General features: G+C 52.2%; 2 protein-coding genes across 2 annotated transcripts; one reads left to right on the forward strand and one right to left on the reverse strand.

Moving 5' to 3' along the window:
* Positions 1–2841: 2841 nt before the first annotated feature.
* On the forward strand, positions 2842–22838 carry Aldh9a1 (aldehyde dehydrogenase 9 family member A1). The gene is made up of 11 exons (XM_076831384.2): positions 2842–3061; positions 4273–4418; positions 6796–6925; positions 7714–7848; positions 9408–9604; positions 10370–10510; positions 13162–13350; positions 13549–13636; positions 18506–18647; positions 20663–20775; positions 22171–22838. Exons 1-11 carry the CDS (start codon positions 2881–2883, stop codon positions 22263–22265), a joined length of 1557 nt encoding a protein of 518 aa, XP_076687499.2. The 5' UTR covers positions 2842–2880; the 3' UTR covers positions 22266–22838.
* A 5760-nt stretch (positions 22839–28598) lies between these two features.
* Positions 28599–42535, reverse strand: Mgst3 (microsomal glutathione S-transferase 3). Its single transcript, XM_076831385.2, has 6 exons — positions 42446–42535; positions 33456–33579; positions 32478–32551; positions 31710–31767; positions 29822–29894; positions 28599–28842 (listed from the first exon to the last, which is right to left on the reverse strand). The coding sequence occupies exons 2-6, from the start codon at positions 33570–33572 to the stop codon at positions 28706–28708; spliced, it is 459 nt and encodes a 152-aa protein (XP_076687500.1). The 5' UTR covers positions 33573–33579; positions 42446–42535; the 3' UTR covers positions 28599–28705.
* Positions 42536–69398: the final 26863 nt, after the last annotated feature.

Below are 69398 nucleotides of genomic sequence, written 5' to 3' on the forward strand. Positions count from 1 at the left end.
GAAATATATAATATATAATATATATATATTTTTGGTACTGTTTATTGAACCCAGTTACCACTGAGCAACATCATCAGCCCTCACCCTTTAAATTTTTTTGTTTTTAAATTTGAGACAGGGTCTTGCTAAGTAGCTTTGGGCCTCTCTAAGTTGCCCAACCTGGCCTTGAACTTGTGATCCTCTAGCCTCCGCCTCCCAAATTGCTGGGAGTACAGGTGTGTGCCACCATACTCAGCTTTTCTTGCAACTTTTATGATCTATGAATTAGATCAACAGACATCATGATTACATTTTGAAAGTAAACATCAGAAATCATGATGTGACAAGTCAAAATTTATTTGTTGGGCAGAATATTTTAAATAGGTATTGTTCCATAAAATTTGAGATACAGCCAGGCACCACCAACACATGCCAGTAATCCCAGTGATCCAGGAGGTGTAGGCAGGAGGATAGAAAAGTTTCAGGCCAGTTTCAGCAACTGAGCAAGACCTTGTCTCAAAGAGTAAAAACACTGGGGGTGTAGCTCAGTGGTAAAGCACCTCTGGGTTCAGTCCCCACTAGCAAAAATAAAAACAAGCAAACAGAACTTAGAGTGTTTGTACACATAAATCGCCCGTCCTTGCTGCAGTAACCCTGGAGACCTGTGGTGCATATCACCAAATACTGGTGTCACCATCTGCTTCTGATGGACAGTAGTTGTGATAGGAGAAGCAGAGGTGACTCCATTTTGTTTTATGACTTCATCCTGTAAAACAACCATGCCACGTAGAAGGGTCATGACTGGGGCAAGATGTTCTTTTCCATTTGCTATAGAAACCTTTAAGAACACGGAACTACCTAATGGGGCGTTGTTTCTGTAACTAGGGTAACGGGGCTCTGTTTCTGTAACTGGGGTGACTGGGCTGTGATTGGTTAAGCTTCCCGCCGCTTGACTGCACTCTCCCGCTTCTGTAACCTGGCTTGGTTGCATTGGCAGGACCCCCGAACATCCCTTTTGCGGTTTTCAGGCTTATAAGGAGTGCCCTTGCAATTGTTTGGGGTTGACAGGGGAACAGCTTTATGTTCTGGTCAGCTGCCACCGGTGTGCTTCAATAAAGGCTTGATTCCATTATACGTGAGTGGTCTGAAGTCAGTTTATGAAACCCCAGGAAGGAGCTTTAACTATAACATAATAACAAAGGTGGTCCTCTGAGTTTGGCCCAGGTGTTCTGAGTTTGTGCACTACCATTTCCATTTGAAGACAAAAACCTACACCTATCAGTAGCATTGAAAGGATTAACAAATTGATATGGTGTTGGAAAAATTCACCAGAATAGTTTATTTTCTGCTCTAACCTGAAAACCACACTCCTAATATTGTGCAGATGTGCTGGTAGCTAAAGGCAGGTAGGGGGGAAAAGAAAAGAAAAGAGAAGAGAAGGAGGAGGAGGAAGAAGGAAGAAGAAGGAGGAAGAAGGAAGAAGGAAGAAGGAAGAAGAAGGAGAAGAAGAAGAGACTACAAGGACTGCATCCTCTGGAGGAGAAACAAGCTGCAAGAGAAGGTCCACATACATCATGGACTGATTTCTCTTCATGAAGGTCTCTATGCAGATGCACAGAAGTTGAGTAAGAATGCACAAGACTGCCTTTGTGCAAAATCCCTTTGCTGTCTGAGACCTTGGGTGAGCCGGGGCAGCAGGTGGAAGATTTCCCTCACCCCACACCTTTACATGTGGCCTTCGCCCTTTGTGCCCTGTACACCAGGCTTGTTTGTGTCACTGTTTGTCACCATCAGCATTTACATTGCTTTTAGAATTTAAAAGCATTTCACATCACAGTACCGTGTATCTCCTTGGCAGCCCCTTCGCTGGCCTTCACAGTAATGCTTGAACAAGTATTATACGTTTAAAAAACCCTCAAGTCCCACATTTTCAAATCTGGGAATACTTCAGTGAAATTGATGCAGGTGCATTAAGACAGGTCGGACGTCATAATCTAGAGCTTGTATACATTATAATTATTTAATTTTATTATTATAGATTATATACTAAATTTAAGTTTTTATTGGTGTTCCCCATCTGGTCGACGGGACAAAACAGGTTAAGGGTGAAGTAACGACTAAAGTAGGACCCCTGGCAGGCCAATCTTCTGCTTTCTCTGGGCGATAAGATCAAGAGTGAGATCCTGGGATCAGTGCATGAGATGACACGCTCCAAAAATGCTTTGACGGTGTCCTGCCAGGCTGTGTGTAGCCCGGGTCTAGCATGCTTGGAGGCTCTGGGACCTCCGGGCCGCGCGCGTGCGCAAACACACACACACACACACACACACACACACACACACACACACACACACAAAGTGCTATGCAAATACTGACCAGGGAAAGGGTGTCCCCTCAGCCGTTGGGGTTGGGGGTGGAGGACCCGAATGTGCAGCTCCACCCTCCTGGTGAAGACGGGCAAGACCTCGACCCCCAAGTGTCCTAGCTCCGCCCCCCGAGGCCGCGCTCTCCCCCAACTCTGATCTCACCGTGCCAGGCGGCCCAGGTCCACCGTCCACTTTTTGTGCCCAGGCCAGCGCCTCCCCAGCGCCCCGGGCCCTGGGACCTGCCGCCCTCCCAGGGACCAGTCTTCCGCGGCCCCGCCCTCTAGGGGGCCTCCTCTCCCCCCGGCCCCGCCCTCTCTGCCCCCGCCCGCCGCTCTTCCTGGGACCCGTCGGCCCCTGACCCCGCCGCAGTGAGGCCCCGCCTAGACCCCGCCCTCTGCCCCGCCCCGCCCGCTACGACTCGCCAATCAGGCCTCCCTCTCACACTCCCCGCCCTCGGCCACGCCCAGAACGCTGCGACACGCCCCCGCAGGCCCCGCCCCGTCCCGCGGCCGGGCGCCCACCTCCGCGCAGATAGATGGTCCTCCGAGCCCTGCTAGCCACGCTGCCCACGCTGCTCCGCGCCGCTCGGCCTGCTGGCGTCGCCGCCATGAGCACTGGCACCTTCACAGTGTCGCAGCCTCTCAACTATCGCGGCGGGGCCCGCGTGGAGCCGGTGGACGCCTCCGGCACCGAGACGGCCTTCGAGCCCGCCACCGGTAACGCGCGGCGGTCACCCTGGGGCGGCGCCCCGCAGAGCCGGCCGGGCCTGCGGCCGCCCTCCTCCGCACCGGCGGGGCGCGGGGGGAGCCTCGGGCAGGCAGGCCGGGTGCTCAGGGAGTGCTGGGGCAGGGGGCAGGGGTGGCGGAGCCGTGAGGTAGCTCGGCCCCCCGGGGACTGGGAGGGACCGGGAGGGCCGCGGAGCGCCGCTGGCCTCGGCTGGGCGGGAGCATGGCTCCGCCCCTCCGGCCCGGAGAGGGGACGGACACGGCTCTGGGACCTTATCTACCTGCAGTCTGCCTCGCTGCCTTTGCAGCCTTACAGCTAGCTGCTCAAGTGTGTGTCAGAGATTGCAGGCTTTAATATCTCCGGAAAAAGCGGAGTCCCAGGAATTCTTGTGAAAAGGAAATGTTGAGTTGCTATTCTTAAAGAATTTTTGTTGATTTAGTTGCAATCCTTGGGCTACGGGTCTAAAGAAATTGATTTTTTTTTTTTTTTTTCGTATTTTGCTCCAGGTAGGGATAGGGAATAAAGTTGGAGTAAGAAAGACTGTTTTCTTTTTGGGGAAAAACATTTCTTGCTTTTAGTAATGTCTTTTTCTGATACTGCTGCTTATTAACCATATTTATCCAGTGTCAGTGGTATGACTGAGTTAGAGAATAGAAAGGGATTTGAAAGAGTTTACATCCAGAAGACTGATTCCTTTCAATTCTGATTTCGCAAGACCCTGAGATTCTTATTTTTAAAAAATTATTTTATTTTGTGCTGAGGATGGAACCTAGTGCCTCACATGTGCTAGGCAAGAGCTCTACCAGTGAGCTACAATCCCCCCCCCACCCCCCGCCCATTGTGAGAAGTAGTAAGGAGTGTTGCACCAATTTTTTAGAAAGTTAATGTTAGTGAACTCAACTCTGAATACAGGACAGGGATTATCAGCCCAAACATGGTTAGTTTACAACAAGGGACATGATCTTTCTCAGTCTGAAATGTGGTTAAGTGCTTTTTTCTGGAGAGAGGTCTGCAACTTTTATTAGATTCCAAGGGGGTCAATGACTACCAAAAAAAAAAAAACTACTTGTATAGCAGTGGTCACTAAATCAGACCATACTTAAAAACAGGAAGGGGATCCCGAAAAACACATTAATACACAGTTTTATTTAAATATGTTGCAACAATTTGAGATGAAGCTGACTTTCCCCTTTTTTTATAGGCCGAATAATAGCTACTTTCACATGTTCTGGTGAAAAGGAAGTAGATTTGGCTGTTCAAAATGCAAAGGCTGCTTTCAAACTATGGAGTAAGAAATCTGGCTTGGAGCGGTGCCGAATCCTCTTGGAGGCTGCCAAGATAATAAGGGTGTGTATTAATATATTCCCCTCTGCCAAGATAATAAAGGTGTGTATTAATATATTCCTCTCCAGAAGGCTCCTCACATATTGCTCCAAGGGTTCTTTGTAGTTAAATTTGGTGCAACATTAGGTTTCACTTTTCTTTTTGGTGCTGGGTATTGAAGCCTGGGCCTGACACAAGCTCTCCCACATCTACAGCCCCAGGTTATATAATGTTTGTTGAAGTGGAAAAACATTGCCACATGTTCCCTTTGGAATGAAAAACAAGCTTTCATTTCTTACTGGATCTTGGCTTTTGGCCATCTCCCTTGGCAGATTTTCTTTTCTGTATTTGTTTTGAATTATAATGTACTTTATGTGGCTTGTCTCTTTTTTTTTTTTTTTTTAATGCATTTTGTATGTTAGTTCCTTTTTATATTTTTTCTTCTAATACTTAATTGTATCTTCCTTTTTTAGTTTGGTTTTTTACTTTAATTACCTGGAAAGATGTAATAGATTCTTACATGCTCCCTTAAAAAAAAAAAAAAAAAGAGAGAAAAGAAAAAAAAGACCACATAAATTCTTAGAATCTTATAAATGGAAACTAATGGGTATTTATCAAGTAAAGTTGTAAAATTCAGAAGAGTGCACATTGAAATATGGGTCATGCATAGCAGAGTAGTAAGACTGTGGGGATTCTTCTTTTTTTGGGGGGTGGATACTGGAGTATGGATTGAGGAGCAAGCAGATTCTCACTAAGTTGCTTAGGGCCTCACTGAGTTATGGAGGCTAGCCTTAACTTGTGATCCTCCTGCCTTAGCTCACTAAGTAATTGGGATTACAGGTGTGTGTACCACACCCAGCTTGGTCTAAATGTGTTAAGTAACAGGGTTTGAGAGTTGCCCTACTTGCAAGAGTGTGTGTGCATTTCTGACAACACATGAGGTTTTGGGGTCGGAGAAGAAGATGGTGTGTCAGAGCACAGTGTAACAGGCAGAGCCAACTTGAACGCGCCTTTCCAAGGCTCCTCCCCTCAGGTGATGCCTGTCCATTTGTACATGGGTTGTACCCCAGGGGAACCCTAAACCTGGGCTGCTGGCACATCTTGCCCTTCCTGTCCTCTGGAGAGAGATTATCATTAAGCCCATTTTTTGGGTACAGAGAGAAGGGTCACTGAGATTTTTACCCTGAAATGTAAGCACATGTCACCAGGAGCATGCAGCGGAGAGCTTTGTGTGTCCATATTCTCCAGAGTTCTCTACCTGTCAGAGACGTGGCCTCTGCCTCCCAAGCCTTTGCTGTTTACACCACCTGCCCAGTTCTTGGTGCAGAAGCCTGGACCAGAAATGTGAAAACAGTCATGGAGAACTTTTTCTTGACAAAAAAAATTCCTCCTGTTAAGAATTTAATTTGGGGCTGGGGTTGTGGCTCTGCGGTACAGTGGTCACCTAGCACGTGCGAGGCCCTAGGCTCGATCCTTAGCACCACATAAAAATAAATAATAAAGGTATTGTGTCAACTACAACTGAAAAATATTTAAAAAAAAGAATTTAATTTTATCATTCTAAGCTGATAATTATTTTAGTTTGTCCTTTTTTTCTTTTTAACAATTCATGAACATATGTGGTTATGTCTTCTTAAAAATGTCTGTAGGGGCTGGGGTGTGGCTCAGTGGTAGAGCGCTCGCCTAGCATGCACAAGGCATGGGGTTCAATCCTCAACACCACATAAGTGTAAAATAAAGATATTGTGTCCACCTAAAGCTAAAAAATAAACATTTAAAAAAAGCCTATAATTCTAGCAGCTTTTGGGAGGCTGAGGCAGGAGGATCACAAGTTCAAAGCCAGTCTCAGCAATTTAGCAAGGCCCAAAGCAACTGGGTGAGACCCTGTCTCTAATAAAATATAAAAAAAGGACAGGGGATGTGGATCGGTGGTTAAGTGCCCCTGGGTTCAATTCCTGGTACCAAAAAAAGAAAAAAAGAAGAATTGGAATTAAAATGATTTGTATTAGTCCTAAATAGTATCTAGTAATATCTTTTGCTCTGAAATCTACTCTGGGAAGAATGCCTTTTCTTTTTGTATCTTTCCCTAGGACTGTTCTCTCTCACCATATGCTCAGGCTCACATATGCACACATGAAGACACAGAAACGTAGCATCACTCTTCACAAAACTGTTTTTCGACTGAGCTTGTAAAGAGGTTGTGGGCTTAAGTGTCTGTCGCTTGGTGAACTGGAGAGGAGGGCAGGAAGCATCTCTCTGCCAAACACCACAGGGCCATTCCTTTTATTTTCATTTAAAGTGAAAGCTGTTGCTATTTTAAAACCCGAGTAGTGTGTGTCGTGTAGCCCTGAGTGCCTCCAGATGTACGTGTCTTAGGCTTCCTCTGGTGTTGTGCCCTCAGGAGCGAACGGAGGACATTGCCACTGTGGAGACCATCAACAATGGCAAGTCCATCTTTGAGGCCCGCTTGGATGTGGCGTCTTGCTGGCAGTGCCTGGAGTACTTTGCGGGCTTGGCCGGGTCCCTGGCTGGTAAGCCAACAAAGGGCCGAAGAGCAGAGGTTTTGAGTTAAGCTAGGTCAGGGCTGAAGTCCGGGGCTCACAGTGTTCTCTGGGGCGGGGAAGGGGTAAGTTCACTGGTTTTCCTTGTCAGAGCTGGAGTGTGATCTCCACCTTCTTGGGTTGTCTTCAGGGTTAGATGACATGCTGCAAGTAAAGCGCCTGGCATGGTGCTTGAGCTTTGCACCAGGTTGCTGAAAAAAACAATTTTTGTAAGCGTTAGCTTGTCATATTTACCAGTGTCACCTGTTTAGCAAAAAACTCTTTGAAAGTTATGAAGTTGGCAACAATTCATATTGGGTGGTTGGTAAGGCCCACCTGAGCATGGGGAGCCATAGTCTGAGGTTTTTGGGTCCTCAGACCCTCCCCTATTCCAAGCTTCTCCGCATTACCATTTTATTTCATCAAAGTTATCTTGGTAGAGGAATTTTTAGAGGATTAAGTAGGATGAGTGCATGTTGTGAGCTTGATGCCAGCCTAGGCAACTTGGTGAGACCCTGTCTTAAAATTTTATAAAAAACCCCGTCCTGTAGCTCAGTGGTAGAGCACTACCCTAGCGTGTGCCAGGCCCTGGGTCCAACTCCCTCTACCCCCAACAACAACAAAAAACAAAGAGAGAAAGAGTGGGCATGGTGAGCAGTGTCTTGGGGCAGAAGGAGGCTGGCCTGCCTGGAGTGTGGGCAGACCAGGCACTGGGGGTGCTGCTGGTGAAGCTTGACAGCACGGCCTGCATTCCTCTCTGACCTCTGCCTTCCCCTTAGGTGAACACGTCCAGCTCCCAGGAGGATCCTTTGGTTACACCAGAAGAGAGCCACTTGGGGTATGTGTGGGGATAGGAGCCTGGAACTACCCCTTTCAGATCGCCTGTTGGAAGTCTGCTCCTGCTTTGGCCTGCGGTAAGAAGCACTTGTTCCTGCACCAGGAGCGTCCATTCTCCCCGTCCTCTCCCCCTCACCTCTCCACATTTGCACAATTTAGAGCACAGCGGCCTCAGAGGACGTGTCCCCACCTGCCCTGCCTGGCCCCCAGGGAGCTGATGTTCAGGTCCCACACTGGATCACATCTGCCAGGTCCCACTGTTTATTTGCCCAGCTAATTTTTGTATATGGAAGAAAGAAACCTAATTTTTGCTCTTCAATCGAATTAGATTTGTCTTTTCTGGATAAGAATTTCTAGCATGTCACATTACACAACTAGACTGGTCAGGGTCACTCCAAGTGAATCTGGGGACTAAATAAAAACACAGTCACAGAAAGTACCTTTTCTTTGGGTTCAGTGACCACTCATGAGCCACAGCTCCCACAAGTGGGGCAAGGCAAGCAATGAAGAGAGTGAGGAGCAGGTGCTGAACCCTTTTATTGGGGAGAAGCCATTCCGATGAGGCAAAGGGTCAGGTTTCAGGGGGCTGAGTCTAGCTTCCTGATGTCTGCAGTCAGCAGGTTGACTGACGTCTAGGAAGGCCATACCCATCTCATGCTGTAGGGGATCATAGGCAGAGCTAGCAAAAAGACACAAAAAGACACATGCGTCCCCTCCCAAACAGAGGGCCAGCATTGGTTCAGTCCACCCTGTGAGCTCAGTGCTCATAGTGCACACACACAGAGCCCATGGCTGGCTTGCCACCTCTCCACACTCTCATTGCTTAGAGCTAAGGGGCACTTGGTTCTTATGTGGCAGCTCCTGACAATAGCAGGAGTGTGACTCGATTTGAGAGCAGAAGGCAAAGCCCCTTCTTGAAGGGTCTTGAGAGAAATGATGGAAGAGGTCCAGTGGCCAAGTAGGTGGCCAAGTGACTAGAAGAAGCAGTTTCCTTGTGCTATATAAAAGGGAAAAGTTTGTTTGACTTAAAACCCAGTGATAAAAGCCTGTTGGGTGCCACGCAGGAGAGCTTCTTGTGCCCTGTTGCCATGGGTGTCTTTGTTTTAGTGGATTCTCTTTAGTGGTACTTAACCACCGCTGAGCACATCCCCAGCCCTTTTTATTTATTTTTTAGACACATGGTCTTGCTAAGTTGCTTAGAGCCTTAAACTTTCAATCCTCCTGCTTTAGCCTCCCAAGCTGCGGGATTACAGGAGTCCATACTCCTATTTTGAGAGACAGTGTGATAGAGGAGAAAGAGTGTCAGAATCAAGCCACCAGCTCTGGGGACTCCAGCCTGAACCCTGCAGGTCTTCAGTGTCAGCTTTTATAAAATGGGACTAACCGTACCTACCTCTTGGTGCTGCCGAGGGTGTTAATGGGATCATTATGTGCACGGCCAGCTGTGCAGGTGTAAGGTGTTTGAGACTGGGCAGGTGTGTTTTCAGGTGTGTTTAATGATAGAAGCCAAAATGAAGGACAAGGTATGCCTATTAAAACAGCAATTGTGGGACCTGAGGGGGGACAGGAAACACTGGGATTATTCTGGTTTTGTAGAGACCGCGGTCTCGAGTCTTTGTGTTTTGGGTTCACACAGGTAACGCTATGGTCTTTAAACCGTCTCCCTTCACGCCCGTTTCCGCCGTGCTCCTGGCTGAGATCTACGCAGAGGCTGGCGTGCCTCCTGGGCTCTTCAGTGTGGTGCAGGGAGGGGCCGCCACGGGCCAGTTTCTGTGTCAGCATCCCGGTGTGGCCAAGGTCTCCTTCACTGGAAGCGTGCCCACTGGTGTGAAGGTGAGGTGGCTTCTGGACGTGGCCGGAGAGCCTGCCCAGGCTGTATGGGACTCTCTTTGGCTTCTGCCTAACCAGTTGGAAGGGGCAGGGGGTTCCTTGGGGCCAAGCTCTGGAGTTCCCCGTAGGAGCGTGGAGGGGAGCTTGCGTGCGTGGGGTCCTGGTTAGGCAGGCGGGTGCAGCCCCTGCTCCTGCCAGGGGAGGTGACGTGTCTCGGGGCAGGCCTGGTGGCCTTGTGCCTCCCACAGAGGAAGGGTGTTTTCCTGGTATTTCACATCTGTCCTTGGGACCTGAGTTTGCGTTCTGGGCTTGCGGCCTCAACACTGTGGCAGTAACGCGGCCATTCTGACTGTAGTGGTCCCGGGGAAAACCCCTCAGAGTTTCAGGGGCCTCTGTGGGTTCTCTCCAGTTTTCTGGAAGAGAATATCTTAATCAGCTAGGTGTTTTATAGTACTGGGGTTGAACCCAGGGGCACTCTCCCACTGAGCTACCTCCCACCCCTTTTTATGATTTTGAGACAGGACCTTGCTAAGTTGCTGAGGTTGGCCTCAAATTTGTAATCCTCCTGCCTCAGCTAGGCTTATAGGCACATGCCATCACACCTGGCTCTGGAAAAGAAGACTTTAAATAGGCCAAGGGCACCATATGTTGAGGAGAAAGAGGCCACGGGTTGTGTAGTCAGGACGGCTTTGTTGATTCAGGCTGAGCTCTGTGGAGTGCAGTCTGTTTGGAGTCCTACTTTTGAATGCTTTGTCTTTCTTTTCCAAGATCATGGAACTGTCAGCTAAAGGGATCAAACCTGTGACCTTGGAACTTGGGGGCAAATCTCCACTCATCATCTTCTCCGATTGCGACTTGGAGAATGCCGTGAGGGGGGCGATGATGGCCAACTTCCTCACTCAAGGCCAGGTGCGTACCGCCACTGGAGGGGGCTGAGGAGGAGCCGCTTTGCTCTGCAGCATCTTCTGCTTCCTCCTGAGGACCTTTGAGACAAGAGAGTTGCCTACACAATTCAGAGTCTCCCCATGAGCCACTTCGTGGCTCCTCGTGGGTGTGTACCTCCGCGTACTTACTGAGTTTCTCCAACTACTTGAGAGGAAGTCGTGGGCCCTGGCCCCTAAGCTCCACGCCCCTCAGTGTTCCTAAGAACAAGTCCCTTATTTTATATAAGCACAGCACACTCAGTAAAGTCAGAAGATTCACCCTGACAGGGTGGTACTGATGTGTATCATCCGTAAAATCTTGCCGTTCCTTTGATCGATGTGCTCTTAGCAAAAGAAAAACATTTCTCATTCAAGATTCAGAGATGGCGCTGCATTCAGTTGTCTTGCTTTTCTTTTTCCTCCTTCCAAATTACCACTGTTTTTTAAAATTGTACACAGACCTGGGCGTGACGGTCGCTTACCTCTGTGTGACGGCAGTGATCGCGGCCGTCTGTCTCTTATCTCCTTTTGCTGGAGTAGCTCCTCAGGTGTCGTCTTGGAGGACCTGGACGTTTGCTCTGTAGAGGTCCCTCTTTTGGGGTGGTCTGACGTTCGTGTTAATCAGCTTCGCGTCAGTTTGTGTCCTTATGGTGGGGATAGCACGGTGTGTGACGTGGTCTGGCCATGAGCCTGCGCTCAGGGCGGCCCTCGCTGAAGCCTCGCCTGTGCCTCGGGGGAGCTAGCCTCCTGGGGACATCTGGAGCCACCTGTCCTCGTCAGGCTCTCGCAGCCCTGTCACCAACACCGATCCTCGCTGACGCCTGGTGAGGGGTTTCCCTCCGCAGGCCTCCCCTTGCCAGCCCCTCTGCAGGCGCAGCTCGCCCTCCGCTGGGCGTCACGGTCGAGGACTTGGCCTCACCCCGTGTCCTGCTCCACGGTGTCTTTTCTTGGTGCTCGGGGTTGCAGATGGGCTGGTGCACGCCGCGCTCTGTGGCCTGCCGAGCTCTTGGCTCGTGGATGTTCTCGCAGGGAGGTCGCGTGGCTGTGCTGCAGGTTTTGGAGGAGCCTCCACACTGTTTCCACAGTGGCTCACGAAGTCTCGTCCACTGAGAGAGGGCGGGGCTCCCCTCCTCCACGTCCCTGAACACGCTCCTGTCTTCTGTCTTCCCGACGGTAGCTGTCCTGGCAGGCGCCAGGCGAGGGCACTGAGATTTTGATTTGCTCTTTCCCAGCAGCTAGGGCTGCGGAGCACCTTTCACATACCTGCCTGTCAGTTGTATATCTTTGGAAACATGTCTGTTCAGGTCCTTTGCTCCCTCTCTAATCAGGGCTGTTTGGTTATTTGGGTGGTTGTGTGAGTTCCTTACACACTGTTATTTTTTCAGTAAAACATAACAGAGGCGCTGGGGTTGTGGCTCAGTGGTAGAGCACTCACCTTGTACGTGGGAGACCCTGGGTTTGATCCTCAGCACCACATAAAAATAAACAAAATAAAGATATTGTACCCACGTATAACTAAAAAAACAAAACAAAAAAAACAGAGTTTGCCACTGGAACCATTCTCGAGTACCTGGTGGCATTGAGCACATGTATGTTGTGCGCAGTTAGTGTCGTCACCCATCCATCTCCAGAGCTGTCTCATCCCTCCACACGGAAATTCTGAAATCATTAGATAAAAACTCTGTTCCCTGGTTGCTACTCTGTGACCTGGCTGTTCCAGGTCCCTTACAAACGGGACTGTACAGTATTTCTTCTTTCACTTGTGGCTTGTTTCACTTAAGTGTCTCCAGGGTTCATCTGTGTTGCACTGTGTATCAGAACTTCTTCCCCTTTAACAGGCTAAATAGTATTCCGTGGTGTGTAAGCGCCAGGTTGTCCCTCCAGCCTTCGACTGAGGGACATGGGTCGTTTCCATCTCCTGGCTGTTGTGAGAAAGAGCACTGATGTGCGCATGTCCAATCTGTAGAAGTCCCTGCCTTCAGTCTCAGATGTGAATCCGGAAGAGGATTCACGTGTCGTGTGGTCGTTCCTGAAGGACCCCCTCAGTTTTCCACAGCGGCTGTACCAGCCCACGTTCCCGCCAGCAGGGCTCCCATTTTCAGTTTCTCTACATCCTTACCAATATTTGGTATTTTTATTCATTCATTTGTTCGTTCGTTCTTAACTGGCCAACCCTCCCCACCCCAGCCTTTTTTTGATACTGGGGGTTGAAGCCAGGGGTGCTTAACTACTGAGCCATATCCCTTCTTCCCTGTTTTTAGAGACAGGGCCTTGCTAAGTTGATGAGGCTGGCTTTGAACTCGTGATCCTCCTGCCTCAGCCTCCCAAGTCACCTGGTCCCCTCCTCCTTGAGATGCACAGGCAGGTTGCACATGAGAAGAATGCAGGAGGTCCAGGCCTCATGGGCACGATGTCAGTGGACTTAGGAAATTCAGATGAACGGAATAAAAATAAACTCGTGTTTGCAGAGTGGTGTGAGCACCGTCACACATACCGTCCTTATTCAGCACAGGGACAATTTTAGAGATGAAAATATCCTTTAAAAAATTTTGTTGTGCCTCAAAATAAGTTTAAAGCTGTGGGGTTTTTGCTTGCCCTTCCCCCTTATGCACGTTTTGTCTTGCACCTGTCCCTTAGGTTTGCTGCAATGGCACAAGAGTGTTTGTGCAAAGGGCAATTCTTGATAAATTCACGGAAGAAGTGGTGGAGCAGACCCAGAAGATAAAGATTGGAGATCCCCTTCTGGAAGACACGAGGATGGGCCCGCTCATCAACCGGCCACACCTGGAGCGGGTCCTGGGGTTTGTTAAGTCGGCAAAGCAGCAGGTGACAGTGAGGAGGCTGGTGGGTGAGGGGCTGGGTGCCCTTCTCTGGGTTGTGTCCAGAGCTGTGGGTGTCCTGATCAGTGTGGCGCGGCGGGGGATGGGGTGGGGTGCGGGCTGTGTCTGCTCCTTGGTGGGGGGTGGCTTCGGCCTCCAGGGGTGCCTGTGGATGACCCAGGTGCTTTCTTCTGTCCTTGGGCAGGGTGCCAGAGTGTTGTGTGGCGGAGATCCATATGTACCCAAGGATCCCAAACTGAAAGATGGATATTACATGAGACCTTGTGTGTTAAGTACGTCTTCTCGTTTGCTTTTACATGGTCTGACTTAAACAGTGAATGGAGAGAAACTCATATTTGTAAGCTGTGTGTCTGGTGTGGAGCAGGAGCTGGCAAGCCATGTATCTCCACCCGGGCAGGAGCGGATCCCTGCGCTGCTGCCAAGCTCTCTGGGTCTCAGGGGCGCCTCCACCTGGTTTGCCTGGACGGCACCTGCTGTTCTGCAAATACAGAGTCCAAAAAGGTGAAAGGGAGAAACAAAACGGAAGTGCATGTTTGATGAAAAATTAGGCAATGAATTCACTTCCTCGGTGAAGACTGTTTAGTATTTGAATTTAGAGCATCAGTGAATGAAACCAATATGTCAGTTGGTGTGTTAATCTTTTAAAAAATATGTAACTTTAATAATATTAGCATCTCCTTTTAATCTTAAAAACCTCTTGGCCTGACTGTCCAGTCCATATGGTCATCCTGTTGAAACCCCCTTCTTTCCTCCTGCCTCAGAGGGAGCTGCTATTCTAAACGCTGCTCTTGCCAGTCTCTATCATTTACAATATGTTAGGATCTCCTAAGAAAATGTAAGTTTATTCTTGGTCTATTCCCTAAAGACCTAAAAAGAGCATGCTACAGGGACACTGCTACATGCATGTTCATAGCAGCACAATTCACAATAGCAAAACTGTGGAACCAACCTAGATGCCCTTCAATAGACGAATGGGTAAAAAAAATGTGGCATTTTCACACAATGGAGTATTACTCGGCATTAAAAAATGACAAAATCATAGAATTTGCAGGGAAATGGATGGCATTAGAGCAGATTATGCTAAGTGAAGCTAGCCAATCCCTAAAAAACAAATGCCAAATGTTTTCTTTGATATAAGGAGAGTAACTAAGAACAGAGTTGGGAGGAAGAGCATGAGAAGAAGATTAACATTAAACAGGGACGAGAGGTGGGAGGGAAAGGGAGAGAGAAGGGAAATTGCATGGAAATGGAAGGAGACCCTCAGGGGTATACAAAATTACATACAAGAGGAAGTGAGGGGAAAGGGGGAAAAAAAACAAGGGGGAGAAATGAATTTCAGTAGAGGGGGTAGAGAGAGAAGAGGGGAGGGGAGGGGAGGGGAGGGGAGGGGAGGGGGGATAGTAGAGGATAGGAAAGGCAGCAGAACACAACAGACACTAGTATGGCAATATGTAAAACAGTGGATGTGTGGATGTGATGCTGCAAACTGTATACGGGGTAAAAATGGGAGTTCATAACCCACTTGAATCAAAGTGTGAAATATGATATATCAAGAACTATGTAATGTTTTGAACAACCAACAATAAAAATTAAAAAAAAAAGAAATAATAATAAAAAAAAGAAAATGTAAGTTTAGGCTTTAGAAAACTCTATAGAGGTTGAGTCATGTTGTATAATTCCTTACACTTTATCTGATAAACTAAGCTGATTCCTCACCATCCCGAGGTTGACTGTGGTGTCAGTTTTTAATACTTGATGTTTGATGTGGCTTAACCTTTAACTGTTACTATAGGCAGAATCACTGATGTTTAAAAGCTGTGAACCTTGCATGCATATCATGGATCAGCTTGCATTAGTAAGTGAATAGCGAATAGGAAAACCTTGGACACTATTAAATAACAAGTGTAGGTTCTATAGTAGTGTGCAGGGATTATCCCAAATCTGTTAAAAGCAAAATGTCTACCGAGGCAAAAGAAGGAGTGGACTGTGCATGCCACTGTATTAGTGTGGATTTCTCTGCTCGCTGGGATTAAAGGTGATTTGGGTGTATAGTGTGCATTTCTGAATATTTTATGGAGAACGTATATTTTCCAGGTAGAACAAAAGTAAACAGGCTGTGCCCCTGAGCAGGGAGCTGGAAGCTCTTGATCTTGTCCAGTGACTCTGAAAGCCTGGTTGTGTTCGCTGCATCAATGTCACTTGGAAAACTTGTTGAAAAAGCAGATTTCAGTTTCTTGCTGTGGACCCCTACATGTCACGTTCAGGGGCTGAGGCCTAGAATCTGCATTGTTTTTTTATCAGAATATCAATGTGTACTATGTTAAATTTACCTGAGTAAATTAAAAAAGGCAGAGATTGTGGGAAAATTTGCAGTTAAGTCATTTGGAATAAATGATTTCTGGGGTGTTGGATCCAGATATTGCATAATCCAAACTGATTTTTTAAAATTATTCGTTTATTCTGATTTGTTATATATGATGGCAGAATGCAATTCATTTCATATTACACATATTAAGCACAATTTTTTCAAGTCACTGGTTGTACACAAAGTATTTTCACACCATTCATGTCTTCATACATGTACTTAGGATCTGCCGTTAATAGACCCACACTCATGTTTATGTACGTCAGACCTTGGGAATGGCTCCTTCCAGAGCCCCACTCTTTCATTTCCCCCCCGGGGGTGGAGGGACTGACACGTGGTGAGTGACAGGTCTCCGGCAGAAGCCTCTCCAGTGCTTACGTGTCAGCAGCTCCTTTTCATACCCTCTTTCTTGATTCCCAGTACAGAACTCGCTGCCCACCCGCCCTGCTGTGTCGTCAGCCTGTATAAGATGGTAAAACATCTCTGGGGACTATTGAGTGATGAATTAACTGTCTTGAGCACTTGGCTGTCCTGGCTAATGGTTTCCCTAACAATGGTAAACAGACCACTAGTTTCTGAAGAGTTAGAACCTAACAAACTATCCTTAAATACAGACTCAGTGTTTGCTGTGTGTCTTTGAGGATAGTTCAGGTGTCCCCAGATTACAGAGTGACTTTCAGGTGTCCAGTGTACTGTGTAAGGGTCCAGCCTGTCTCTCTCTCTCTCTTTTTTTTTTTTTTTTGAGAGAATTTTAAAATTTATTTTTTAGTTTTCGGCGGACACAACATCTTTGTTTGTATGTGGTGCTGAGGATCGAACCCAGGCCACACGCATGCCAGGCGAGTGCGCTGCTGCTTGAGCCACATCCCCAGCCCCAGCAGCCTGTCTCTTGAGAGGCTGCGGGATGGCTGTCTTTGCAGATCTGTGGACAGTGGCCTGGGGACTGGAAGCTGGTGTTTCCAGGCTGCTCCCGAGCTCTGTTTGCCCTGAGCCCTTTTTGCAGGTATAACAGCCTTTCAGCAATTCTCGCTCTGGTGGTTATGCCAGGTGGGCAGGTCGCAGGTGAGTGCGGGAGAGCGCCCCGCCCCCTGAGTCTCGGGGTTCAGGTTTAGTAGGAACTTCTTTAGATGTGCGTATTTTAGATGTCCAGTGTGAGTCAGGTCTCTTTAGGGAATTAGCCATGTAAAGCTTCTTTTTTTTTTTATGGTCCTGGCAATTGAACCCACGGGTGTTCAACCACTGACCACATCCCCCAGCCCTCTTTGTTTTGAAACAGAACCTCTGAAGTTGCTGAGGCTGGCCTCAAACTTGCAGTTTTCCTATCTCAGATTCCCAAGTCACTGGGATTCCAGGTGAATGCCACTGTGCTGGGCCACATAAAGGATCTTAAATGCATTTTCTGTAAAGTGAACACCTCCTCAATTATTTGTTTCTAGTTTATATTTTTATATTGGGTTTTGATGACATTGTTTTTAATTCTAATTATATCACAGTCATTAAGAAGATGTGAAAAATATATAACCTTTTATGTATATAGTTAGTTATTTATTTTTGGCATTAGAGACTGACCTAGGGACACTTTACCACTGAGCCACATCCCCAGCGCTTTTTAGTTTTTATTTATTTATTTTTTAGTTTCTCGATGGACACAACATCATTATTTTATTTTTATGTGGTGCTGAGGATGGAACCCAGCACCCCGTGCATGCCAGGCGAGTGTGCTACTGCTTGAGCCACATCCCCAGCCCTTTAGTTTTTATTTTAAGACAGAACCTCACTAAATTATTTAGGGCCTCACTAAGTTGCTGAGACTGGACTTGAATTTGTGATCCTCCTAACTCTCCTCCTTTTGGCTAGGTGTGTGCCAGCTACAGCCAACTATGTGTAACATTTTAAGAGAAATTTGGATGATACTGTATACAGTTTCATATCATTTTTAGTGAGTGTTTTATCATGACATTACTCAACTTAAGTTTTCTTCAGAGACTTTGCTTTTAGGGCTGGGACTGTAGCTCAGGGGTAGTGCCTAGTGTGTGCAAGGCCCAAGTGTGTGCTCACTCTCCAGTATCACAAAAACAAAAAATACTTTGCTTTTAGAAGCTTCATAAAAGTGTTCTGGGATGGGTGGTGCACACCCATCATCCCGGGGATTTGAAAGGCTGAGGCAGGAGGATTGAAAGTTTGAGGCCTGCCTGAGCAACTTTGCAATTTGGTTGAGACCCTGTTTCAAAATTTAAAAAAAAAAAAAAAAGGACTGGAGTTGTGGCTCAGTGGTTCAGTGCCCCTGGGTTAAGTCCCCAGTGCCCCCCCCCAAAAAAAAATCCAAAACCAAAAAACTTCTATGAAGTTTTGTTTTTTTTAAATCATTAGGATCATTTCCCCAATTTAGGTGCTTAGTTTGTTGCTTCCTGGTTTTTTTTTTTTTTTTGGTACTGGGGATTGAACCCAGAGTTGGTCTGCGACTTTTTATTTTTCACTTAGATACAGGTTCTTGCTAAGTTTCTGAGGCTGGCCTTGAACTTTCCTGCCTCAGCCTCCCGGGTCGCTAGCATTGTTGGCTTTGCCTGGGCCCCGTCCTCATTAGCTATTTCCTTATGGTGAGTGACAGAATGTGGACTTAGGATTACACCTGGCTGCGAGTCTGTGGTGAGTCTTGTGACGTTGCCAGGTGGAAAGGGTGCTGCAGTTGTGTCCACTGGCAGTGCATGCTGAGTGTTCTCCTGTTGACTGTGGACTGTGGCTCCCATGACGCGGGCTTTGTTGTGAATGTCTGCAGCTGATTGCCGAGATGACATGACCTGTGTGAAGGAAGAGATCTTTGGACCTGTCATGTCCATCCTGCCCTTCGACACTGAAGCCGAGGTTCTGGAACGAGCCAATGACACCACCTTTGGACTGGCAGCTGGCGTCTTCACGAGGTGTGTGCAGGACGCCCAGGCAGGGTGGAGGGTGGAGGGTGGAGGGTGGAGGGTGGAGGGTGGGGGGTGGAGGGTGGGGCTGCAGCCTGCTTAATCTGTCGCTGCCCGCTGCCCTCATCGGGCAGCACTTTCTGTTGGCTTCAGTTTAAGTCAGAAGATGCCAAAGCAGTGTTGAGTGGTTTGCTGTGAAGGCCCGCGACCCTGCTGTCAGGTGTGAATTGAGTTCTACACTTTGTTGATGAAAATTCTGTCCTCTTTGGTCTGCCATTGAATAAGGCCTTTAGGGTTCTGATCTGTGTAAAGCATTCAGTTAGGTGTCAGTAGCCCTCAGGATCACGGTCCCTAGTGTCTTGGCAGTTCCTAACTGGAGCGCACTGGAGCTCCCGTGGGGTCTCTGGGCTGCTCTTCAGTGTCACCACCGTGAGTGATCTTGTGACTGATATCTGTACGAAGTCCAGCCCCAGTGACAGAGGTATGGAGATTGGGAGTCAGGGGTCTGTGAAGACTCCTGCGGGTTTCTGTGACACATGGGAATCTGATTTGTCCTTGGCGGTAGGAACGCCATTTTCTGAGGCTGCTTTACACAGGGGCTACTTGTCTGTTGACACCCGCACTCAGCATTTGGTGGCTTCGTGGGCAGAGCCTGGAAGGAAAGCCAGGCTCCCTTTCGGCCCACAAACTAGTGTCCCTTGAGCTGTGGGGAGGCCCGGCCCCATCTGCTGCTGCTCCACGGCCTCGCACAGCCCGTCCACTCCCCGGGCTCCCAGTGCCCTCCGCCGTGCACGACCACCCAGTGGTCTTCATCCCAGGAGGAGCTGCCTGCTGGTTTGCAGCCGCCCCCCAGGTCCTCCCCAGACCCTGGTAACGCTGATCCACTTTCTGTCCTGTGGATTTGCCTGTTCTGAAAACATTCCATGTAAATGGGCTCATAGGACGTGTGTCTTTTGGGACTGGCTTCTTCCGCTCCTCAGTGTTCGAAGCTTCACGCGTGATGAAGCGTGTTGACATGGGCTGGCTGCTCCTCTCCCCTCCTGGACGATATTCCATTGTACTGATCCACCGCCTTTGGCGTTGGGCTGTTTCTGCTGCTGCTCCTTGGCCTCGCACGGCCCGTCCACTCCCATGACAGCCTTGGGCTGTTAGGAAGTGCTGCTGCTCCCGTCTTGGCTGGCGCGGACACGTGCATTCTCTTGGCTGTGCGCCTGGTAGCGAACGTGCCCATCACTGGTAACTTCACGTTCAGCTCTCTGAGGAACAGCCAACCTGTTTTCCAGAGGGAAGGCACCATTTTACGTTCCCCTGAGGATCCACGAAGGTCCCAGCTCTGTACACCGTCGTCAGCCCTTGTTGTCTGTCCTGAGTTTCCCGACCCCGGTGTGGAGAGCTGTCTGGTGGTTTTGATTTGCATATCTGTGGGTTTTCTTTTCGCTTTCTTTTTTTTTTTTTTAATATTTATTTTTTGTTGCAGTTGGACACAATACCTTTGTTTTATTTATTTTTAGGTGGTGCTGAGGATCGAACCCAGAGTCTCGCACGTGCTAGGCGAGCTCTCCACCGCTGAGCCACAACCCCAGCCCCTCTTTTCACTCTCTTGTTAGTCTTATTTGCAGCACAAATCTTTATTTTGACAAAGTCAGTTTTGAATGTAGCTTGGTGTCAATTCATGCGGCTTTGGGAGACCCAAGGTCATGCAGGTTTATTCCCGGGTTTGCTCAGATGTCAGTCTGTGACCTGTGCCTAGAGAGCTGCTCGCGGCTCTCTAGTTCTGCGCCATTTGTTGAAGACGGTTTTCTCGTGGAATTCCTCTGGCAGCCTGTTGCTGTTCACTTTGTGGATGTCTTTGGGATAAAACTATAAATTCTTAATTTCTGCCTGTTTTTGTTGATCAAAGTTTTTAAAACATTTTGAAAAAAGAAAAATTTGGCAAGACGTTAGGGCCCTTAGAACCAGCAGTCTGACTTTTCCTGTAAAGTCGTAGCACAGGACACTGTAGTAACCAGCACTTCTCTTGGTAGGGACATCCAGCGGGCTCACAGAGTGGTGGCTGAGCTTCAGGCGGGGTCCTGCTTCATAAACAACTACAACGTCAGCCCCGTGGAGCTGCCCTTCGGGGGCTACAAGAAGTCAGGTGGGTGCCGTCGGGGGCTGGTGGACTGCTGTGCACATCCAGAAAGGCTTGCCGTCGGGGCAGTTTCTTTTTCTTTGTGGTCTGCGATTGCTAAACCCTCCTTCAGGGCTATCTGACCAGCTCTGCCCACCGTGGGTTCAGGCCAAGTGCCTCTGAAATAAACCCCGGGAAGTTTACAAACCTCTCCCTTGGCCATTCAGCAGTCAGGTTTGGTGACTCTCGTCCTGTTCCGTGGCTGAGGACTGGCTCCTACGCCTGAGAGGTGCCGAGGTCTCAGGGTCATGGGGTTTGAGGCTGCAGGAGTGTAGCCGATTCTTAGAGCTTCTTTCTTTTGGAAATTGTTGCCTGTAAACATCTACTGATTCCCACACTCCTCTTCATTTAAACTGAAAATGGGCTTGGGTTTTGCCCAGGTGCCACTCTAAGAGTCTGAGCCCTGGTTTCTGGCAGTGTTCACGGCCACTACGGTGTTGGTGAACGTGCGACCCGTGAACTCTGCTCAGCGGGGTGTTGATCTGACTCTTGGTGTTTTGGTGGTATCATCCTGGCCTTCCCTGATGGTGCTCCCCTGGTCCCTGTTGTCCTGGAGGAACAGCAGAAGGTCTGAACACCAGCTGCGAGGGCAAGCAGGAGCCCAGTGCTGTTCCAGGAATGCAGAACCTCAGTGCAGGACATCCGCACGGGGTCTGCCACTTAGGCCCCTGGGGTCCTAGGCCAGGGTCTGCTTTCTTTGTCCCAGGCATGCCTGTGGGAGTGAGGAGGTAGCAGGGTCTGCCGAACAGTGCTGGTCCTACCAGCCAAGTGCTCCGAGGACACGGGACGCAGGATAGCTGGGACTTGCCGGAACCTTTGTGTGTGGCATTCTGTGAATGGCGCTCATGGAAGCATGTGGTTTTGGGGGGACCTCGTCCTTGCCTGTCCATCTAGGGCATGGGGTACTGTCCTCTGAACACAGTGACCTTATCCACGAGGGACTGGGCGGTGTCTTCGACTCCGAGTCCTCAGAGGACTCAGCAGCAGGCCCTTCCCCGTGGGAGCAGCAGGGTGCAGACAGCGGGTCGTCTTAGAGATTTGGCTTGCGAGAGGCTGACAAACCTGCTATATGGAGTTAGGACCTTTTGAGACAACAGGTTGATTGTTGTGGAGACTGCTTTAACATTTTTAGTAGGCACCCAGCATTAAGATTCTTATTGGTGAGAAACAGACCTGTGCATTTTCCTGTCCTTACCCCCAAAGATCCGTGGACCTGCCTCCTGTCCTAGAGCCAAGGCTGGTCCGTGGTTGAGGATGTCAGCCCCAGGCTTCGGATCCTGGTGGCAGGGCCTGGCTCTGGGCAGTGGGGCCTTTCAGACAGTCGCACTGCTGGCTCATCCTGGCCCTTTCTCTTCCTTTCAGGGTTTGGCAGAGAGAACGGCCGGGTGACAATTGAGTATTATTCACAGCTCAAGACCGTGTACGTGGAGATGGGCGATGTGGAAACTGCGTTTTGAACAGCCACAGTGAGGCCGTCCACGGGCGGGGCTCTCTGGACAAGGCAGTGCTGGGGTTGGAACCAGGTCCTCCCCAGCCAGGGTGGGCATTCTGCCACTAGTGTGCCCAGCCTCCTGAATCCATTCCAAGTCCAGACTTGGGGCCATTGAGGGTAAGGGAAGGGTTGTGCCTTATTCTTCACCTTTCAGTTACCTTCCTAATCAAAAATGTGTTGCAAGTGCCACTTAGTCACGAATCCAGGTGGTTTTGATTTTCCTCAATGAAAATTTCTGTGAAATCTTTAAAGCCAGCAGCACACTTCCAGAGAGCAGGCAGAGGGGCCGGGATGCCCCGCGCTCCACCCGCGAGCACGTTGGTTCTCTGGCCTGGAGAACGTGTTCTGGTGGCTCCCAGTGGAGTCAGCAGAGGCGACACCTGCGTGTTCACGGTTTTAGTCTCGTCCTGTCATTCCAGCGAGGAAGCTGCTGATGAGGGGACCCGACTCTGGCCGGTAGCTTGGGGGGCGGGGGGTTCCATTCCCTCTTTGTGGGCGGGAGCACAACAGAGAAATTAAAGTGCATCTGCTGTTGGTCCTTGAGCTTTGCTTTGGACGCCACCCCTCCCGGGGGACGCTGGGACACTGGGCTCAGGCAGAGGGCTCGGGGTCTGCTCTTGGGAAGCGCAGGGGCAGATGGAGCTGCTGTGAGGCACTCCGATGCTGTGAGTCCATCCGTCCCTGCTCCCATGAGCAGAGATGTCCTGGAGAGAGACCGCTGATCTTCCAGCCATGTCTTCCTTGCCCCTTCTCTGTTTCCAGACGGGTAATGAGTGACAGCCTGCATAGTGTCACAGATAGGGACAGAGATAAGGAAAGGTCCTCTTCACCGGGCTGGACCTGACCGTGTCCTGTTTGCACCGAGGTCACACGGGACACCCTGCCAGGCCACAGAGGTCCCCCACCGTGTCTTGGAATGCTTGTTCAACGTCGGCAGTAGGGACCCCCCAGGAAGGCACACGTTCCTCATGGTCCTACGGAGAAACAGTGGGGCGGGGGCCAAGGTTTGAGCACCCTGGGGCTTGCTGCTGCCCCTTCTGTTTAACACACTCAGCCAGCACAGGCCCACGCCTGACCTTGAGGAGGAGAGACCGTCGGAGAAGTCTTGGTCCCAGGTGGGCCCTAAGTGAGCGTGGCTGCAGGCCAGCTGTGGGCTCCAGTCCTTGCGCTTCCTGTGCCCCTCCCTGGTTCCCGTGTCTGCCGTGACCAGCTACCACACACGCAGTGGCTTCAAGCAACACCAGTATGTCACCTTTCAGCTCCGGTGGTCAGTTCAGAATGGTCCCACTTGCTGGAAACCAAGGAGCCAGTGGAGCTGCCCTCCCTCCGGAGCCTCTGGGAGACTCCAGGGTTGGGATGGAGAACATCCCCCAGAGAGCACGTGTTAAAGACGTGGTCCCCAGGGAAGCCACAGGACTTCAGTTGGTGGGGCTGGTAGAGGTCCTTGGTCACAGGGTGTGTTCCTGGGGACCCGGGGATCTGGCCGCTTCCTCATCTGCCTCCCAGCCACGCTCTCCTCCGGGACAGCTGCCTCGGTACAGGCCCAGGACAGTGCAGCCAGCCCCTCGGAGCCGAGCCTCCGGCCCAGTGAAGGCTCATGGGCTTCACGAAACCCAGGGGTTGAACCCATGAAAACTGCGTCTGTGGCGTGGGGTGCGGTGCAGTGTGTGCCCAGCAGCGCAGGGCCCTGGGTTTGGTCCCAGCACCTCACAGACCTGCCCCTCTGCCAGCCACGTCCAGGCTGTTTCCTTGTCCTAGCCATGAACAACGCAGTGTGAGGACCCCCACGGCGCTGCACGTGGGGGTGATGTCGTCACCGCAGGAAGCTGCAGTGGACACTGAGTGCCCCTGCAGTGAGCATCTTTGGCACCCAGAGAGGCTGGGAAGCCACCAGAGGCCAGGTCATCCTCTGCAGCCAGCTCTGTCCTGGGGCCTTTTCCCCGCTGTTTCCATTTACTTAGAGAATTCAGAGGAGAAAGCACCCCTCCCCCTGCTTCCCGGCTGACCTGCCTCCCAGCCGTCTGTGCTCTTAACGTTTGTAGACATCTTTCTTAGGACCTTAAAGCAAACTGCCCCCTGACCGCGGAGCCTGATAAGGCCAGGTATTCCTGGTTCTGACTCATGCTGTGTATGCATTTTTAAAAATATTTTTTAGCTGTAGGTGCACACAGTATCTTTATTTTTTTAATGTGGTGCTGAGGCTCAAACCCAGTGTCCCATGAGTGTTAGGTGAGCGCTCTACCACTGAGCCATAGCCCCAGCCCACTTTGTATGCATTTTAACATTTCTTTGAAGATCCTGTGTTAAATGTATTGATAGATTTTTTTTCCCCAATGGTATTAATGCAAGAAAGAGGAAAATAATGCAGTCTTCTGTTGGCTCACACCTTCACAATACGTCAGAATCTCAGACACTTGGCCACCCCTGTGCAGGGGTGGCCTCTGAGTTGTGCAGGTCTCTGTCTACCGCCGGCCACCAGGCCGCCTTCCCTCTGCCCCGCTTCACTTCTTGCACCAGAGATGCTGTCGCTGCCGAAGGCAGGCGTCTATCTGCTGGAGTGAGAGTCGGTTCCTTCAACTGCACACCGATGGGCACAGACTTCCTACGTGGGAGTGTCCTTCCCTCTTACTCATGTCAGGGACACCTCCCCAGCTTCTCTTCTTCCTCTTAGGTGGGTTTTTCTCTGAACACCTATTTTTGTCTTTCCTTTCAAGATCCAGGGTCGGTGAGTTGGCAAAGAGCGTAAAGGAGACAGACTTAGCAATTAAATGGTGCTGCAAAGAACCATCACAGACTCAGAGCAGTGGGGCACAGTGGTGCACACCAGAATCCCAGCTGCTTGGGAGGCTGAGGCAGGAGGATTGAAAGTTTGAGGCCAGCCTGAGCAACTTAATGAGAGCCTGCCTTAAAATAAAAAGGGCTGAGGATGCAGCTCTGGTAGAACACCGTGGATTCAATCTGCAGTACCTCTATCCCCCCAAAAGATGAGTAGTGAGTGATCTTTTCAAAGTAAATCAGATTACGGCATGCTCTTGCTTTAGACTCTGCTGTAGCTTTTAGGGTAAAATCGACTCCTTGTCATGGCGTCGACATAGTCCTCTGATGTCTCGTGTCTCTGTTCACCTCCCAGCTCGTTCTCGCCTCTGGACCTCACGTGCTGTCCCCTTCCTCTTAGAGAATGCTTTTCCCACATCTTCACCTTCAGGGTCCTCAAAGCCAAAAGCTAAAACCTGCCTCCTGAGAGTGGCCATTCACCCTGTAGATCACCCACCACCTCTTTCATTACTTCAGAGCATCTGATGCTATTTGAGATTACATGCCAGTCATCTTTCCTTACGAGAGTCACTGAAGGCAAGAGCTGCCCTGTCCTGGGATCAGAGGAAACCTGCACGTTTGCCTGGGTGCTGCTCAGGGTGTCCTGAGCACAGGGCTCCTCCCCGTACATGTGCCCTCTGCCGTCCCGGCTCAGGCCTGTGGGTCTGAACCTGATCTAAGCAGCACGGAGTTCTCCAGAGGGTGCTTTTAGAACAGTGGTTCTCAGCTTTGCATGTTAGAATTGCCCAGAGAGCTCTAAACACACCAAGACGCTAGTTTAATTAATCTGGGAGTCTGAATTCCTAAAATGTCCCCAGGTGAATTGAGAGGCTGAGGACCGCTGGTGTAAGAGCTGTTTTCTCCAAGTACAGTAGCCACCAGCCACATGTAGCTACTTAAATTCAAACTAAATAAAAGATTCACCTTGTTGGTCAGATGTGGTGGTGCACACCTGTGATCCTAGTGACTTGAGAGGCTGAGGCAGGAGGATTGCAAGTTGGAGGCCAGTCTGGGCAACTTAGATCCTCAAAATAAAAAGAGCTGGGGAGCGCCTCTGAGTTTAATCTCTAGTATAAAAAAAAAAAAAAAATTGTCAGTTGTTCTGGCCACATTTCAAGCCCTCAGTAGCCACTTGTGGCTACTGTTTATTAGTGCACAGGTCGAATTGTTTCCATCATGTTGGAAAGTCCTAGTGCACAGTGCTGCTCAAGAGGGCTGAGCTCAGAGATGGCTCCGTCCCGATGAAGGAGGAGGGCACCTTAGAGGTGAGAGGGAAGTGGGCACTTTGGCCATCCTTTATCCAAAGTACATGTGTGAAGACACGCATTGAGTGTCCACATACTTCATATACAAGAAGATATCAAAAACTGTGTTCTATATGTGTAAAGAGAATTGTAATGCAAAAACCACAAAAAAACCAAAGTACACGTATAACAACGTGGATTGGCATGAACATACTTTATACAAAGATACGAAACACTGTGCTCTGTATGTGTAATAGGAATTGCAATGCATTCCGCTGTCGTGTATAAGTTTAAAAAATTGAAAAAGAAAAAAAAAAAAAAAGCACTCCCAGGGTGGCACGGCTGCTGGCTTTTGCTGCCTTCGCCAGCAGGTGGCTCCCGTGTTTCCACGCCTGACTGGGCTAAGCCCAGCCCCTGGTCACATGACCCTCCCTCTCCCACTACAAAGGGCGCAGGCCTTACTGTTCTGTCCTAGCCAGGCGCGGTGCACACAGCCACAAGCCCAGCTGCAGCAGAAGGATGGCAAGTTCAAGGCCAGCCTGAGCAACTTAGCGAGGCCCTGTCTCAAAAAGGACTGGGGATGTAGCTCAGTGGTAAAATGTTCCTGGTTCAGTTCTCAGTTTAAAAATTAAAAAATAAATTGTAGACATTAAGTATTACTAGCATACCAGCCTAGAGCCGGGCACGCTGAACCTCAGAGAGGTCGAGCAACTTGTCCGCAGGCACACAGCCACCCATAGGTGGATTCTACAGGCACAGTATGGATTAACCAGGCTTTTCTAGACTGCTGCGGTTGTTTTTTCCATCCACAAAGCTCAGAACGTGTTTCCCTGTGGAAGTAAGTGGACTTTGGGATGTGCAGTGCCAACAGCTTGGCTGCTAATGGTGGAGTGATCAGGGGTCGCAGGGTCTTTCTCGTCATCGTCTTGGTAACGGGAGGGACAGCCCTCTGCCGCTGGTTTCTGCCAGGCCTGGGGCTCCCTAGAAGAGCTTTCACTGGGGGCGCTTTAACCACGGCAGGCTCTACGTTCCTTGTGGAACCCCATCTGCGTCCTTTCTGCAACAGCCAAAGTGACCAAGGTGGACCAAGGAGGGTGCTTTGGAAACACACACCTTCTCTGGCCTCCCTGCCGAGGCCTGGCGTCAGCAGGCGCTCTCCAGCCTCCCGAGGTGCGCTTCGTACAAGGCAGGAGCAGCTCGGGCTTGTCTGCCTCACCTTTTCCAGTGGGGACCCCCACCCCCACCTACCATTCACCACATACAGGAACGTTTAATGTAAAAAAGCGTAGATTAAAGTGTGGCAAACTCATTTTTTTCTTCGCTGGTGAAAATTTCTTAGGAACTGTCACTAGAGCACACACTGACCTGGTCCAACGCCTAATTGAGTGGTAAGGGCCCCACGTGGTCACCAGGCCAAGGCTGACCACAGCACTCCATCCGTCACCAACTCGGCCCCAGAGCATAAGCAGTAGGGCGGTGGGCTGGACATCTCCTGGACCCCAGCGTCAGGCCTGTGTCCACACTCTCCCTGAACCCTCACAGGTTCTGAACACTCGGAATGTGGCCTGTGTGAATGAAGAACTGCCCGCCTCCCCCATACTCCAGCAGGTTGCTGGGGCCCTGAGCCAGACAGTGGGTCTGGGGGCTGTGTCCTGTCAGCGGCCCCGTGAGTTCTCGGGTCAGTAGTTGCACTCTGCCCACTCGCCTCGTCCTCTAGGTCAGCTGCAGCCGTGCAGTCTGGTCTCCGTACTCCAACACGTAAGGTGACATTCCCCTATTAAGTCCCACCTTAGATCTAGTCTATTGCTTCAGTCGGTCTTGAGCAAATAGAAGCACCCTTTTTAAAAGTATTTTTTAGTTGTAGTTGGGCTTAATATCTTTGTTTATTTTTATGTGGTGCTGAGGATGGAACCCAGGGCCTCGCAGATGCTAGGTGAGTGCTCTACACAACCCCGGCTCTAGAAGCACTCTTCAACAGAGTTTCTAAAGACCTTACTTTAATTATTAGTGCAGAGTGATGAGATGATGTGTCCCAGTGGAGCCAGGAGAGAGTTTGTTGTTTTCTCACTGCTGTGCCTGACTATGAACACAGTACCGCGGTCGGACTCTTCCTCAGCTTTACAAGCTGCTTAGGAGTCTGCTGGCAGGGGAGGGGATCCTCAGTGCCTGGGCTCTCCTCACCTAGGAAGCACAGGCTGATCCTGTTGAGAGGCTCAAGAAGAAATGGCAAGTCAGGAGGCTGAGGTCTGAGGCCGAAGCCAGGAAGTTTTTATTATATTAAAAAAAAAGTAACTGGAAGTGAAGGTAAGTCCTCAAGACGAATGAGTCTTCAGGTTCCTGTAGCTCTTCAGTGGCAGCATTTGGACCCCCCACCCAAGCCAGTTCTAACCCAGCCCAGATGCTGGAACGCAGAGCACACGGTGGTGCCCATCAAGGCAAGGAGCGCGTAGGAGCCCACTGCACCGCGATAACGCTTGTTGGGGTCTGAAAAAGAAGAGAAGAGAGTTTCCAGGATGTCCACAGGTCACTCAGTGAGGGCATCTGGGACGATCCCCTGGACAGCCTGGCCTGAGGTCGGCCAGCCCCCGGCTGTGGGTCCCTGAGATGCTGCAAGAGGAGCCAGGGGACTCAGGAGACGGGGAGGGAAGCAGCTGTGCTCCAGGGCTCTGGGAGAATCTCCCTCTTTTAAAGAGTAAGTGCAGCCACATCCTCCTGGGTCCCGGAGGGCCACCTGCCTCCTGCAGTGTGAGAGCGGAGGCAGGTTCTGCAGTCACCAGCTGGGGTTGGTCCTGTGGACTGTGCTTAGCAGCTGGGTGACTCACAGTCCCACTCCTTCTAAGCCTCAGTTTTTCTCTGCAGAATGAGATACTGTCAAACACAGAGTTGCTATAAAGTTAAATAACATGCAAAATAACAACTGGCATATGGAAAATAATTAAGTCTAGCACTAGAAATGGTGATGCACGCCCGCAGTCCCAGCACTGGGAAGTCTGAGGCAGAAGGATCACGATGAGAGCTGGCCTGAGTGACTTAGGCCCTGTTTCAGAATAAAACTGCAAAGGGGCTGGGGACTAGCTTAGTAGCAGAGCACTTGCCTAGCACGTGCTAGGGTCTGAGTTCCATCCCCAGCACCACACACACACACAGATGTTTGTAGCCGGCACAGAGTGGTGTGTACTCTAGTGTCAGATACTCAGGGGGCTAAGGCAGGAGGGTCACTTGAGACCAGCCTAGACAACACAGACCCCAGCTCAAAAAAAAAAAAAAAGTCTTAATGATTCAAAGGTTGGTAAAAATTAGAAGAGGCCTTCGCCTTAATGACCCAGCTACTTCCCCTTTTCTCAGGTCCTGATAAGGCTGGGGTGTGGCACTGTAGAGAGCTTGTCTCTACCCTGGGTTCCATACCCAGGCCCCCCACCCTCACCCCCACAGTAGTTTCCCCGCAGACGCTGCAGGCACTCACCTCCCGTATAGTAGCCATAGGCATAGAGAACTCGTCCGATGATCCAGACCAGGCCCAAGCCAGAAGCTACCCGCTGAGAGAGAGCAGAGTCAGGTTTGGGCTGAAGAGACACCTGGGCCAGTGATGACTCCATGGGTTGCCAAGGTACCCCCCACCCCGCGACCTCAGTTAGTGGAATTCAAACTCTTGTGGTTCTTCTGTGGCCTGCTGGTGGCCTGGAGTTGAGAACCAGCCTTCTGCAAAGGAATCACTGTCCCAGCCTGAAACCTGGGGCCACAGCTCAGGGGGAGGACAGGCAGCCAGGGGAGCCAGAGAGGGAACTGACCAGAGGGCAGACCCGAGGTCCCCAGCGTCCCCTGCACTCCACCTGCAGTGTGCTGTGTCATCTCCAATGGCGCCACCACAGGAAGCGGGCCGTGGGGAAACAGCAGCAGCCCACGTGGGGCTGGGCTCCCGGGAGACGGGAGAGGGTTCGGGTTATGACCTGAACATGGGCCCTGCAGGGGAAGGCCTCCCTGCCCCAGCGCCCTTGAGAGAGAAACATGCACCAGGAGGACCTTCCATCTGGTGCCAACAGAAGAAGGGCCAGGGTGTGGGCAGACGCTCAGGCACCTTTCCGACTGTGTGATGTCAGGGTCATTGTTTGTTGGAGTGGATTTTGGACAGAGTCAGATGCCAGCAGGAGGGTGGCCACTGCGATAAAGGCCCCAGCCTCCCAGGTCAGTGCCCGCAAGCTCCACAGCCTCTGCCAGGCCAGGCCTCACCGGAACCTCCATGACTGCCAACAGGGTCGTCACAAGGTCGACGCTGGGCGGGGAGCAGCTCTAGGAGCGTCCTTAAGAACTGAGCACTAGGAGTGGGATTTAGGGACGCGGAACAGGGATGGGGCCGAGGGGACACCGGGTGAGGTCAGGCTGGAGAGACAGGGCTGTCCAGACGGCCAGTCCAGCCGCTTCCTAGGAGTGGGGACCAGAAAGACCACCCTCCCTAGGAGATACAAGAGCAGCTGACGTTTCTTTTAAAAATAACAACAGGCCCTCCTGCTCACGCCTCTGCAGCTTGGGGACAACCAGGCCGTCCACAGACAGAGGGCTGGGAGGGCTTGGGACCAGGATGTGGGGGCCACGGCTCAGAGAAGCTAACCCTGGAAGGTAAAGCCCAAATGGCAACTAACTGGGTTCATGTCAACTTCCGGAGGCAGGGGTGTGGCCCAGGGCTGCCGCGGAGGCCTCCAGGGCGGTGTCCGCTCTCACCGCGGCTCTGCCGCCAATCCCTGCTCCTCTCCCTGCTCCAGGGCCTCGTGCAGCTCCCCAAAGAGCAAAGCTCAGCCTGGGGAGCAGCCTTGGTCTCACCCTGGGGAAGACACAGAGTCCGGTCCCTCAGTGCGCTCTGCTTCACCACGGCCACCTCTGCAGGACCCTCCTTCCTGACCACCCATCGGGATGGCCTGCCATGCTCCTCTCACCTCCCTGCTCTGGATCTGTGCACTGACCACCGCCTTTTAGCACCTTCTGGCATGCCAGGTAATCCACTTAGGCTGCTGTCTACACCCAGTGAGACTGGTTCTGTGTCCTTCACCGCCATACCCTGGGTGGTGGGCAACTCGCTGTGGGCATGGATGAACGTGGACATGGAAATGCTCACGCTCACAGACCTCCTAGAATCAGGCCTAAGTTCAAAGTCTTATTCTTCTATTTGGTGGCTGAGCTCATAAAAGTTAAACAGTGTCCAAGAGTCTTTCCCTATCTATAAAAATGGGGGAAAGGCCGTGGACTTTAAAGAACTTTTAAGAAATAGCTGAATTCCTTTTAAGTGCATGGTGCCTGGGCACTGAGACTCATCCAGGGAAGGAAGCAAAGGAGGCTAAACCCAAGTCCGTGAAACTTACCGGGTGGTAAACACCTCCAACTGCTAGAAAAAACAGGAAGGGAGGGTACATTTCCAACCTGGAAGACACAGAGAGAACTTTTAAAAATTGCCCTGTGTGGGGCTGGGGATGTGGCTCAGTGGCAGCGCGCTCGCCTGGCATGCGCGGGGCTCTGGGTTCGATCCTCAGCACCACATAAAAATAAAATAAAGATGTTGTGTCCACCTAAAACTAAAAAATAAATATTAAAAAATTCTCTCTCTCTCTTAAAAAAAATGCCCTGTGTAAATATGCCACACACAACCAAGAGACATTTCCATTCTTGCCTGCAGGTCAGAAATCAGAGTAGACATGAACCCTGAAAGAGGGAGAGGCCCAGCCACAGACCCCACCCTCTTCTGTGCTGGACAGGAGCAAAGGTGACTCAGAACACATGGGTGGAAGGACTTCACTTGCAGCACACTCTGAGAAGGTCTGCAGGTCAGAGTGGGCTCCTCTCCCCGCTGTCTGGGGCAGGGAGGGCCGAGCTCCGTGTGGACGGGTGCAGATGGGTGTAAGTGTCAGAGCTGCTGCTGGGAAGACTCCAGAAACCTCGCTGTTGGCAGAGCTCTCGACTCTGCTTCCTGGCCAGTCCGTTCACACACACGGTTTCTTAACAGTACTGGGCATGCAGTGCCCATGACCATGGTCATGGCTATCGCTCAGCAAATACAGAGCTCCAAGGGTGGAGGTGTCCGGCCCAGACGCCCACCCTGCCCGGGCTCCGGCACCCCGCAGGGCCACACTCACGTGTTCTGGTGGGCTCTCTGGATGCAGTTGAAGAGGTGCCCGTTTTCAGGGTCTGTGCTGTACATGACAGGGTACTGCAGAGAAAAGCACACATGGCCACGGGGAGATGAAGTTCTGAGAGTTAAGATCAACTTAAAAATAATGCATCCTAATCATCACCTACGGATGGACGACCGCTGGATTTCTACTTAACTATTCTCAGCAACAGAGTCCCAATCTCGTAAGTACATCCCATGTGTCTATTAACCCTCCAGGAGCGCACCTCAGAGCTATGCTTGCACAGGGACGGGGGACAGGAGTGGCATGTAGCAGACTCGTGCTTCACACAGGTGTCTGCATCAGTGTAGGTCTCAGGTGCATTACAGACGCCCTGGGGATGCTTCTCGTGAGATCATCAAACACCACATCTTTAAGATTCCCCCCAGTGGGGACACAGGTGTGATTGAGTGTGAGAGTTTTAAGCAATGTCCACTGGAGGAAATGGAAGAAACTAGATATGGAAAGGTTAAAAGAAGCTCCAGTTAGGGAGTCCAACCATAAACAGAGACAGACATCTAATTGCTCATCAGGGACAACTTCAGACATTTTCCCCTGTAGATGAGCCAGAACCAAAGGAGGTGTTTAACACGCCCCCGGCTGTGCCTGACAGTGAGCCTGGGCACAGTGGCCTCCTTTCCCCTTGGGAAACAGGCAGTCCCTTGAGACATGGTCCCGCAGTGCTGCCTGGAGCCCTGTTTAGGAGACACACTCTGCCCAGCACGGCTGCCGCGAAACACACCCTGCAACACCTGCGCCCTGGTCCTGCTGCAGAGAAGACAAACAGTTCTAGTGGACACTGCCTCCCAGCAGCTCCGGCCTCTCTCCTGACACTGAGGAGCTGGGTGTCCTGAAACGGCCCCCAGCCACCCCTGGCCGCCCCCCCTCCCCTGTGCCTGAAGGCGAGTCCCGAGGACCCCCCAGCGCCGGCTGGCCACTCACCTCCACCTTGTACTTCTTGCGGGCCTTGCCAACGTTGACGGCCAGGTGAAGCACCATGACAAAGCTGGCAGCGCCAGTCAGGAGCACGAAACCGTACTCCTTGGACAGGACGGCCATCGTGGCTCTGTGGAGGAGATATGCACAGGAGGCCCCGTCAGCACGGGCCTCACAGCCACGCACACACACAGGCCCAAGGAGACGCACCAGAGGCCATCAGCACCACCCACCGCATGCCCGGACACAGCTGCAGCCGAAGTCGCACGCTGAACGCCCCGTTCCAGGACTCTGAAAGCAGGGCCGCGCTCCCCAGCCTATGAAGCTGCCTAGAATATGGGCTTGGCAGCTCCTGGGAACCAGGCTGCCATCAGATCACCACTTCAGAACTAGCCCCAGAAAGTGTTCTGAGTCCTTGGACTTTTTTTTTTTTTTTTGGGGGGGGGGTACTGAGCCCAGGGTGAGCCACATCCCATCCCCAGCCCTTTTTATTTCTTGCTGAGTTGCTGAGACTGGCCTTGAACTTGCATCCTCCCGTGTGTGCCACTGCACCCAGCAGCAAGAGAGTCATAAGGAATTAAAAACGAATGTTCACAACTGCAAATGCAGTCTGCTAGGTGCTCACTCCTGGCAGAAGTCACTCTGCTCCCCCGCAGGAAGGTACATGTGTGGAGCATGAGCCTGGTGGTATACGCACAGCAGAGTCAAGAGGCACCTTGAAAGGCAGGGGATCGGCAGGAAGGGGGAGCCCAGCTACGGCCAGCATGGACGGTTTGCAGAGGACTGTGCCATCAGGGGTGGGGACAGGGGAAGGGCTCTCCCTGCAGGGCTCCTCTACTGGAGCTGCGGGAGACCCTGCCCAGAAGCCAGGCCTGGAAGGAGGCCTCCACCTCCAGACAGCAGCCACATGCTCCGCCCTGATTTCTCAGGCTCCAGGGCATGGAGTGGAGGTCCCCAGCCCTCAGAGTGCCTGAGTGTGTCAGCACGCAAAGGAAGGGGAGGGCAGCCCAGTGCAGGGTGCCCACCCAGGCAGCCCCAGCCACACCCTGGGATGCGTGGGCCCTGAGCTAGCAGACAGCTTCAGGGAGGCTTGAGGGACGGACAACAGACACAGCTTCTGCCCTGAGCATCCTGTGGAACACATGCATGTTGTTGATGGCATTGTGTTGATGACATTCCTGCTCTGTGTCATCTGCAGCCCCCCCCACCCTTTTTTGAGTTTTAAAATGAGTTTATTAAAGAATGTTCTTAAGAAGGCATAAATTTTTGATGTGTCATTAAAGAAAAGGTATGTTTCTTCACGCTGCATAATAAAGGTAATGTAAGAGAATGTGGTTATAAGCTTCTTTTTGCTGGAATTCTCTGATAGTACAGTACAGTGTAGTCATTTATGCAATGCTAGAATAAATTTTTAAAGTTTCTTCTTTGCTTCTCTTCACATAGTGATGAATAATAACAGAAGATGGCCTGAAAAGTCAACTTTTCTTCTATTCAGTCTGTAGTATTGGACCCAGTAATTTTACCATCACAGGCTACAATTTTCACTTTATCCACTTTAATAAGTTCTGTCATGTCTCTGAATTCAACATCATTCAATGCGAAAGCCCACACAGCATCGCAGAATCTGTTTCTATCTAGAGAGCCCCTGAAATTGATTCTGTTCCTGACCCACTGCGCCAATGCTGAATTGATAGCCTTATCAAACTGAAGAAGAACTTGAGGGGAAGTTGCGGGGTGACCTGCTGAGGCTGTGTGAGCTCACCCAGGCTCGCTGATGACGACTGTTGGAGTTTCTGTATAACAGAAATGCCGTGGCTCATGAGGAAGAGACTGCGTTTTCTTCAGGTTTGCATGGTTGTCCTGCGGGCAAGGCGTGTCCAAATGGGGAATCCACATCAGTGTGCCTCCAGAAGCCTGGCTGGAGGTGCCCACGTGCTGACCACCTCTTCTCACCCATCTGCAGCCCTTTTATACGCAACAAGATAAGGTTCTCAAGGTGGAACCAGGGTCAGACCTTGACCTCTACCCAGCGCTGGACACAGTGCAGAGGCTGTGCCTCCGACACCTGCAGCTTTGCTTCCTACAGATCACAGGCTCCTGAACACTGAAGGGCGGCTGCAGTGCCTACGGCACCTCTCCCGTGGCTGGCCACTCGCCGACACAGAGAACAGGGTAAATGGCTCCTATTTCTTTTCTTTCTTCTTTTTAGTAGTAACTTGCACAAAGACAGAAACCATAGAGTGCTGCTACTCTGTCTTCTAGATCCATGTTTCTCAAACCTCGGCCGCATCAAATCACCTGGGCCTTGTTAGACTGCACCCACTCCCAGGGTGTCCTTAAGACTGTGCATTTCTAACAAGTTCCTAGGTGATGCTGATGGTTTGGGTCAGGCTCCACATTTAATGTGGCAAATTTCTGTCACTATTTTGGACACAATAGGGGGTGACTCTATTTATCTGGTTCAACCAGAAGCAGAGTCTCGTCTTGGTGATCACACTCTACTGAGCTCCCGAGGCTCCCAGGGCACCTTTCTCCTGGAGTGTCCCTGGAACATGATGACGGGCTCCGAGGTCCCTCTGCAGAGCAAGCCATATGTAGCTACGCCTGTGCTCCCTGGAGACCAGTTCCTTCCTTCAGCTCAGGCAGGGCTCAAGGTGTGCAGGCGGTACGATGGCTCAGTTTCTTCTGAGACTCGTTTTGGAGCCTAACTTGTAACAGCCACTGGGTTCCTGTACCTCTCCTCACGGTCATGGCCACCGTCACCAGACCAGACTCTCCACAGTCAAAGGAACAGGAGATCAAGGGCCCCATGCTCAAAAGTGATGCTCATTATGCTGAGCTGACCTGGGGGCCCACCCCATCCAAAACCAAGGATTGGGGGTGCCTTGACTTCTCCATGATGTCAAGTGGGAGGCTATGTAAGGATTTAATGGGGTCACCAAGGAGCCTCTGGTGGAATTTCCTCCCACCTGGCGGAAATAGTGAAACGGGAAAGGACATCACAATGTGCGCTCAATGCCTAAGTAGAGGGCTCCCCACGTGCCGGGCGCTCAACAGACTTGCTAGTGCTCCTCGCCCTCAGACGCCCTGTGTGGCAGTTACTGCCCTCACCCCCTTACACGGGGGTGGGGGGGCACTGAGGCCGAAGGCAGTCCCGTGGCTGGGGAGTCAGCTGGCGTCGAGCGCAGATGGACACCAGTGTTCACGCTCTTGGTGTCTGGACCAGGCTGCTGGGCTTGCCCCTGCCCACAGCCTGGATGGCTCCTCCCTGACCAGGAGCAGGGGAGGGCCCCTCTGTGGGCTTCAGCTCCAGGACAGTCCTGCCACCTGGTCCTGGGCAGCTACTCCCAGAGCAAAAGGAGAGGGACACACCACAGTGGCAGCCCAGGGGAGGCCAGAGCTGGCCGGGGTCGGGGTGCTTCACACGCGGGACAGGATCCATGGCAGGGCCAGGTCTGCTGCGTCCCTCCAACAGGAAGCACTTTATCAGCAGAAGTGTCCTCCTCCTGACGGATGGCCCTGGCCGTCGACCAAGACCAAGAGCAGCCTCCCTGCCTGATCCCGTCTCTGGGAGAAGCTTTCGCTTTCCACCATCAACCAGGATGTAAAGGAGGCTGAGCGGTCACTTTAGAAACAGATTATTACAACAGAATACTTAAAGCGGCAGCGCTTCTATTTTAAAACTTCTAACGTCTGTCAAAGTATTTATTACTTCCAAACATTCCAGGTTGGGGGAAGGAAACCAGGTGGGGCACAGGTCCTAGGGCAGCTGCCCGGTGCCCAGTGGGGCCTGGAGGTCTGCGTGGGGTGGAACCCAGGGCAGCAGCTCTAGTGAGGCCACAGCACATGGGGCCGTGAGCCACAGGCACCCTGGCAAGGCCCGTCAAGGATGGGACCAGGCTTACAGGGAGGCAGTGCTGGTGTGACCCCAGCGTCACCCTCACCCAGTGCTGAGGGTCGCGTGGGGTTTCAATGAGGCCGAGGCTGCTCTCTGGGAATCCGCTGATTCTCCCGGGGACCTGCTCTTCTGGGCTCTGCTGGGCCTGACCCTAATTCCCGGGCCGCTGCTGGCCTTATCTCCTGGGCAGGCTTCCTTTGGGCACAGCAGGGCGAACCCACAAGGCTTCCTGAACTGCCCTGTGGGAACACTGCCCGGGCCAGGCACCCTCCACTTCACCCGCGTCCCTCTGCCTGCCCAGCAGGAACTCCCAGGGCACCGCCCAGGGGGCACCCGGAAGAAAAGGCAGGCTTTGTGGATTTAGGGACCTGCCTCAACAATTGTCCCCACAAGTCCGTTCCGGCACAGACCTCGTACTAAGCATCACTGGAGCCTTCAGGTCACACACAGACACCAGCGTGGACACTAGTGACTTCTACTCCCTTTGTGATCTTGTCTCCTCAAACTGTGCCGCAGGTTTTCAGCCGGGTCTCTTATCCTAACGTACCTGGTGGGAAGGGGACAAGGACACATCCCCTCTGCTGCCCCACGTTTCAGTGTGTCCTCCTCTGGTGCCTGTGCTGCGTCATGTAGGGCACCTATTTTACACGGCAGAGTCGACATCCCTGTGAGTTCCCCATAAGAACGGCCACTCAAGGGCTGGCTGACCACGTGGGACGGCCTTCCCCCAGTCCCTGACCCCGGCTGGTTCAAGGAGCTCCGAGGGGACTCGGGGGCCCACCAGTCCACTTCAAGCCCACCAAGCAACAGGTCTCCAAGTGACCGCCAGGTAGGGCAGCTGACCCTCCCAAGCCCAGGCGGAGCTCAAAGAGAAATGCAGGAAGTCGGAGGGAAGCGGCCCAGAAGCCGTCTGTCCCTGGGATTTCTCCGGTTCTCCCTACATCTTCAAAATGCAGCTCTGGTTCACTTCCACACGACACAGAGGGAGTTTGTTTCAGTGTCAGAACTTCAAATGACTTTTAGACTGAAAAGGAATAAAAACCTGGTGGTAAAAAATAACTCTTCTCCTGCGGCGGCTTCGTGTATCCCAAAGATGGTCCTCTGAGCAGGCACCATTACTCAGCCAGCAGGCAGGCCAACGGCGGGCGCAGGTCAGGCAGTGGTCTTCCTTCGCCCCTGTACCCTGTGGTTCCTCATCAGCATGGCGGGCAGAACACCTCCCGTGGACTGTGAGCGAGGAGGCTGGAGACCTGTCCCTTGGGCGGTGAACACGCTGCCGTCCTGTGTGCTAGGTTACACAGCCACAGCCTGGCTGTAGAATCCGGTTCAGATGGCGCTGGAACCCCAGCCCGGTGGTGAGCCGTTGGGACCGGGGACAACTGTTTGGTGCTCTGCTGGGCGGCGGGAGGAAGGATCAGGGCCAGTGAGTGGCTCTGGTTACGCGGGGCAAGCTTGCACCGGCACAGCCTCATCGAGTGCCTCTGGAGCTGGGCTGTGACAAGGCTCGGGACACAAGCTGAAGGGAGCCGCGTCTCCCTTGGGAGCCGCGGGCAGGTCTGCTCTTCAGGGGTTCAGGAACATGGGATTTGTGGGAACACAGAGTGAAACCCGGCTTCCCCTGCAGGCGTGAGGACAGTTTCCCCAACAGGTGTCCATGCTTAGGGCCCTGTGACACCTATGACACCTAACCTAGAAGCCCTGGGCCAGGCTAGCTGAGCCGCCCATGGGATGGGCTCCCAGAGACAGCCCACTGGGTGCTCCTCAAGGTCAAAGGTGCAACCTCAGAGGGCAGGGGGGAGAGAGGAGAGAGACTGCAGGACATGCAGGCAAAAAAGGAAAAAAAAGCACCATTATCACAAATTTTATTAAATGAAGGTGACTGGATCAACATGGTGCAGGACACACTTTACCCAGTGGACGCTGACCCCAGTGTCCCAGCCTAACACCTTCTTTAGCATTTTCTCAGAATGACTGTTTCCAGTACTCACTCTACCAAGTGCCATGCACCGCTAGGAATGCAGGGCGTCAATGCCCATCTGCTGTGACGGTCACCAAGACTGAGGTCATCGTGACACTCCAGGCAGGTGTGGGTGCAGAGACGACGACATGGGAGGATCAGATTGGGAAGAGAGCCCTGAAGGACACCGACAGTGACATGTCGGGACATGTGTAAGGACAACAGCAGGTGCACCCAGAAAGGGCTTGGCTTTATACGGGAGAGAGGGAGACCGTGTGAGAGAAGGGAAGGGACAGGTCAGAGGAAGCACAGGAGGAAAATCCATTACTATAGACACCATTCGGCACATTATTCAGGATGGGTCAAACCCACTGATGCTCCGCTGGGCGGCGGGAGGGAAGGATCCCTCTCACAGCATCTCTGTGACACATTTCTGTGACCTCTATTTCGCAGATGAGAAACTGAGCATCAGAGAGGTTAAATAATTGACTCAAGATCAAAACAGCTATTACAAGCAAAGCCTGGATTCACAGGCAACCTGGCTGCAGAGTCTACGCTCCACAGCTTTTCAATGAGGTTGAAGAGCAAGTCTGACAACATCTGACCTCTTTGAAATATCTCCACCTCCCCTGACCCTCTCCTAAGCATAAAATAAATTAATAAGAAGAAAGCTAATAATTAACTCCAAGTCTATGACTGATTAAAGCCTGAGATGTTTCTCATTGGAAACAAAAGGAGAAACCTTGGGAAGGACTGAGAAAGGGACACTTCCATTTTATTGTCTGTCAGCCCTGCGGCGTGACAAAAGGAGCGGAGATCAGAGGAGGGAAAGCACAGTCTGGGTGAAGCAGAACGCCCAGAAGCTGGCCCTCCATTTTGACATCAGGATTCCCTTAACTGTCACAACTCGGGAGTCCCGGGGGCCCGCTAAGCTGCGACTTCCAGCCAAGAGGAAGTCTTGAATGAGTCACAGTGACACACTTGGATTTTCCCACTAGAAGTGCAGGCAGAGTGCAGTCAATTCTTAGCAGATGCCGCATCCCCGCTGGGGTACCAGCCCCCCAGGGAAGGACCCGCCTAGCCTCTGGCCCCTGCCTACCACAGCCTCCACATCTTCACACCTGACTCCACTAGGAACAAGCTCGGGCACAATCATTTGCATTTCTGAAGAATATGTCACTTCTTAAAAAAAATAATAAGTGGGACTAAGGCATCAAAATCTTAAAATCGATGTTCCAGTCAACGAACAGGTCAAGTCTAGGAGGCGCTCGGAGGACAACAGGGAGACCTGTGAGATCCTGAAAGGTTTCTGCCATCACATCTGGGAGGTGGCACAGTTCTTCTGTCCCCTCATTGCTGCATTCCTCCCACAGGCAGGCAGGGAAGTCAGTGCTGCAAGAGATTTTATTTTACACAGAAATAATCTACCTGTTAACTGCTGGCTTCTTGTTCAGGAGGATGGTATGCTCATAAATAATACTAATAAATTCTACTGCAAAAATAGTAGCAGCACATTCTTCTAGACAAATATTGCTTTAAAATGCTAAATGGTTCTTGGTCAATTGTGGCCAGCAATGGTGCTCTGAATAGTCAGAATGCGTAAATACAGGGACTGAGACCTTTCCGTACAGTGAGATGTGCCGCATGCAGTGAACTGCTCTTCCTGCTGATCTCATCCCCTCACCCAGATTGCCAGGGGCTTCTCAGCATCTCTGGATAATGGGTAGAGTGCTAACCTCCAGGTGAAGAGGTGCCCTCTCAGGACAGTTTCTCCAACTCCAGCCAGCAGGAGGAAACCCAAATATGGGGGAAGGCTGCCTTTCTCTGATTTTGTTCCCTAATCTACAGAAGCCCCTGGAGTGCAGTTTCTATGCTGGTCACAGTATCACTGTCATTTTATATATAGTAACATTGGTAAAAAAAAAAAAAAAAAATCACTTGACAAAGTTTTCTATTTCTGTAACATTGTGTCAGGAGGGAAGCCTAACAAAATGTCTTCCCAGGGGTGAAAGTGTTTGTTTGGATTCCGGAATGTTGATTCTATTTAATTCCCTATTTAACTTCTGTAAGTATAAACATTCTTAATTCTGAGAGAGATAATATTGTTGCATTTCTAAGTTCACTAAAGTAACACGCCTGTAACTCTGACTAAAATACCTTGGGTGCTTTCCAGAAGGCGCCAGGTGACCTGCAGATTTCCCAAGACACCTCGTTCCAGCTCCCACCCCCAAATCTGCAGCAATTCTGCAAACCACACCTAGGCCCACAGCGCACACGCCAGAAGCGCCCTTCACCCTGGGCTAGGGGACTAAGTCCCCGGAACCAGTACTCCTTCCCCCCCTCCGCCCCTCTGGGTGCTTTTCTTCTTCTCCCTTCCCACCCTCACTGTCTCCCAGGCTATTCGTAAATTCGTGACTCCCAAGGAAAGTATTAGCAGAAGCCACAACTTCAGGCAATGACTCACGAACTAGTCTCCAGTCCCTCCCAACGCCCCACCTCTGTGGCTCCGGGCCTCCCGGTGGTAGCACCAGTTAGGCAGGGCACGTTTCTGAACTTCAAAGGAGAGAGGAATGCAGATCCCCCACCCACCTAGAGGGTCTCCTGCTCTAGGGCAGCGGTAGGAAATGACCCACCTACAGGTTCCAATACAAATGTTCCAGAGTCGGACGGAACGCAGTTCCCTGGGGGCTGTCCCCGAAGGCTCCTAGCAACACCTCGGGCTGGCGCAGCGCTCGCAGGCCCTTTAGAAACCAGCGCTTCCGCTCAGGCCTCACGGCCAGCTCCTCTGCGGTGCGGCGCTCGCCCGTCGGTACCAGAGCTGCATTTGGCAAGGTGGGAGGGGGCTCCAGAAAGCGGCACGCGAGGAGAGCCGGCGAGGAAACGAAGGAACGGGGGAAGGGTTGACCTGGAGACTCCCCTGACTTAGAGGCCGGGCGTCGCTTGGATGCTCCAAAGCACTGCATCAGGGACAGATGCAGGGGGTGGAGAGCCAAAGGCAAGGAGAGGCGGCGCTCAGATCTGGTAAGGAAGCGCGAGGAGAGCCCTGCTCCGCCCCAGCGGCGGGGACGCAGGCTGCGCCCCGTGCAGACCCCCAAGTGTCCCGAGGGCCAGCCTCCCGCAGCCCCAGGTGCTGGCACTCACCTGGGTCACCTCCGGAGCTCTGGTGCAGACCCGAGCTGCGCAGCGCGTAAGGGCGCGGCTCCGGCTCTCGGCGGCTCCGGGCGGCGAGGGGCGGGGCCCGAGCAGGCCCCGCCCCTCGACCACGCCCTCCGAGGTCGCGCCCCGGGGTCTGGACCCGGCGCGGGGCTCCCTCCAGCCTCTGGCTGCCCACGGACGGCCCCTCCGTCCTAAGTCCGTGCGGGCGCTCGGTTTCCCGGCGCCTTCGCGGCCCGCTGCCCCGCGCGCCGTCTTCGCGGGTCCGGTGTGCAGGGCGGTGGCGCGTCCGTGGTTTCGCCCGGCAGGGCCACCGTAGCTGGGCGCCGGCCACCGCGGGGACGCCCGGGGACGCAGGGCGCGTGCGCGGGAGCTGGCGCGTCCCCGGGAGGCGGGTCCGAGCCTGTCCTCCCCCCGCGCCCCCGGGCCGGGCTGCGTGCGGCAGCTGTGGCCGCGGAGGCCCCGGGCGCGTCCCTCGGCTCCCGAGTCCGCGCGCACATCCGGAAGGTCTGGAGGGCCCCGAGCGCCTGCCCTGCCGCTCCGCGGCTTCCAGCTCTGTGTGTTTCTCCTCCCCGAGCGAGGGCTTGCGTTTCAGGGTGCCGGCGAGGGTGACAGGACTTGCTTTAGTTGAATGTGGGACGCAACAAAGAGGCTGGATGCAGTGGCGCAGGCCTGTGGTCTCAGCGACTGGGGAGGCTGAGGCAGGAGGATCGCAAGTTGGAGACCAGCCTCAGCAATTTAGCAAGACCCTGTCTCAAAATAAAATACAAAAAGAACTGGGACTTTGGCTCAGTGCTTAGCACACCTGGGTTCAGCCCCTCGCACCCCACAAAGTAAGCAAACGGGAAAACTGCTGCGTCATCGAGGGAGATCTTATTCCCCTGTTGACTGGTGGGGCAGTGGAAGGCAGGTTGGAGAATTAGGAGAATCCCAGCCTCCTTTTCCCAGATAGGCCTGTTGGACCACAAACAAGGACCTTCTTTTAAGTCTCATTATAAAAGTTGTCTTTATTTATTGAAGAAATTTTGGAAAATATAGGGGAAAATAAACCAAGAAGTTCACACACAGACACACACAGACACACACACACACACACACACACACACATAATGGAGTCATACTCTCTCTACTGTCGTCTGCACTGTCCAGAGGCAGAGAATCCCTTTCCTTTCTTGAGTGTCTCATTCCGATGCAGGGTTTAGCAGTGGCTGCAGGTCTCTTCCTGGCCAGGGTGAACCCCTGTTCTTTCCCACTACGGGGTACAACTGTGCAGGAAAGTCTGCGTGCATACTTCAGGGGATTTCTTTTGCCTGTTTCTTTAAAGAGCAATTTCTGGGCCAGGAAATGCATTTTGATATCTACTAACAACATGTATTCCTGGAAAAGAGAATCTCCTCTAACCCTGGGTATGGAATTCAGTTTTCATGTATTTCCAAATGGGAATAAGACCTTTTCCGCAAGCTGTTGGGAAGTTCCAGTGCAAGGGAGGTGGAGACACAGTGGTCCCATTAACGACGGAAGCAGGACTTGGCTGGGGGCTCGGCAGCTGCTCTGTCCTGACTTGAGACTTCACTCACTGTTAGTCCCTTCTCAGTCACAGTCCGGCTCTGCTCTTGGACAGGCACCACTTGCCTCTGAGCTCTCCATGGGCTTTCAGCTCTGTTCCCTCTTGGTCCTTTCTGCCTCTTGAAACCTGTTTGAGATTCTCCGAGGCACTGCCCTCCGGTTCTGTGCGCCCTCACTGACAGCGTCTCCTGCTGGGACTCGTTGGTTGTCCAGAGCCCAGATTCCCTCCTCCTTTGGGAGAGTCCCTTATTTCTGCGTCTTCTTTGAAGGCAGTAGCCACTGAATCTCCGAGGTTAAAGGACCAGTTCTCCCTCTTCCCACCTTCAGAGGAGGTAAGGGGGTGGGCGTGTGCCTTGGGATTTGCCGATCAGATGCTCAGTTCCAGGACTCGCCCCTCAAGAGAATCAACACAAAACGCAGACATTGGGAGGTCTCATCAGTGATGGGCAGCAGGGACCAGACTTCTCTGACAGTCCTTCCTGACCACTCCATTAAGAATTGCAGGCTCCCTCTTCCCAAGGCACTCCTTAATCTCTTTTCTTGTTTGATTTTCCACCATCTTATGTATTTTTTATTTAGTTAACTTATTTGCTTATCATCTGACTTCCCTACTCAGATGTAAATGACACAAATGTACACAGTCTGTCCACTCACTGAAGGCAGTAGCCACTGAATCACTGAGTGCCTGGCACAGGGTGGGCATGCGGTAACTACTTGTTAAGTGAATGAATGAACGACTAGCCCTCTGCACCTCCCTGGGTTTTGATGAAGCCTGTGCCTGCAGCCGACGCTGTGAGCTCTGACAGTCATCTGGGAGTTCTGCCTGTGAGCTAGCCAGCAGCCAGTCTCTGCTTCCTGCAGGTGCTGACTGCATTGAGGCTCCTCCCCAGGATGCCCTTGGTCAAGGTCACATTGGTTACTGTGCAGTCAGACTTGATGGGATCCACAAAGAAGACAGGCTTGCGAGGGAGGTGGGGTCTGGATCTTGGTCGGACCTGAGATACACATTTGGAAATCAAGACACAGAGATGGTGTTTGAAGTCACCTGCAGCCAAGGGCATCATCTAAGAAAGTACCCAGGCAGAAACCCGCACCACCCCTTGACCTGTGCTCCTAGACTTGGGAATCCCACTGCTCTGCAACAGACCCCAGAATGGCCATTGCTGAGCTGTGTGACTTTGGGGAAAATTACATGTTTTCTGAACATATTTTGCGTTTTTATCTGTAAAATTAGTATATTAAGACCAATGCGGGGCTGGGGATGTGGCTCAAGTGGTAGCGCGCCCGCCTGGCATGCGTACGGCCCGGGTTCGATCCTCAGCACCACGTACAGACAAAGATGTTGTGTCCTCCAAGTACTAAAACATAAATATTAAAAAATTCTCTCTCTCTCTCTCTCTCTCTCTTTAAAAAAAAAAAAAAAAAAAAAAAAAGACCAATGCTGCTGAGTTCTGGGGAAGGGAGCACAGAGTCTGGGCCTCCTGGAGGTAGTTAACACGTGGTGGGTTTATTATTACCAATTTATGTTGATGGCACCTTAGGATAGTTCCTGTGGGTCCTCTGCCTAGTTCCACCTTAAGCCTCCTCTGCTTTGCACAAGTACTGAAGTCTTCCAACTGGTCCTTCTTTCAGATTTCACCATCATTGCCACCACGGCTGTCTCCCTAAAGCAGGTCTCTTTAGTGGCCGTGACCAGTGCCGGTGGGTGAACTGCAGACTCTCGGACATGACATTTCAAGACCTCACCAGTGTGGCTCACAGTCACTTCTTCAGAATCCTCTCATTTGACATGAACAGAGGTTTGTTCTGTGTCTATGGGATGCCCGCTCTGATAGAACGTACCTTTTTAACAGGGGAAACTGTCAATAAAAAGAAGCTAATAGCAGATTCTGAATCTCAGCCCACTTTGTGCAGCTCCAACAGAAAGCCTGAGACAGGCGACTGGAGCGGGAAGCCCGCGGTTGCTGCGCTGGCATCTGGCCAGGCCTTCCTGCTGTGTCCTCACCTGGGGGAAGGGCGAGCGCAGGCAGGTGCACCAGGCGCGGCCCCGTCTGTGCTGGCCTTAGTCTGTTCCCAAGTCGGAGCCCCAGTGACTCAGCGCCTGTTAGGTCCGACTCCCGACCCTCCCACTCGGGGGTTAAGTTTCCAGCACAGGAATTTTGGGACACACATACAAACCATAGTGGTGACTGAGAGTCTCACCTCAGGCTTTAGGAGCCGAGGAAAATGTCCTGTCCTCAATGTGCTTCTGTGACCTGCCATCAGAAGGAGCACGTTTCAGGAAGCCATTGCTGTTCCAAGCCAGAGTCCCTCCGTGAGGCACGTGCTTGCACATCCAAAACCCGACCTGCGGGCGAGAGTTGGGCTCAGCGGAGGGCAGCCACGGCGTGGCACGCCTGGCACAGACCCTGCCAGCTGTAGCCTGTGTGCACCCTCGCTCACCGAGGCTGAATCTGCTCATTATTTAGCGAACTTAGAATAATATGGAAATAGAGCTAACAGATGTTGCCTATGGGCTAGATGTGGGGTAAGGAAAAGAGGGAATCAAGGCTTGTGTTTGCTGTCAGGATGGAGAAAGGTGTCAGTTACCACTCAGAAAGGTTGGTGGGGAAGGACTTGGGCAGAGAAGTCGAGTTCTGTTTTGGACATTCGTGGAAGTGTTGGTAGGCTAACTGCTGTTGAACCCAGAACCACACAATAGCAACAGCTGAACACATTAGACTTTTCTTGTTCATAGAACAGTGAAATGTGGGTATTCAGTGGAGGCCACAAGACAGAGCTGGATTCACCAGTAAGTGCACAAAACATCCTCCACTGAATACCCACCGGAAGCTGGCAGCACTCAGCCAGGTTATCAAGGTGCAGCTCTGAGTCTGTGCCCCTGTGTCTCATTTTAAGGCGCCTCCTGGGTGTCCAGGAGAAGACAGGGTTGCAAGGGAGGTGGGGTCTGGACCTTGGTTGGACCTGAGATACACATTTGGAAATCAAGACACAGAGATGGTGTTTGAAGTCACCCGCAGTGAGACGGGGTGGGGTTGGGACAGAGGCCCCTACTATGAGGCTCTTGGGCATTTGGAGTTGGTAAAGGAGGAGCCAGCAGAAGACAATAAGCAGAAGGTGCTGGTATAGGGCCAGGGCGGAGGAGGAGAGGTACAGAGGCCAGGGCGGAGGAGGAGAGGTACAGAGGCCAGGGCGGAGGAGGAAAGCGAGGGTAAGTGCTGTTGGAAGGTCGAGTAAGACTTGGAAAGGAAGTGATGTGAACAAGAGCAGTTTCCAAGGAGTGATGGGGAGGGACCCTGACTGGAGGTGGCTTGAAGAAGGAATTGGAGAGGAGGAATTTGAGATAAGTGTGCAGAGACCCCTTTGAGATGTTTGGCAAATGCTATTTGCCACTAAAGGAACAGGAGTCCTCGGATAAATGCTCACTCCAGATGCAGAGCAAACAAGTGCAGAACTAGCACAGGAGGTATCTCCTCCTACATGGGTCCCCAAAGGGTGACGGGCTCCGAGGGTGATGGGACCAGAGGGTGGCTGGGATTTGAGGGATGATGGGACCAAGGGTGGTGGGGTCTGAGGGTGACAGGATCAGGCATGTTCAGTGATCCCAGTTATCACGGGTTGAGGCAAGACCCTCAATGGACAGTCACGCTGGTGGGTGATGTCTGATAAGGAGTAGGATATTCACATCATTTCACAGTTATTTCATACATTTTTATACCAAATGCTTAGTGAATTTACAGTAGAGAAATCAGACGGCCCATATCTCATATAAGTTAAAACATTACTAGTCGTAGGGCAAATGAACACTGTACTTCCTGATTGGGTGCTGTTAGAAGAACATGAGTCACTTCCAAAGAAGTTTGATTTACATGTAATTGTGAGAAACGAACCCAAAATAAGGACCTTCTACAAAGTAACTGTCCTGCTCACTTTAAATATGTCAGTCATAAAAGGCAGGGAAAGACTAAGGACCTGGTCCAGACTGAAGGAGACCAAGCAGACAGGACAACCCGTGTTGTGCGTGATCCCGAGCAAGACCCTGGCCCTGTGATAGACGCTCTGAAGACAGGAGACTGTGTTGGAATGTGGCTGTCAACAACCTGATTGACCTTGGCAGAGGACCCCAAGTTCCAGATGGGCATGCAGTCTGGCTGGCCAGTGCTTTGATTTTAGCCAGATGAGACTCTGAGCAGAGAACCCAGTTGTGCTGTGTCCAGTCCTCTGACCTACAGAAATTGTGAGAGTGTAAATGGTGTTGTAAGCTGTTAAGTTCATGGTAATTTGTTATGTAGCAAAAAATGTGCATGCAGCCGCTCGGAACGCAGATGAGCCCTGGGAAGGTTTGGGGTCAGTGGGAGAGGCACCGACCCTCTGAAACCTGGTGCCCCAGGTTCGTTGGAAGTTCCTGGAGGGCGAGCCCTGCACACAGGATGATGCACGGCCTCCTGGGGTAGGCAACAGGCGCTGCAGAGCTGTTGCCCCTGGGAGCAAACTGATGTCTTACAAAGGGTGGCTGCTAGTGACTAGTTCCTTAGTCACTCCATCCACAGCTCAATCCACCCAGGTCCAGGAGTCCAGGTTTTGGTCCTGTGAGGAGAGTACAGAAGGCAGGAGTCATGCTGCAGGAATGACTCAGCTCAAGGGGCTGTTTGCTGCCAGGCTGTGCCCGTAGGCACCCAAGTGCTCTTCCCGTCAATTTGAATGGGCAGCCATTTTCACAACCTCCTAGTCTTATTTTACAACTTCCATAGTTAGAATTAAAGAATATGTTTTAAATTGAGGGAGGGAAAGAGATGGAGGGAGAGAGAATATGAACCATGAAAAGCAGCCGTCTCCTGCCCAACTCTGGCTCTCCCCCAGATTCTGTCTGGCCGTTCCTGATCCCCCCCACCCCACCCGTGGCCGTCTCCACATGGTGGCTAACAGCCTCCCAGTCTTGATTCACCAGCTTCACCCGTGCCATTCGCTGATGGGGGATTTAGCTCACTCCCATCAGTCTCTTTCCCACCCTCCGAAACAGCAACGTTGCCCTTCTCCATTCTTCCACTTGGAATCAGGGCCTCACCAAGCAACACACTAAATCTCCACTTGAACTTTCTTCTGCAGTGCTGAGGTTTGAACCTCGGGCAGATTGGCAAGAGCTCCACCCCTGGGCTGCGCCCAGACCTTTGACCTCCACTTCTTACTCCACGGCAAGACACAGGGTTTCTTAACTTCCCTCGTTGGATCTCAGCCTTTGCCCCTCTACCCTACTTCTGCTTTCCTGCCTCTGACCATTAAAATACCTCAACAATATCCTAATTAATAATTGTACTTTGTCCTGAAACTATGGTTAATTTTTCATAATTTGTAGATCAATTCTATGAGTTTAATGGCTAGTGTGAACACCACAACAATGTGTGCTTTTACAGTGGCATGAAGTATTGTGGTGGGGGCCCTCTCCCTATTTGATGCCTGACATCATAATGCACGCTCCACGTGGCTGGTGGTGCATATCAGGAACAATGTTCACAGTTTAATGTTCCTTGGTAACTCAGGATCAGATTGTGGACCCCAAATCCTTGGGTGTCTCTTGCTGTGACCCAGTGGAGCTGTGGTGGTTAACAGCATTGTGTATGGAGCTCCCAGTGAGTGTCAGGACTTTGATGGGCTACTTGCTTGTTTTAACCCAGCAGCAACCCTGTGTCACTCCCACTCGCACAGATGAGGAACGTGAGTGAGTGAGCTGGGACAGCTTCATTTGGATGAAGACTTGGCGTCACGTTGGGGTTTGCCTGACCATCACTGGGTTTAGCACTGAGAGTCCTGCACCCTGGGAGTCCCCTCAGTCTTGGACAAGCCAGAATTGTTGGCCACTTTGCAAGTCCAGCCTCCATATCCCTCTCTTTTTAAAAAGGTGATAATGATAACAGTGATGACCATTTCCGTGGCTTGGGCTTTGCTGGTCTTCGGCCGTCATTACCTCATTTGCTGATGGACTGTCTGAGTTGGGAGCTGTTTTGGTCACTGTGACCAAAAGATCTGACCAGAACGAGTAAAGGGGAAGGTTTATTTTGGCGCATGATTTCAGAGGTTCGCCAACAGTCGGCGGACTCCACAGCTCTGAGCCAGAGATAAGGTGGAACACTGTGGCAGAGAGGGTGGCAGAGGACAGGAGCCCAGGACATGGCACCTGGGAAGCAGAGGGAGAGCCCCTCCCACCAAGGAGGAAGCAAACCCCAAAGGCCCAGGGACCCCCTTCCTCCAGCCACACCCTACCTGCCCACAGCTGCTGCCCAGGTAACCCGTGTCCGTGAATCAGTCCACCAGTGAGGTCACCCTCCCGTAATCTAATCATTTCACCTCTGAGAATTCGTCTCACAAGTGAACTGTTGGGGAACACCTCGCATCTAGACCATAACCAGAGCTCTTTTTATTTAAAGAAACAAAAACAAAATAACTTTGTGTGTGTGTGTGTGTGTGTGTGTGTGTGTGTGTGTGTAATACCGGGGAATCGGCCCCAGGGATGCTGTACCACTGAGCTGTACTCCCAACCTTTTTATCTTTTGACTGTTATTTTGAGACAGGGTCCCACTGTGCTGCTGAAGCTGACCTCCGACTTGCGCTGTACCTGCCTCAGCTTCCTGAGTCCTGGGATCATAGGCCTGTGCCACGCGCTGGTTTACAAACAGTCAGTTTTAGATCCATCCATCGGGGAAGCTCTGGGGCCTGAGGCACCTGTATAGAACTCAGATAATTGCATTCAGCTACTTCAGTTGCCACCAGGACGCACTGGGCCAGAGGGCAGCTGGCCTTCCTGCCTTGGGAGTCAGCCTCCCCACGGGCAGCTCTGCTTCTCCTCTCAGGGTCCTAAGAAGACTTTTTAATTTGCTTTTAAGTCTTGACCCCCCCCCCCCCTTTAAAGTAACTTCATTGATAAAATGATTTAGAATTCAAAAGTTACAGGAGTGGAAGGTCTCTGCCCCATATTTGACTGGCTACTCAGTCACCTTCCTCAGAAAAAACAAATATTATCTTCCAAGTGTCCTGAGTCCCCTGGGGACTGCAGAGAGGCTCCTGTGGGGCCACAGACCTGACTGCCTCTTGGCGCGGGCAAGAGGGCCTGCTCCTCTCTGTGACAGGCCTGGGGCTCCAGGTCCCCAGCACTGGCATCTCAGGGGCTGGCGGGGGCCTCAGGACCTGGGAAGGGGGTTTCTGGAAACTGTGCTGCAGTCTTGGCCTTGGCTGGGAGGGCCAGGTGAGGGGCTGGTGTGAGGTGGCCTCGCGCTCTGGCCCATGCCCACCCGGCAGGGAAGTGTGTTCGCCCTGCCTCCGCCCCGGTGGCCTGGTGGGGTGCATCATCCACTCCCTGCTGATGCACTCAGGTTTTAGGGACAGATACATTTAAAAATAAAAAGTAGGTTTTTATAGTTGAAGGCTTGCCCAGCTAAATAAGGAGGAATGGGGCGAACCACACGGTTCTGCCACCAGGCACTGCTCACCCCAATCCTGTTTACATCCTCCCACCTCTTTTTCTATGAACGTAAAAGAAAATATATTTTACAATGACATCAAATTAAACATCAAAATGGCAAATACTCACAAGTAATGAAGACTACGTCATTGTATGGAGGGATGGATGTTGTGACATTGTAGGGAGGCACCCCTTTGCTATCCTCATTACAGATCTGTAGGTCTGTATGTCTGTGTGTCCATATGCCTGTGAGTTACTGTACCTATCATCTATGTAACTCTTGTGTGTTTCTATGTCTCTTTGTGCCGTGAATTCTATATAATTGTGTATGCATTCACCTGTCAATTTATTAACCATCTATGTACGTGTGTCTGTCCTCTATGCATGTGTCTACCCAGGTGTCCAGGTGTGTGTGTATGTATCATCTATCTAAGTATCTATCAAGTTTCTACCCATTGATCTCATCTCTCTTTGTGCCTACATGTCTACCTGTCTCTATTCACCATCTCTTCACCCATGAATGTGTGTATCCATTTATCTGTCATCCATGTAGCCATCTTTTTTGTTGACTCAGGAGACTGTGGAGAGTGTTGACTTGAACCCTGATCTCTGATTGCCTAATGGCTGCATTTGCCCTGGGAGCTGACTGTGCAAACATGCAGGTCAGGATGCCCAGTTGTACGGTGATGCCAGCCGGGGTGGCTGCTTTTGAAGGCAGGCAGCTCTAATAGTCGGGACCTGGGATTAGATGCCGGCTCCCGGGGCAGAGAATTCTGGGTGCAACAGGATGACCTTGATGTCTTGCAAGTTTCACTGCTTCCTTCAGACTGCCCGCTTTGCTAAAATTTCCTCATAAATGACCTTCTGATGATGGCAGCCCACATGGTCACCGTGCTGAGCTAGCTCTGGTGTCTCAGCCTCACCAGGGCTTGGCTCCCCCCGGCCCAGCTCTTTCTCTATGTGTCTGTCTGTCTTTTCATCATCCCCTCATCCCTGCTCTGGTTCCTGGATCAGTGGCCATAGACGCGGCAGCAGACTTCCTACCACGCACGCTCTGCTGTCTGGTTTCTTTTATTTGAGACTCTTTTATAGAGGTCTTCTGTGTACCTCAGGAGCCACCCTTCCTCTTTTTTCTCTTTTTTCTTTCTTTTCTTTTCTTTCTTTCTTTTTTTTTTTTGGAGCTGGGGGTTGAACCAGGGCTTTGTGCATGTGAGGCAAGCACTCTACCAACGGAGCTGTACCCCCAGCCCCCATTCCCTTCTCTTTATATGTTATCCTCATCCACCATCCTCCCACAATACAGCTAGTTTCTTTCTTATTTGTTGTGCTAACATACAGAAAGTGCTACCCCCGCCTCCCAGGAGTTCCACTTAGAGCAGAAGTAGAGGATCACGGGCCCAGCCACAGCCAGGGCTCCACCGACTCTGTCTTTTACACACACACACACACACACACACACACCCCTCTGTGCCGCACACTTGAATACTATCTAAGGCAGGAAATAGAGGATCACCGGCTCCCAGGCCTCGCCCAGGGCTCCACCCTCCACCCCTGTACCCTGACCTGCATTCACCCTTCTCTGACTTTGTGATGATTTCTTTGTGCTGACTTTTAAGAACCATTTGTGGATAAATGGTTCATCTTTGTGGTTATGGCTCTTGTGAAGTGTGCCTTTGTGAATGTTGTTTCTTCTTTCCTCCAAGGTTGTGCTCCTGAGATGCGTCTGGAGAGCACCCGGGGCTGAGCTCATTCCCTTCAGACTCGGCAGCACGCCCTGTGTGAGGAGATCACACTTTAAACCTAAGCACTTCTAGGTGTGAGGCCTTTTTGGTGGCTTCCCCTTGGGTCTGGGTGGGAGATTCTCCTGTGGACACTTGTACTTACAGATGTATTTTGGTGCCCAGTGTACCATTTCCCAAAGGCCTGGAGTTGCTAGCCCCTGGGTAGGGCAGCTCATCAGGAAGTGCCAAACTGTTTCAAATGTCCCTGGCCCCCAGCCCCATTCCCAGCAGGTGGTCGGTCGCTCAGCAGCCTTGCCAACACTTGGTGGCAGACTATCAAATCATTTTTCATAAGTTTTATGCTGATGAGAGATTCGGTTCACCCTGTCTCCCTTTAACAAGCTTTTGCTATTGCAAAACTGTCACAAATCCAGCCTCACAGATGGCCTTGGTGACTTCAGTAAGTATGTGTGTCAGTGTCTCCTCCGAGGGGCGGCAATGCTGACTTGAAGGCACTGGGGACGTTGGTGGCTCCCTCAGTCACCCCCACTCAACCTGTCGCCGCCATCAGGCTTCGCGACCCTCCCAGGGCCCCTGACAGGTTCCCTGGGTCGTGGTGTGCCGTCTTAGTTAGCGGTACCTGGATGGTGCTTACCTGGTCAGAAGAGCACACAAGGGCGAGTCTGACTCGCTTATTCATGGCCTTTTTCTTTGGAGACTGGCGGTCCTCATCTCTTCCCCATTTAGTTTATCATTTTCCTCGTTAACTATTTAGGCTTTATTAAGTTGAGGAAACCAGCTCTTCTCTGTCTTACTTACTGTGAATGTTTGATACTGACTTTAGACGTCCCTTAGACGGCTTTCACTCTCAGGAGGAAAGAGTCTGTGTTCCCATCTGCGGACCTTTTGCTCTCTGGCCCTAGGCTGTAGCCTTCTTGAGAAGGGCTCTGTCTGCCTTCCCTTGGGTCTACTTTAGGAATGTGCCTGGTTTGGGGTTCAGCTCCCTAATGTATGTGAGTCTTCGTTAGTTCACGTCCAGGTCTTTGAGGCTCCCAAGTGGGGGCGGGCAGTAGCTGCCCCCCAGCCGTTTGCCAGTGAATCCGTACTTTTCCTCTGTGTACAAAGTGCCACCCTTAGTGCAGCAGTGGATTTGGTTTATTTTTGGCTTCCCCGTATGGTTTCCTTGGGGTCTTTTTTTCTCCTGAGTAAAGTTCTGCACACTGAGTTCAAAGGCCAAGACCACTCGGCTCCAGTGACGCTGCTCCTCTGAGGACAGAACAGATAGCCGCGAGTGTTTGAATTAAGCACAGGCAGCAGCGAGCAGGGTCTCAGGCGGACACTCAGGGTTAGCCCTCAGGGGGCCTCTGCCCAGTCAGCAAACCTCCAGGAAAGGCCCCCTCGCAGTAGACGCTCATTCCAGGGCACCCAGCAGATCCGGGCAAGCAGAGGCCTCTGGTGGAGCCTTACAGGCAGAATCAGTGCACGTCTTGGTAACGTCCCCTTGATAACTGAGAAAAAGTGGGTCACTGGCTCTGAGGCACAGGTAGGGCAGGGCCAGGACTGGAGCCCAGCCCTCCTGGTCCCTGGGTGCTGGCCTGTGGGCAGCGACCCTCTAGCCTAAACTTTCTGGTTCAACCCACTAACCCTCTCGGGCAGGTGGGGTGTGGCTGGGGAGGTGAGTCACGCACGGGGAGAGGCCTGGAGGGTGCAGCCTCTTCCTCCCTCTCTGCTTCAAGGCCTTAAACAGAGAGCTAGCTTTATACAAGGCCCAGGACTCAAGTTCATGACCACGGGGCCTGGACACTCACACTCAGGCCCCCCTGAGTGGTTGTTTCCAGGATTTAATGTGGTAGAACATGGGTTCTCAATGTTGGGAAGTATTATGGGCTGACTTGTGTCTCCCCCAAATCTGATATCTACCACTCAGTAGACAACAGCGCCTTGGAACGTGGCCGTGTTGGAGAGGAGCCCTTAGGAAGGTTTTCATCACTCCGGCAGACTTAGGCCATATGGCTGCTGTCCCCCTAAGAGGGGGACATTAGGACACAGATGTGCATGAGGGCCGCTACCTTCTGAGGACCCCAGAAGGAAACGACAAGGAGTGAGGACGGAGAAGACTCCAGACCTGTCGACACTTTCCTCCCGGCTGCAGGTCTCCAGCATTGGGCGCTCAGCGTGAGCCACCAGCCTGGGCACTTTGCTGTGAAGCTCCCAGAGAACTGGCACTGGGCGGTCTGCAGCCACCCAGAGTAGTTCTGGATGACTCTGCTCCACTCAGTATTCACTGGCCGCTGTCTCCTGCCCATCATGATGAAAGTTCCTGGAACACAGAATGTCATAACCCTGGGAGGGACGTTAGGTCTTGTCAAGCGCCCCTCATTTTGCATTTGAGGTGGAAGGGAGAATTCACACTTACTGATTAGATATTTTACATATGTGAGGGTTAAGAGCTTCTGTGTTATGCAGGGCCCTTCAGAGGCGAGATGGCTGGAGTGTGGGAGCTGTGACCTAATCAGTCCATCCCAGCTTGAGTGGCTGGCTGGGTGGAGACTGTGGGCAGGTGGGGTGTGGCCGGGGAGGTGGGTCTTGGGGAGAGGCCTGGAGGGTGTAGCCTCTTCCTCCCTCTCTGCTTCCTGGCCTCCAAGAGCTGAATGGCTTTCCCCCACTGTGCTCTCTGGCCATGATGTCGGCCTCACCTTGGTCCCGAGTAATGGAGTCAGTCCCCGGCAGACTAAACCTCTGACTCTGGAGCCAATTAAACTTTTCCTCTCTGTGTTGTTCCAGCCAAGTATTTTGGTCACAGTGACGAGAGGCTGACTCACACGACATATGCTATCAGGCCTACAAGGTGGCTGTTATCCCCAGTCATGGACAGGGAGATGCCCCTGAGAAAAAGTGGGTCGCTGGCTGCGAGGCACAGGTACCAGGGTGGGACTGGAGCCCAGCCTCCTGACTCCTGGGTGCTTGCCTTGGGCAGCCACCCTCTAGCCCAAACTCAGTGAGCTTCAATGGCCCAATCTCTTTCCTCTGTAGGTCGCAAAATGCAGCAGACTGACGCTGCTTGGGGTGTGTTTGAAGGTGACGCAGGCAAACCAGTGGTCTCCCATGACTCAGCCCCATTGACCCCAATGGTGAGTGTGGAAACCAGCAGACCCTGCTGGGCGCCTCCCTCAGACCCCACCGAGCGTGAGAGGTAGAGGTGCAGGGTGGGGGGAGCCCACCTTTTGGAGCGGGAGTGCTGAGCACAGGACCAGCAGTCAGGGCTGGTGGCTGTACTACTGAGGACCGGGACGTGGCGAAAGAAGAGCCAGGCTGCGGTGGACCACGGAAGGAGGAAGGACACAGCTGGTGGGCCACGGAGGAGGGGCCAGTGCCTCACGATGGGTGCAAGCTGTGCGGAGGGGCAGAGGGTCAGCACAGCAGAGTCAGGCAAGAGGCAAGAGGAGTCCCCTGGGAGAGTGGGCGCACTCTGCTGTCACCCATGCCACCTCGCTGACTTCCTGGCCTCCCCTGGATGGCACTGAGGGGTCTGCAGGGGGATCCCGAGAAGCAGCCTGTGGCTGGGAAATCCCATCACCAGGATCATGATCCCTATGCACCCTGGTTTTGTAATGGAAATGAAATTGGACTCTGATGCTTTTACTAAAAGCATGCTTCCATAGCTCATTTGCTGAATTATTCCCTGGACACATGTGAAGCCTCTGGTGGAAAGGAAAGTGGGGGCGGGAAAGGTGCCCACTCTCCCCACCTGAAGAATGATTCAGTCAGAGACACGCACGGGCGGTAGGATTGGGTTATGGGCCCAGGAGACAACAGTCAGTGCCTATGTAACACTTGCCAGGTCCCGTTCTAAGCCCTTCTATTAATTCACTCAATTCTCTCAGCCCCTCTGTGAGGCGGCACCTTATTATCCCCCTTTACAGGCAGGAAACTGAGGATGAGTGCTGGAGCAGGGCCCCTGGCCAGCAACTTGTGTTCCATCTTGCTCACACCCGGTTCTACTCGGAGCGGGTAGTTCAGACCTGCCTGGGGACCCGTGCCTCTGTGCCCTCTGTTCCTGGCGCAGTACGCCCCGCCGTCCTCCCTCCCGACTGGTGCTTCTGCGAAGAGGCTTCACTTGAGCATCTTGGTGCTCCTCCCCACTGCCTCTTTCCTAAGCCTCCAACCACTCCGACCCTCACCCTCGTGATGCAGGAACAAAGGAGAACGGGGGCAGGCGATTCCCATTGCACTTTCCAAGACTTAGCAGGCAGAGAGCCATGTAAGTGATGCAAGGTGACATCAAAAACCACACACACACCAGCCTGCCAAGTTGGGGGAGTGGTACTGTGGATCCACCCAAGGCTGGTGGATCTGAGGTGCACAGGTGGACAGTGCTGGCCTCGTGAATGGTCTGAAAGACTGCAGTTGTCATTCATCTGAATATTGGCAGGGACTGAAGACATCAGTAAGGTGGAGAGAGGAAAGGAGGGGCTGAGCAACTGCCACTCTGTTGCCGGAATGTTCACGAGGCCGACCTGCTGCTTGCAGCACCTCACTTGGCTGTGCCAGCCCAGAGCCAGACTCCCACGGAATGTGGATTCCAGCTGTTAAGATTCAACAGGGCACCAAGAGAAACAGCGGAGGACAGACGGGAGACTGAGTGGGCAGAGCTGCTGGTGTGTGTGTGTGTGAGAGAGAGATCTTAGAGTGAACCTGGTTTCATGAGACAGTGCCCAGGAGGCCATCGAGCGTGAGGTAAGCAGCCTGCTGTGCCCCTCATGGAAGAGGAAGCCCTTCCTTCTAAGAGGCTGCACGTAGCCGCATGCCAGGGACTCAGAGGTGCTTCAGAAGGGCATTACTATCCCCTTTGGGCAAGGAGAAGGCCTGTTCAGTTTGGACCAGGGCTCCCTGCTGTGCCCTCTGCCCCTCGGTGAGTTCAGGCCTGAGCTGACCCCACAACAAGACTGACAGCAGGCCTTGGATTTCCAGGGGCAGGACTGGAGCAAACCAGCCGTGACTGCTCAAGGACACTGGCTTTTTGTTCCTGGGCGTCAGATAGTGGGCCAGAGCACAAGGCCAGAGCGCAGACAATCCCCGATTTTCTTCTTTTTTGCACTGACTCAGCCGTTTCCTGCCCTTTTTCAGGCTTTTCAAATATTTCTGTCTGCTCCCCTTTGTGATCTCCCACTAATTTTGCCCTTTCTTCCTGAATCTCTGGTCCCTGTCCCGTCTCTAGTCTGCAGAGCCGAGGCCAGAAGGGCCATCGCCTCACCGATGCCTTTTTAGAAACCACTCTGCGGGGTCCTCTTCTCCAGAAGCGGTGTGTCCTCCCGCACTCAGAACCTTGCTCCACCCACAGGCCCAAATCTTCCCGGAGCCTGCGCAATCATAAGACCTGCAGCAACTGTCCCCTCTAAGGGACGATCGCTGGACTTTTGCTTTCCCGTCTCAGCCGAGCAGGGCAGGACGCGCGCCCAGGCCTGGGCTGTCCACCACCGTGGGCAGCAGGCCCCGGGCTCCCCGGCACTTCCCCGACAGGTGTGTGGCCCAGCGCTTCCGGCCCCTGCTCCCGCGTTCCCCTCGGGCGCCGGGGGCCTCACTGCCACCCTGCACCCCACGACTGTCACCGTCACCGGCCGCACAGCAAAAGCCCCGCGTCCTGAGCAGGGCCTGAGGGCGACCTCTGTGAGCGCAGCCAACCCTCCCCGCTTCCAGGCCTGGGCCCTTTCCAGGAGAAGGAGCGTCCCCCAGTCCCCCAGGACGAGGTGGCCCCTACATTTCCTATGTGGGTCCCATACCCTGGATTCCTGCCTCCCCCAAGGTAGCGGCTGTTCACCCTCCTTGTGCTTTCAGACATTAGAAGGTGGAGTAGGGCAGGCTGAAGCGAGGGTGGCCTCCATTCCCAAGCTCCGGCTCCAGGGACAAGGCCTGGCTCTCCTGGAAGGTGGAGGTGGCTAACAAGGGGCCCAGGCGTTCCTCGGCCTCTGCGCTCTCGCCCACATGCCCAAGAGTTTTGAATTTCATGTAGTGTGTATGTGTGCTTTAGCAAAAGATGAAGAACTTTCAGAATGGTGCCATTTTGGAATTGAAAACTGGTGTCTGGAGGGACTGACTGTTCTCACACAGCCTTGAGGCCTATGACCAGGGACTGCATACCACTCCCACCCTGTGGCCGGTGGCCCGCATCAGTTACAGAACTCTGGAGAGGATCCTGTGAAAAGCAATCCTCATGTGGAAGTGTAAATTCTAGTAACTTAAACATCCATCTTTCCTTTTTTCTCTCCCTGTTCTCTGTCTCATTTTCAAAACAGGATCTTAGGATGTGGCTTCATAGATTCACTTTATTTAAAGTTGCTTTGAAATATAAAAATGTAGAGGCATGAACTGAGGACATTGCCAGGTTCACCACCAGTTCTCAGTTATTACTGACTGCACCCCATGGTATTCAACTGGTTTTTTCCTTGAATTTAAATTGATCTTAGCTGATGCATTAGAAAGATACAAGTGGTGTATATTTATGGGGGAGTATGTGATGTTTTGATATATGTACACATGGTGTAACGTTATTTTCAGGGTAAAAGTATTTTTCTCCTAAAGTAAATACCATTTTCTTTATAGTGAAAACATTCAAAATCCTTTTTTCTAACTTTAAAAACATAGTACGTCATCCTCACCCATAGCAATATCCAGATTAAAATAGGCTGTAACTACGTAGATAGAAACGGAAAATATTGGACAAAACATATTGAACAAAACATTTTCCTGTTGATTTTCAATTGTAATTTGGGAAATATTTTTAAAAAATAATTTGCCACATTGTAATTTGTAGTATTTTCTAATGCTCTTTAAATTTTTTTCTAGCACCTATGCAGTTAATAAAGGGATATATTAAATCACATGGAGTTGCCAGAATTTGGGGGAGGGCATCAAAAATAGTCCAATATTGATATTTTCCTATAATTCAACCCAATATGTGAAAAGGGAAAATTTTACTACAAGTATTGTAAAGTAAGTCCTTTTTTGATATAAAGGGTTACCTCCTAAGTACTGGTTTTATGAGTTAAGATTTTACATATTGGGCTCCCTTACAGCAGGACCATCTCAACCATACCAGACTCTGTTTTGCACATGTGTGGCTTGGTATCCTGAGCAGAAATCCAGGAATTCCAGGGCAGCTGGAAGCCTTTCAGCACATGTCCCTCACAGCATTAGCCACAATCCTGCCTGACAAGCTGGAGGTTACTGACTTTGAAACTGGGCCAGTTGCCGAGAGCCAGTGCGTATTCTTTCCATGACCCTTGAAAGCCGCCTGTTTCCTATTACTGCTTTTGGGTCTTGTTTGTCTGAGACACGTTACACAGTCCAGTTTCCTGGTTCATTTCCAGCTCTTCCGCCACCCCTCTTGCACAACCCTCTTACTTTGTGGTGGGTCTCACCAAAGACACCAAGTATTGAAAGGGCTTCTGGAAGTTATCACATTTCAGTAACAACATTGTTTAAACATCTGACAATCATTTGCAACCAAACAGCTCTGGTCTCATCCGTGGAAAATATCACACATAGCAAAGAAAATTGAAAAGAGCTGCAGAGGGTATCTGTACAGTTTGCATTGTGTACTGTTGGGACGGCTCCTGGGGGACCTCAGACCGGGTAATTATTACTTCAATTTAACCAGTGGGATGTGCTCCCTTGCGTGGAGAGTAGGGATCAGAGTCTGGTTTTGAAGACGAACTTGAGAAATCAATTAGTCCATCCTCCTCCCACCTGGAGAGTCAGCATCATGGGGCACAGAGTCCGAGTCCAAGGGGCAAAAGGAGCCTTTTGGACATTCCTAGGGGCCGGGGCCATTACTGCTGGCGCTCGCCCTTGCCCAGTGTGGTCTAGAGGAGGTCACCATCCTCAGAGGGCGTGCGGGAGAGGCAGCTGCACGTGGACGACTAGCTCACAGCCTTGGGAGTCATCCGCTAGACCTGTTTAATCCCTGCGTATCGATAAGAGCCCTTTAACCTCTAGATTTCTTTCTTTATTTTAAATATTGTTGATGGGCCTTTATTTTATCCATTTATTGATTTGTGGTGCTGAGAATCGCGTCCAGGGCCTCACACATGCCAGGCAGACGCTCTGCCAGGCGATGGAAACAGACTGCTGTCTCTGCAAGTCAAGACGTTCTGGGGGTCTCATTAAAATGTAAAAATGAACGGGTGAAGGATTTCCACACTGTGCTGAATTTAACCTGATATATCCCAGGGTGTCATGCCATTGTGGTGTTGTGCTGGCAATATAAAAAGGAGGTAGTTTACATTTTTGTTTCTGTGGGGGTCTTAGGATCAGTGTGTATTTTAGTATTGATTCGGAGTAGCCACATTTCAAGTGCTCAAGAGTCACAGGGCAGCACAGCTTTGACCCATTTTGTCCCTTCGTCCCAGGTGTGGTCCACATGCAGGAACTCAAATTGAGCCACAGATATACCACTTACCTTAACTTTGAAGTGATTCTTGAATACTTATTATGTTTGCAAAATTGAGAACTTTGGGACTCCATGGGTGAAGCTGTTACTGAGTCTGTAGTCAGGCAGGAGATTTTTTTGGGGTGGGGGATGTCCCTGATGGATAAAGCACCAGGTTTCCCAGAGTAGCCATCCCTCTGTTCTCCACTCCCCTGTAACCTAATGCACAGGTCTCCAGGAAACTGTGATCAAAACCCCTTATACGCGCTCTGCCTGCCCTAATTTGAGAGACCGAGCAGGTGGCTTTTGTCCTGTAGAACAGGATGGCTTTGGGGTCAGGAGAGACCTGAGTTCAAGTCACCCCCGCTGCGTCTGGGCTGGGAGCTTGTGGAAATCTGCAGCGTCTGTAGCCACCCTCACCGGGAGATCTAATCATGGGACAGGACTGCTCCTCTGGCAGGGCCTGGAGGGGTTGGATCAGATTCCTCCTGGGACGTGTCCTCGTGCGTCAGCACAGGGGTGGAAGCACCCCATCTACCGTCTTCCGTCCTCCATCCAGCCCCTCAGGGCACGCCACCCAGCCTTTCTTTTCCTCTACTCCCTTTCTCGGGTCCTGAACTGGTTCCTTATTCTCCATTCCCAGAGCCTCCATTTCTGCCCCAGGCCCTGTTCGTGGGCCAGCTTTAGTGCTGTTGAGGCACCAGTGATAATGGCATTCCAAGTCCGTGGGAAATACTCCTTTAAGTCCTTCTCAATTTCGTCATCTTTTCTTTCCGTTTGACCAGCTGTACTTCTGCTTTTGACCGGTGGGCGGCAGCATTGCCTAAGACATGGCTCGGAGCTGCGGCTTTCCCTGGTTAACTCCTTGTGGTGCCTTGTCGTATCTGTGGCTCATTCTCTCCACCTGAAAGAGAACTTTTCATCAAAGAGCCTAATATAGGGTCTGGTGCTGGGGCTCAGCGGTAGAGCACTTGCCTAGCACCTGCGGGGCCCTGGGTTAGATCCTCAGCACCACACAAAAGTACATAAATAAAATAAGGTTATTAAAAAAAAAAAAAAAAGAGCCTCATACGCTGAACCACATTGTCAGCTGCCAGCATGCTAGAAGGACCCAGGAAACAGAGCTGCTGCCCATCAGACACTGAGAGTCCGCCTGGCCCAGAATCAAGGTGCCCACTGAGAGGGGGCAGCCCCCCGCAGGTCCTGGGAGAAGTGAGGGGCAGAGAGGCTGGCTGGCTAGCAGTGGCTGTAAATAGCCACCCAAGCCTGGTCTTGTGGGCTCCCGGTAATCACCGGGAGTGGCTCTCGCGCTCTCAAAGTCCCCTCCTGAGAGCCGCTCTCTGACCTGGAAGGAAGTGTTTTGGAGGAGGGCTGTGGGCTCTTTCTGTTGGTCACCTCAGTTTCTGACACAGTGGTGCAGCGCTCTGAGTGCTGGTCTTTCTCTGTCGATGTGCATTGGCTGATGTAAAGTTCTGCTAGGCTTTCCTTTAACTCTGCTGATTTTTGTCAGATGGCCCCCGTTAACTGATTTGGTCTGACCAGTGATTGACATGAGAAAATTTACAGAATGCAGAAAAGCACCACTGAGAAAATAAAAACCACTTGTTAGTGATAAAAGACGTGTATCTTGGAAACTAGGATAAAAGACTGTTGGCTCTTGTTCTAGAGGCAAGGACTGCATCGGGACGGCTTCCGGACGGTGAGTCAAGGCCTGTGGATTCTGTGGCTAGCCACACCAACACAGGACCAGGACGCCGTGGCTGCTCTCGGCGTGTTCAACCCCCTGCACACCATTTCTGTACTGACGTCTTAGGGACCTGCCGTGTGCTAGTTCTGTGCTGGCTGAAGAGACGGGAGTTGAGGGGAGAGTAAGTCACGGTCCTCGCCTGCGTCCTTACAGCTCCCTGGAGAAGACCGACAGGCCAGGAAGTACTTGGGACGTGCTCAGTGCCACCACAGGGGAGCCTGCCTCCTTACAGTGGTGGAGGGAGTCTCTGGCTCCTCAGGACCCAGGCTGAACCTTTGAGGGTAGACAGACAGGAGTCGTCACAGCTGGACTTGGGAAGCTGGGAGCAGGATGCTGCAGGCAGAGGAGAGACATTCACACTGGATTCTGAAGTCTGTGAGGAACAGCAGGAGCCTGGGAATGAAGCTGGTTGCGCATGTGGGTCTTGTGGATGGGGAGTAGAGGGAGATGAGCGTCCACAGGGAGGCAGGGGTGAGCCACGCTGGGCAGGTTTGAATGTCACCTTCTAGGGTTCGATGACAGACAGATGTAGGGTTAAGGGAGTTGGGGACATGTGGGATGATTCCCAGGCTTGGGTCATAGGGTGAGTGTTGGAGATACAGAGGGAGGGCAGGGCTGGGGATGGTGGCTTCAGGGGATCTGCCCAGGAGACAGCTGTATGGAACGCTGTGAAGGAAAAGAGGTGGGTGCCAGCTGCGTTCTGTTGGATGATACTGCCGCTTGCTGAGGACTTACTGTGGGACAGGCTCTGTATCGATTCTTGGGTTAAACCCTCTTAACATCCCTCTAGCCACATGTGACAGTTGAGGGAGATCGTCCAGGGTCACGTCCTGCACAGGGCTGGTTCCAGAGCCTGTTTCTCCACGGCTGGGGGCTAAGGGGGCATCTTCAGGGAGGTGGAAGTTGAAGCGACAGGTGGAGATGAGACTTGGAGGTCCGGGGCTGGGAAGGAGAAGAGCGAAGGCCTGAGGCCGAGCTCTGGGGAGTGGGGTCGTCATGGAGACGACCCATGGAGACGACGAGTGGAGGAGGACGTCATGGAGACCAGGCGGAAGGTGCCAGGGGAGGAGCAGCACAGGAGCGCACTGCCCAGAAACAGAGATTTCAGGAGGGAGTGGCCAACAGTGGTGAATGTCGCTGGGACCCAGGGCAGACGGGGATGGGACCCATCTGGGTTCCTTGGCCTCCTGGCACCTGCTCCACATGGTGGCTGATGGCAAACCCAAGCACTAGGGTGTCCCACGGGCAGCTCGCCTCCCCAGCTCCCCTCCTGTTGGTCTCTGATGCCCGCGTCTCACAAGACCACCCATGCCACGCCCTGTTGACCCCACCTGGGGTCCAGCTGTCCCTCCCCACCTGTCCCCTGAAGGTGCCTGACTTGCCTTGGCCGTGTCCTCTGCCCATCCACCATGCCGAGAGGCTGAAGTCTCACCACAGCTCCAAAACCTCCCCTGCTCCCCACTGTTCAGGACATGGGTTCCCCCGAGGGCCACCTAGGAAGTGGCTCTAACTGTTTTTTCTGCCCCCCACCCCACGTGTGGGGGGACCTGCTGTCCAGCTGGAGTGGAGCAGCCGTGTGCTTCCTGGGACCCCAGGTGTGCACGGCCCTCCTTCCCGCTGCGCACTTCCCTTTATCTCGCGGGTCCGAATCCTGCTCATCTTTTAAAGGTCTTCTCTGATAGGGCTTTCTCTGTGGAGTTTTTCTTGGTCCCTCCTCCAGAAGTCATTCAACCTGTGCTGGACTGCCCTGGCTGTGGCCTGCAGGTATGCTGATTTATTAACTGGCTGGGTGGATTCCCCATGCCACCAGCAGATTCTGCCACCCTAGATATTTCCTTCTTGATGGTCCCTTCAGCGGAGCCTCCCTAGTACTGTGACCCCTCAGCTAGCTGGTGACAGAAGAGCTCAGGTTGACGTTGGCTTCTCACTGCCATCTAGAGAACGGCACTGTGTGAACTGCAGGTCTCGGAGCAGCTCAGCAGCCAGCCTGGCCGCTGTGGAGGGGTTTACGGGTCGTCCTTTGGAGCAGGTGGGTGTAGAGCTGACAGGAAGAGGTGCTTGTCTTGGGGATGGAGCACGGATCCCTTGGAAATAGCTTCATTTTGGAGGCTGTATTACGTTTCCAGGTTTCCCTTGAATCACAGATAGAACCCGATTAGGGAACTGGAAGCCACAGCCAGGCCACGGGATCCAGTTTGGTGGTGCCTGTCTGTCCTGCCTGTGAAATTCAACCTGGAGTGTGGGGTTTCCGTGGCTGGGCCTGCTCTGCCTGGGTCTTGGCCGCCTCTGGCCATTGAGGATGTTGAGAAGATGCAGTGGAACCGCGGGAGGGACCCGTGGAAACCGTCTTCTGGTGTGACGTTTACTTGGTTTCACGTCAAGCGTAAAGCGTACTGTGTGAGTGTGTGGGCAGTGCAGTTCTTACTTCCACCAGCTTGGGCAGAGCTAGAGCTGTGCCTTGCAGGGGAGGGAGACGGGGACTCGCTCTCTGCCATACGATCAGTAGGAAGTTTCAATCCCTGGGCCATCTCCCGCCAAGACGGCTGGCCCCCAGCTGCTCCTCCCCACCCTTTCCTGCCCACTCCATCTTCCTGTCCAGAGATAGGCTAGCTAGTGGGCAGTCGTGAACTAGGCAAATGCCACCTCTCTGTTAAAATGCAAGGCACCCCGGTCCTGCTGTATGTGGAGGGTGACAGGAGACCCCCACCTGCTGCGTTTCTGGAGGAGGTGCTGCAGGGGCCACAGGTTCTTTCTCCATGTGGCCCCCAGGGACCATATGACCATGTTCCAAATGTGCAACTCACAGCCTGGGGGGTCCCTCCCAGTGTGAGTGTGTGAGTGTGTGTGTGTGAGTGTATGAGTGTGTGTGAGTGTGTGAGTGTGTGAGTGTGAGTGAGTGTGTGAGTGTGTGTGAGTGTGTGAGTGTGTGAGTGTGTGTGAGTGTGAGTGTGTGTGAGTGTGTGAGTGTGAGTGTGTGAGTGTGTGTGTGAGTGTGTGTGTGAGTGTGTGTGTGAGTGTATGAGTGTGTGAGTGTGTGTATGAGTGTGTGTGTGAGTGTGTGTGTGTGTGAGTGTGTATGCAGTCTGGGGATTGAACCTAGGGGTGCTCTGCCACTGAGCCACACCTACAGCCCTTTTCATTTTTTATTTTGAGACAGGGTCTGGCTAGTTGCCCCAGCAGGTCTCAACCTACATCCTCCTGCCTCAGCCTCCCAATCCCTGGGATTGTAGGCACTGGCCCACTGTGCTCACAACCTTCTTTTTACACCCTGTTTTAGAAGGACAGCTTTTGGCATTTTTATGTCAGCACTACAGAGACCCTTCCTTGATTCTCTGTTCCTGTGGTCCTGAGCTCTACATGATTTCCCTTCAAGTCAGCCCTCTGTGTCTTCTGCCCTGCTTTAACCCGTGTCTTACGATTTTGCTTGTTCATAAGGAACTTGGAGTTGGCAGGCATCTTGATTTCTAGAACAGAAAATTAGACGGGGGTCTTTCAAAAAGGGGACTGAGGTTCAGACATTTTGTACGGACGGGCTGGGGTGTAGCTCAGGGGCACAACACTTGCCTGGCATGTGTGAGGCCCTGGGTTTGATCCCTAGCACTGCCCCCCCCTCAAAATAAGGAATTTTATATGGAGCCTGGGATTGAGAAGGAGGAATTCAGATTTAGAGGTGATGGATTTCAATTCATGGAGTACACCAAGCAGGTCAGCAGACCAGATGACCTTTAAGACTGGCCCAGCCTGGAGAACAAGTCGTGTCTCTGGTAGAGGATGAGATCGTCACGATGACCTCCAATGGTGGACATACAACGTCCTCACCAAGGAGGGAGCAAAGCCAGCAGCTCGGGGGGCCCAGGGCATGGGACACCTCATTATAACAACACGGGTTTCCATTTAGCCACCACCCGGTGCGCGTGAAGGAGGCTTCCTGTCCATGGGCATAGCACTCTGAATGCGCCTGCTGAGGCCGGGAAGTTGGGTCAGTTGCTCCACGGTGACCCACAGCACTTTCGGTGACTTTGACCTTGGCTTTCAGCCTCCTGACATACCTTGAAGGTACATTTTGGTGAGCAGACAGAAGGCAAATGCAGTGCACATTTAGGGCCCTCCCTCTGTCCTGGACGGCCAGCCGCTTTTGTCCTGTGAAGTCTGACAATGAGAAGCAGGAACCCCGAGAGCTGCGCTGGGGAGAGCGGGGAGGAGCAGGAGGGCGCGGAGCACAGGCTGAGGCCCGCGGGGAGTTGGGGTGTTTGGGAGCCTGAACCTGACGGCTGCCTGCGCCCGTGGGAGTGAGGGGGGAGGGTCTCGAGTCGGTTCATTTCATGATGGAGGTTCCCCGGTGCTGTTGAAAGAAACTGCACAGAGCTCTCCGTCACGTCCAGACCTCGCTGAGAGCGGCCATTCTTCCTCTGGACTCAGTGCAGCTGGCCCACCTGTGTGGGGACATGGCTCGCTGTCATGAGTTCTCACTCTGTCCAGCGGCTGGGCAGGGACAGAGAGGTCAACTGCATGTTAACTCCATGCGAGGCGATGCCAAGGAGGACTGTGGGGAGCAGGCCGGGGACAGCTGTCCCATCTCTGGGGCTCTGTTGGTGCGGGGACAGCCACTTCCAGGCGTCTCAGGTTTGCAATCCGAGGTCCTGGTTTTGGAGGCTGAGGCCCAGGAGGTTGGATTAGGTACGACTCTGCTTGTCCGATGCCCAGGAGAGCCCCTTCACGGGGACAGGACGGCACAGCTCCACGGGGAGATTTCCTTTTGGCCACTGTCTCCCGTGGTGTGGCTCATGGCCTGCATGGTCTTGTGACTGACTCCCCTGGGCCGTGAACTCTGGGTCTCAGCAGAGTCAGGGCGGGGAACAGGAGAACTGAGGCCAGAGGTCACCCTGGCACGAGCCTGTCTGAACGTCCGGGGCCTCGAGGTCTGATTTTGCTGGGCACTGATACTTTATCTGAAGCCCGTTAGTTCAGGGGCAGGAAGCGGATTGCTCATTAATTATGCACCAACGTTGAGAACAGACTTCTCTTGTACTAACTGATCGCAGGAGCCGCAGCTGAGTGTGAGTAGAAGCAGACTTCTCTTCCCTGAGCTACTTCCTCCAGCAGCAGCGGTAACCTCGCTGGCAAAGTGTGACACTGACTGGAAGGCTGGCCAGTGCTCCGTCAGCCCTGTGATCTGGGGCATCTCTCCACAGCCCCTCTTTGGTCACAGACTTACATCACTCACCCTGGGTGACATCTGGAACCATCTGCCTCATTTGGACGACCAACCTTGGGTACTGAGTCTAGAAGCCACCCACGTACCTGTGACCTGGCCTGGCGGGTGCTCAGTTTTGTATTAGACAGGCCGCTTTGGGCTGCATGAAACAGTAGGCAGTCAAGGTGTCGGGTCTGCTTGGCTGCCACGACAACGCTCCACAGAGGGGTGGCTGGGGGGCAACACAGACCCGGTCCTGCCATTTTGGAGGTTGGGAGAGCCGAGGTGAGGCCCGTGCCATGGCTCCTGGGTGGCACTTTCTCTGTGTCTTACGTGGTGGACACGGCATGGAGTCTCTCCTAGCTCTCTTTTATAAGGGTGCAATTCTGTTTGTGAAGCTGCCCTCCATGACCCCTGTTGCACCCACCTCCTGATACCATCACCTGGGTCAGGATTTCAGACTCAAAATTCGGATTTGGGGGACATAAACATTCAGACCATACAAAATCAGACTAAAGAAAAATCACCATTTACCAGCTGCTTTGACTGAAAAGCCCACACCTCTAGCCAGGCTGACTGTTGAGGGGTCAGCTCTGCCCCACACCTGGTCTGCGGCAGGTTGCCGGGTTGGCAGTTAGCAGACCTACAGAGATCTGAGTGACGGGTGCTGAACCGATCTGGAATCCCTCTGAGGAGTCTTGCGACCTTCTGGAGACTTGGTTTCCTCATCTGCCTCACCAGAGCATTATGTGGAGGTTTTAATGAGCTGGTACAAAGACCACTGGCTTTGGAGTGGCCCCTGGATCCGTCACTGACCGAGGTGCTTGTGACA

Source organism: Callospermophilus lateralis, chromosome 13, assembly GCF_048772815.1.
Source record: "Callospermophilus lateralis isolate mCalLat2 chromosome 13, mCalLat2.hap1, whole genome shotgun sequence".
In the NCBI taxonomy this organism is placed as follows: Eukaryota; Metazoa; Chordata; class Mammalia; order Rodentia; family Sciuridae; genus Callospermophilus; species Callospermophilus lateralis.

What these genes read in the sequence shown, in the direction of transcription:
- Aldh9a1 (XM_076831384.2), top strand. Translation starts at nt 2,881, where the DNA reads ATGGTCCTCCGAGCCCTGCTAGCCACGCTGCCCACGCTGCTCCGCGCC. An exon ending in GCGTGCCCACTGGTGTGAAG is followed by an intron (nt 9,605 to 10,369) that starts GTGAGGTGGCTT and finishes TTCTTTTCCAAG; the next exon opens with ATCATGGAACTGTCAGCTAA. An exon ending in TTAAGTCGGCAAAGCAGCAG is followed by an intron (nt 13,351 to 13,548) that starts GTGACAGTGAGG and finishes GTCCTTGGGCAG; the next exon opens with GGTGCCAGAGTGTTGTGTGG.
- Mgst3 (XM_076831385.2), bottom strand. Translation starts at nt 33,572, where the DNA reads ATGGCCGTCCTGTCCAAGGAGTACGGTTTCGTGCTCCTGACTGGCGCT. An exon ending in GCAAGAAGTACAAGGTGGAG is followed by an intron (nt 32,552 to 33,455) that starts GTGAGTGGCCAG and finishes TTTTCTCTGCAG; the next exon opens with TACCCTGTCATGTACAGCAC. An exon ending in CTATGGCTACTATACGGGAG is followed by an intron (nt 28,843 to 29,821) that starts GTGAGTGCCTGC and finishes CTTCTTTTTCAG; the next exon opens with ACCCCAACAAGCGTTATCGC.